General features: G+C 35.0%; 2 protein-coding genes across 4 annotated transcripts in view; both read right to left on the reverse strand.

Moving 5' to 3' along the window:
- Positions 1–20,251: 20,251 nt before the first annotated feature.
- Positions 20,252–28,297, reverse strand: LOC149788833 (uncharacterized). Of its 3 annotated transcripts, none has more exons than XM_089975791.1 (4): positions 28,201–28,297; positions 23,206–23,332; positions 22,129–22,170; positions 20,252–20,815 (listed from the first exon to the last, which is right to left on the reverse strand). In XM_089975791.1, exons 1-4 carry the CDS (start codon positions 28,268–28,270, stop codon positions 20,686–20,688), a joined length of 369 nt encoding a protein of 122 aa, XP_089831917.1. In that variant the 5' UTR covers positions 28,271–28,297; the 3' UTR covers positions 20,252–20,685. The 3 variants fall into 3 exon arrangements, with proteins under 3 accessions (XP_089831917.1, XP_089831918.1, XP_089831919.1); XM_089975792.1 differs by lacking the exon at positions 28,201–28,297 and adding an exon at positions 27,006–27,081; XM_089975793.1 differs by lacking the exon at positions 28,201–28,297 and adding an exon at positions 24,730–24,880.
- Positions 28,298–68,954: 40,657 nt separating this feature from the next.
- LOC149788834 (uncharacterized) overlaps positions 68,955–72,089 on the reverse strand; it is a 6,546-nt gene continuing 3,411 nt past the window's right edge. The window contains exons 2-4 of the mRNA XM_089974959.1: positions 71,909–71,999; positions 69,551–69,633; positions 68,955–69,234 (exon numbers count right to left, since the gene is read on the reverse strand). Of these exons, the coding sequence (XP_089831085.1) occupies positions 69,134–69,234; positions 69,551–69,633; positions 71,909–71,999 (275 nt within the window). The 3' untranslated portion in view covers positions 68,955–69,133. The remainder of the gene's footprint in view (positions 69,235–69,550; positions 69,634–71,908; positions 72,000–72,089) is intronic.

The following is a 72,089-nucleotide window of genomic DNA, read 5'->3' on the forward strand; positions in this document are numbered from 1 at the left end:
GATAACGCTTAGGGAATCGCTTATAATGACTGCTTTAGGTATTTGTTTGTCTTTGATCCATTGTAGTGATTCAAGTATAGCCCAGAATTCAGTGGTGTAAATGGCGCAATATTCAGGTAATCTGGATCCCGTTTGTATATTGAATTCCGGGATGACATTTGCTGCTACTGTTCTGGGTGGGCTGTTTATTTTTGATCCAACTGTATATATTTTAAGATAGTCGGGGTATTTTTGGTTGATTTCGTTTGCCAGTACAGTTTTTAGCAAGTTTTCTTGTCCTTTTTTATTGCCTAATTTGGTAGCTTCAATGTTAATCCTTGGTGGTTTTTGTAATCATGGTGATTTGTTCTGGTCTCTATTTTTTGTTACCTGATTTTTTAGTAGGTATAAGTATCTTTTCTCTTAGTTCTAGGATTACTTCGCCACTTGGTGTGATGGGTATGATTTTGGGTTTGAAGACAACTTTACACTTATTTATAGCTATTTTGGTGGCATGGTTGTCTGGGTGGGTATCTAATCGAATGGAGTATCGGAGGAGCAGTTCTTGCCTATGTAAGTTTAAAGTGTTTGTAGTTCTTCTAATGATGTTGAGGGGAGTGTTCCTATGCATACTAGTAAGGCTTTTCTCTGGATAGTGTCAAGTTTTTGTAGTACAGGCTGCTTAGCCGAGTTATATGCTTGGCAACCGTAATCCAGTTTTCATCCAATTACATTACAATTCAATCATAATGAGATTCGCTTAAATCCCGTGCGTGTTACATTACAATTTAATCATAATGAGATTCGCTAAAACCCCGTGCGTGTTGCATTACAATTAAATCATAATAATATTCGCTTAAATACCGAGCGTGTTACATTACAATTTAACACCAATGAAATTCCCTTAAATCCCGTGCGTGTTACGTCATTAAAATTCAATGATAATGAGATTCGCTGAAGTCCCGATCGTGTTACCTTAAAATTCAATCATAATTAGATTCTCTTAAATCCCGTGCATGTTACATTATAATTCAATCATAATGAGATTCGCTTAAATCCCGTTCGTGTTACATTACAAATTAATTATAATGAGATTCTCTTAAATCCCTTGCGTGTTATATTAAATTTCAATCATAATGAGATTCGCTTAAATCCCTCGCGTGTTGCATTACAATACAATTATAATGAGATTCGCTTAAATAACGTGCGTGTTACATTAAAATTCAATCATAATTAGATTCGATTCAATACTGTGCATGTCACATTACAATTCAATCATAATAAGATTCATTTAAATCCCGTGCGTGTTACATTACAATTCAATCATGAGATTCGGTTAAATCCCGTGCGTGTTACATTAAATTTCAATCATAATGAGATTCGCTTAAATCATGTGCGTGTTACATAACCATTCAATTATAGAGATTCCCTTAAATCCCGTGCATCATACATTACAATTCAATCATAATGAGATTAGCTTAAATCCCATGTGAGTTACATTAAAATTCAATTAATAATGAGCTTCGCTTAAATCCCACGCTTTTTACATTACAATTCATAATAAGATTCGCCTAAATCCAGTGCTTGTTACATTACAATTCAATCATAATGAATTCCCTTAAATCCCGTGCGTGTTACATAGCAATTTAATCATAATGAGATTCCCTGAAACCCCGTGCGTGTTTACATTACAATTCAATCATAATGAGATTCCCTGAAATCCCGTCCTTTTTACATTACAATTCAATCATACTGACATGCGCTTAAATCACGTGCCTGTTACATTACAATTCAAGCCTAATGAGATTCGCCTAAATGCCGTTCGAGTTACATTAAAATGCAATGATACGGAGATTCGCTGAAGTCCCGTGCGTGTTACATTACAATTCAATCATAATGAGATTCTCTAAAATCGCGTGCGTGTTACATTATAATTAAATCATAATGAGATTCGCTTAAATCCCGAGCGTGTTACATTACAAATTAATTATAATGACAATCGCTTAAATCCTATTCGTGTTACATTAAAATGCAATGATAAGGAGATTCGCTGAAATCCCGTGCGTGTTACATTACAATTCAATCATAATGAGATTCGCTTAAATCCCGTGCGTGTCACATTACAAAATTAATTATAATGAGATTCGCTTAAATCCTGTGCGTGTTAAATTACAATTCAATCGTAATGAGATTCGCTTAAATCCAGTGCGTGTTGCATTACATTTGAATCATAATTAGATTCGCTTACATCCCGAGCCTTTACTTTAAAATTTAATCACAATGAGATTCGCTTAAATCATGTGCGTGTTACAAGACAATTCAATCATAATGAGATTCGCTTATATCCCGTGCGTGTTACATTAAATTTCAATCATAATGAGATTAGCTTAAATCATGTGAGTGTTACATAACAATTCAATTATAATGAGATTCCCTTAAATCCCGTGCATCCTACATTACAATTCAAGTATAATGAGATTCGCTTAAAGCCCGTGTGAGTTACATTAAAATGCAATCAATAATGAGATTCGCTTAAATCCCATGCGTTTTACATTACAATTCATAATAAGATTCGCTTAAATCCAGTGCTTGTTACATTACAATTCAATCATAATGACATTCGTTTAAATCCCTGGCATGTTACATTACAATTAAATCATAATGAATGAAATTCCCTGAAACCCCGTGCTTTTTACATTATAATTCAATCATAATGACATTCGCTTAAATCCCGTTCGTATTACATTAAAATGCAATGATAAGGATATTCGCTGAAGTCCCGTGCGTGTTACATTATAATTCAATCATAATGAGATTCGCTTAAATCCCGTGCGTGTTACATTTCATATTAATTATAATGAGATTCGCTTAAATTCTGTGCGTGTTACATGTTGTTGTTCAGTTTAATTATAGTGGCGTGCGCACAATTGTGCATGTGCCACCTTTTTCTGACTGCACCGCAGCCTCCTAGTTGTTCCTGGGGAAGGGGATGGTGCCACCTCCCCCAGGCTTTTATGGATTCAAGGAACCATGATAGTTTGGCCTCAATCTGTGGGTCCATAAAGGTCCCTACAGTTGAATGGTTGGCTGTCATTAGTGGGAAGGAGAGCTCGGGAACGGTCCTGCTTGCTTTTCATCGCTGGTTTCTTGTTGCATTTGCCTGGTGTTTCTTGCGTTTTTGTTTTTTTGGGGTTTTTTTTATATTTTTTAAATATATTTTTCTTCTTCAAAATGTTCTAAAAGGAGGGGGGATGTTCTATGCTGTTTATAGAGGTTCTTAGTAGATATCATGTATGAAGAGAGATTTTCAAGGTTATTATGGTATTACTAGTGGAGGTGTTTAGGGTGTGTTTCCTATGTTATGTTATTTATAAGTTTTTAGATATTACCTCTTTAAGTTATTTATTAATTGATGTTTTTAGAGATTGAATGTTATTTATACTTTATTTAGCAAGAGAACGGAGTCCTAGCCGATGACACGGTTCGTTAAGGACATCTAGGACCGGAATTCTATCTGACTACTCGGTTCGTTAAGGATATCTAGGACATCCGATTTTGCGGTTTCCTTAGTTTTTTATAGGTACTTCGTAAGTGAATTATTTATTAATACTTTTATAAAATTGAATGTTAATGGTTTTCTGTTCTAAATAGGTACCCTTAGGTAGCTGTATGTTCCTATCTACGTTTTTTGGGGTTTCATGGTGCTTTTTACCTTTTGTGGAGGAGTTCCAAAAATCTTGCCATGTTTGGTCTATATATGTTTGTGCGAAGCTTATTGCTTCTGTAGAGCTATAGTTAAGCTTGATAGGGTTTTGATCTCCTAGTTTGGTTTTTGCTACTTTGTCTGCTGTTTCGTTGCCAGAGATTCCAATGTGCGACGGTATCCACATGAGCTCAACTAATTGAAGTGCTGTAGTCATATCGTCGATTAATTGGCATGCTCTGTCGAGGAATTGTTCCCTAGAGTGTGTATTGCGATTTTGGATCGATTTGATAACGCTTAGGGAATCTGTTCTGGTCTGTATTGTTTGTTACCTGTTTTTTTAGTAGAGGTATCTTTTCTCTTAGTTCAAGGATTAATTCGCCACTTGGTGTGATAGGTATTATTTTGGGTTTGAAGACAACTTAACACTTATTTATAGCTATTTTGGTGGGATGGTTGTTCGGATGGGTATCTAATCGAATGGAGCATCGGAGGAGCAGTTCTTGCCAACGTAATTTTAAGGGTAGTTCTCCTATTAGTGTTTGTAGTTCTTCTAATGATGTTGAGGGGAGTGTTCCCGTGCATAATTGTAAGGCTTTTCTCTGGATAGTGTCAAGTTTTTGTACTACAGGCTGCTTAGCCGAGTTATGTGCTTGGCAACCGTAATCCAGTTTTGATCTAATTAGGCTTTTATATATCGTGAGGTGGGTTTCCTGGTTGGATCCAGAGTCAGTCCCTGTGATGTTCCTGAGTAAATTGAGATGTTTGTTACAATTCTGGGTGAGTTGTTCAATATGCTGTTTCCATGTGAGGTGGTTGTCAAAGAACATTCCTAGGAATTTTACTACTGTTACGTATTTGATTCATTGATTTTGTATATAGAAATTTGGATAGACTAGGTTGTTATTTCGTTTGGGGGTGAATATGACTGCCACAGTTTTTTTCATGAGATATTTAGAAACCCCATTTGTCCGCCCATCTCCCTATGTTGTCTAGACTCTGCTGGATTTCTTTAACTACTTGTGTTATTGGTAGGATTTCCATTCCTCCATATACCACTATCATCTGCAAATTGTGACAAGTTTATTTTTGTGGAGGCTACATTGAGGTCAAGGTTGTTTACCATTAGGTTAAATAGTAACGGACGTATTACACTGCCTTGCGGTGTTCCAATTTCAAGAGAAAATTCTTCCGAATGGGTGTTGCCTATTCTTGTGGTAATTTTCCGGCCTGTGAGCAAATCGCCAATCCAGTTGAACAAGCGTCCAGTTATTCCAAATTGGTTTAATTTGGCCATTGGTCCATTGGTCCATACTAGGTCGAACGCTTTTTCTAGGTCTAAAAAATCCGTTATGAGGTTGCGATCGGTTTTCCTATGTGCGTTAAAAGCGAGTTTTATGTCTGTTTCCAATGTGAGAAGTTGGTCAGTGGTGGACCGTTTGTTCCGAAAGTCACATTGATTTATGGAGAGTAGGTTATTGGTTTCTAGGTGGTGTTTTAACCTATTTTCGAGTATTGTCTCCATTATTTTGCAAATATTGTTTGTAAGGGAGATGGGTCGGTACGAATTTATGTTGTTGGGATCTTTACCTAGCTTGGGGATTGGTATTACTAAGGCCTGTTTCCATTTGGTGGGTAGTTGGCCTTTATCCCATATCCTATTAAAGAGTTTGATTTTGGCTATTGTTATATTCATAGGTAGTTTTTTGTAGATAATGTAACCTAACTGATCCTTACCAGGGGATGTTTCGTTTTTGGATCGTAGGGTTATCTTCCATTCATGTGCTGTGATGTCGCTATTTAGGTGAGATTCTTTTGATCCTTGGTCTTGAGACATTTGAGGTTGAGTTCCCTCCATTAGTTTTTTTGTGTTCTTGAAAGTTTCTGGTGTAATTATTTTTGCTACTCATGTTCGAGAAATGCTTCTCTAGGAGGTCTGCCTTATTTTTATTTGTTATGGCATTTTTAATTTTTGGGGCGGAGGTAGTTGCTTTCCCTTTTATGGCTTTTATCTTGTCCCATATTTGTTCTGAGTTTGATTTTAGACTCAGTTTAGAGCAAAAGGTTTGCCATATATTAATTTTAGCAGTTTTTATAGTTTGTTTTGGTGCTTTTTCTTCATCTTTATATTGCTGGAAGTAAATAGAATTTTTGGTGCGTTTATATTTATTTAAGGTCCTTTTTTTGTCTTTATGTGCTATAGTGCACTGTTTAGTCCACCATGGTACAGGTTTTTTATTTTGGATATTAGTTGTCTTTGGTATGCATCGGTTAGCTGCTGCTATAATTGTGTCTGTTATGTTATCATAATACATGTCAATACTTGGGCTTTCTACGTTATCTGGATTTACTCTAGCTAGTAATAATTGGAATTGGTTCCAGTCTGCCTGTTGTACCTCCATTTAGGTGGGGTTTCGTTAGGAATGTGTTGAGTTTTTGTTTGAATATTGATTGTGATGGGAAAATGGTCACTTCCTAACGTATCTTCCTGATCCACCCACCAATTTGTGATTTAAGCCAATTTTGGGGTAGTGATGGTTAGGTCTATGGCTGAGAGAGTGCCATCCTCAGGGTTTAATCTAGTGTTCGACCCGTCATTTAAGATGACCAGATTGTTCTCAGTTATTCATTTTTCAGCCATTTTTCCTCTTTGATCTTTCTTTTTACCTCCCCATAATTCACTGTGTGCGTTGAAGTCGCCACAGATCATTAGATTGTTGTTGTTGTTATTAGTGACTGCCTTTAGTGAGATTAGGTTGGTAGGGCTGAAGGTACCACCTGGGTCGTATGCATTTATTATTTGAATGTTTGTGGTTGCTATATTTATCATTACTGACATTATTTCGATTCTATTATTGATGTTTAGGTTACGGGGTACTTCTATTACTTCATAGTAGATTAGTGTATCTATTAAAAAATTGCTAGTCCACCCCCTTTCTGCCCCATGGGTCTGTTTTTAAAGATTCCCTGGGTATAGCCTTGTAGTTTGGGCAGGCGTTTGTGTTCTTGTGTTATGAGGATTTCCTGTAGGCAGATTACGTCTGGTTTTATGACCGTATTATTCAGTTTGCTCTGCAGTTCTGATAGGTTTTTAAAGATTCCTCTGCAGTTCCATTGCCAGATGGTGATTTTATTATTTTTTGTACTATTCATTTTTTACGTTGTCTTTATCTGTTAGTCTTGTGGTCCAATCAGCTAGTATGGTGAAAATGGTTTTGAGGGTTCTGATTATGCTACTGAGATCTTGCATTAGGTATTCCTGTTGTTAGGTTCATTACTTCCTGTGTTAATTCTGTGTTGGGGTGTGTGTGTTAAGTTTGGGGATGTTTGGGGTGACAGTTTTGTTTGTATCTGGAGTGTTATCAGGGTGATCATGGTTTGTTACAGTGTGGGTTGTAGTTTTTGGTTCTTTTGTTTCCTAATTCGAGGGTATGTTTTGTGGTGCAATGTTTTCTCTTCTGATTTTGCGTGGAGAGTTTTGGTGCTCATTGATTGCTTCAGAGGTAGATTTTGGTGTGTTGGGGTTGTTTTTACAAATAATGTTTTTGGCAGAATGGTAGGTGAGGTGTTTTTCGTTCATTAAGTCCACTATTTGTTTCTCTTTTATTGCAAATCTGCATTCTGCCGATCTAGGAAAATGGTTTTTTTACAGTTAGCACATTTTTGTTTAATTGTGTGGCATTCTCCTTTGTGTTGACCTCCGCAGTACTTACATCTTGGCTTGAATCTACATCTGAGGGCATACTGTCCCCAGTGCAGGCATTTGGTGCAAAATTTTGGCCTATTTATGTAGTTGTCCAGCTTATGGCACACTCCTGACTGTCCTAGTTTTATTATTGAGGGTATTGGCTCGGTAGCCTCTATAACTGCTTTGTTTGTTCCTTGTCCCTTGTGATTTTTAAGACGATATACTTTGGCGGTCTGTGTTCCATTTGCTGTGAGTTTATGAAGTAGGAGTTCATTGCTTATGTCCTTGTTTTATCCGTTTTGTGCTATTACTTTTTTAAAGATAGTGGTTTTAGTGGGTTCAGATTAGTTGTGGTTTCACTGTGTTTGGAGTTCGAAGTGACTGGTGGTTTCCTCTGAGTGCTATGGTATCTCTCTACTTTGATCTTTATTGGGCCTATAGTTTCAATTTGCATGAATTTTTCCACCTGTTGAATTGTGCTGCATTGGACAATCAGGTAGTTTCGCCTTGGTCTTATCAGTTTGAATTGTCCAGTGTGAATTTTGGCCAGTGCTGTCATAATACTATTGGTACTTAGACTAGTAATTATGTTGCACCTGCTGCTTATGTATATGGTGTGTTCGATGGAATGATAATTGTACATTTTGTTTTGGGGGTTATGTTGTTGTTTTATTTCCTGTTTTGTGTTAACCTTACTTGTGGATTTCTTTGGGTTGTTTTGGGGTTTTAGCGGGCCCTTGCCATTACTTAGGTATGTGTTTTGGGTTGTTTCGGGTCTTTGGGTTGCCATATTAGTGATGCTGCTGGGTCGTTTTGTAGTGTATAATTCATTGGATTTGTTCCCATAGGTTGGTGGTTCCCTTGCTGTTATTATCCCAGATGGTCCAGGAGTTTGGCTTGAGTGTCTAGTTTCTTTCCTAATGTTTTGATTTATTGTTGTTTGCTTGATTTCCTGTTGTTGGTTTGTTTGCATGTTTCTAGAATTGGTTATTTCATTTTTGGTGAATTTTGGAGTGCTGGTTATGGTTATGTGGTCTAATTGTGGGGAGTTTAAGGTATGTAGGTTACTGTCAAATTCATTTGCTAGGTTTGGAATAGTGGTGTCTATATCATCGTTTGTGTTTGGTTTTTCCGCTTCCTTGGAGAGGACTGGCGATAGTATTGGCATTGTATTTATATTGTTCCTTGGAGTGTAGTTTTGTATTTCTAGTAGTTTCTGTTGGTGGGGTGGTGGTGTGTTAATTATGTCTGCTGGTTTGTGGTTTGTTTGGTCTGTGTTTGAGACCAGAATTTGGGGTCCCAGTGTGATGTTGGTTGAATTCGAATTTGCTGTGGTTGGTACTACTTGCGTTAATCTTGCTTGTTTTACATGCTTTAATGGTGCTGTTTGGAGTTGTGATACATCCAATATTTTTACTGATTTATTGATAGGGTTGTTTGGTAGTTTGTGTGTTTGCGTGTTTGGATTGAATAGAGCCATTTGTTTGGACCTAGTTTGCATTCTTCTACTTAAATTGCGTATAGCATTGAATGATGACTTATCTTTTGTTTTTGTCCTAACCCAGTCTGCTCCTCCTCTAGAAGTCTCTCCTTTGTTTTCTGTTATGTGTTCCTATCGTTCCTTTGTTTAATAGTTCCTTTGTTCTGTTCAATTCCTTTGTTCACGGCTTGACGGTTTGCTAATCGTTTCCTCTTCTTGGTATTATTTCTTTGATCTTGTTTTCCTGTTCCTTTATTCTATTTTAATTGGTGATGGTGGTGGCCGCACTCAGTAGAACTTTTAAAATTATACACCAAGCCGGTTTTACACAGTAAACAAATCAATCAAATTGAGAGATAGTTTTCAAGCTTGACGTTATGGGAATGACGTCACTAAAATAAACAACGTTAGTTTACATATGACAGTTTGTCATTCTATGTAATTCTGAATATATTTAAAGGATATTGAAACAGTCGTCACAAAAACCTTACACAATTCTCTCTCGGGAACATGGTGTAACATTCGATAACAACACTGTATCCATTTCCGAAGGTACGTCAATAAACTTTGCAATAATATCAGAGCTAAAAAAATACGTTTATTCGCTGTGACGTCAGGAACGAGACTGATGTTACATTATAATTCAATCATAATGAGATTCGCTTAAATCCCGTTCGTGTTACATTACAAATTAATTATAATGAGATTCTCTTAAATCCCGTGCGTGTTACGTTAAAATTCAATCATAATGAGATTCGCTTAAATCCCTGGCGTGTTGGATTACAATTAAATCATAATAAGATTCGCTTAAATCACGTGCGTGTTACATTACAATTGAATTAGCTTAAGTCCCGTGCTTGTTACATTACAATTCAATGAAAATGAGATTCTCTTAAATTCCGTACGTGTTACATTACAATTCAACAATAATGAGATTTGCATAAAAACCAGTGCGTGTTACAATACACTTCAATCATAATTGGATTCGCTTAAATCCCGTTCATGTTACATTACAATTTAATCATAATGAGATTCCCTTGAATCCCGTACGTTTGACATTAATTTTCATTCATAATGAGATTCGATTTAATCCCGTGCGTGTTACATCACAATTTAATCATAATGAAATTCGCATAAATCCCGAACGTGTTACATTACCATTCAATCACAAAAAGATTCGATTAAATCCAGTGCGTGTTACTTTACAATTCAATAGTAATGAGATTCGTTAAATCCCGTGCGTGTTACATTACAATTTAATCTTAAGAAATTCGCTTAAATCACGTGCGTGTTGCATTACAATTAAATCATAATAATATTCGCTTAAATGCCAAACGTGTTACATTACAATTTAATCACAATGAGATTCGCTTAAATCCCGCGCGTGTTACATTAAAATGCAATGATAATGAGATCCACTAGGATCCCGTGCGTGTTACCTTATAATTCAATCATAATGAGATTATCTTAAATCCCGTTCGTTTTACATTACAATTTAATCATAATGAGATTCCCTTGAATCCCGTACGTTTGACATTAATTTTCATTCATAAGGAGATTCGATTTAATCCCGTGCGTGTTACATTACAATTCAATCATAATGAAATTCGCATAAATCCCGAACGTGTTACATTACCATTCAATCATAAAAAGATTCGATTAAATCCAGTGCGTGTTACTTTACAATTCAATAGTAATGAGATTCGTTAAATCCCGTGCGTGTTACATTACAATTTAATCTTAAGAAATTCGCTTAAATCACGTGCCTGTTGCATTACAATTAAATCATAATAATATTCGCTTAAATGCCAAACGTGTTACATTACAATATAATCATAATGAGATTTGCATAAATCCCGTGCGTGTTACATTACCATTCAAGCATAAAAAGATTCGATTAAATCCAGCGCGTGTTACTTTACAATTCAATAATAATGAGATTCGTTAAATCCCGTGCGTGTTACATTACAAATTAATTATACTGAGATTCACTTAAATTACGTGCGTGTTACATTACAATCCAATCATAATGAGATTCGCCTAAATCCCGTGCGTGTTACATTACAATCAAATCATAATAATATTCGCTTAAATCCCAAACGTGTTACATTACAATTTAATCACAATGAGATTCGCTTAAATCCCGTTCGTGTTACATTAAAATGCAATGATAATGAGATCCGCTTAAATCCCTCGCGTGTTGCAATACAATTAAATCATAATAAGATTCGCTTAAATCCCGTGCGTGTTGCATTACAGTTCAATCATAATTAGATTCGCTTAAATCCCGTGCGTGTTACATTACAATTTAATCACCATGAAATTCGCTTAAATCCCGTGTTTGTTGCATTACAATTCAAAGAAAATGAGATTCTCTTAAATTCCGTACGTGTTACATTACAATTCAACAATAATGAGATTTGCTTAAAATTCGTGCGTGTTACAATACACTTCAATAATAATTGGATTCGCTTAAATCCCGTGCGTGTTACATTACAATTTACTCATAATGAGATTCCATTAAATGAGATTCTCTTAAATCCCCTGCGGCGAGTTACATTAAAATTCAGTCATAATGAGATTCGCTTAAATCCCTCGAGTGTTGCATTACAATTAAATCATAATGAGATTCGCTTAAATCCCGTGCGTGTTGCATTACAATTCAATCATAATTAGATTCGCTTAAATCCCGTGCGTGTTACATTACAATTCAATGAAAATGAGATTCTCTTAAATTCCGTACGTGTTACATTACAATTTACCAATAATGAGATTTGCTTAAAAACCGTGCGTGTTACAATACACTTTAATCATAATTGGATTTGCTAAAATCTCGTGCGTGTTATATTACAATTTCATCATAATGAGATTCCGTTAAATCCCGTGCGTTTGACATTAATTTTCATTCATAATGAGATTCGATTTAATCCCGTGCGTGTCACATTACAATTCAATCATAATGAGATTCGCTTAAATACCGTGCGTGTTACATTACCATTCAATCAAAAACGATTCGATTAAATCCAGTGCGTGTTACTTTACAACTCAATACTAATGAGATACGTTCAATCCCGTGCGTGTTACTTTACAAATTAATTATAATGAGATCCGCTTAAATTCCGTGTGTGTTACATTACAATTCAATCATAATGAGATTCGCTTAAATCCCGTGCGTGTTACATTACAATTAAATCATAATAAGATTTGCTTAAATCCCGTGCGAGTTACGTTACAATTTAATCACAATGAAATTCGCTTAAATCCCGTGCTTGTTACATTACAATTCAATAAAAATGAGATTCTCTTAAATTCGATACGTCTTACATTACAATTCAACAATAATGAGATTTGCTTAAAACTCGTGCGTGTTACAATACACTTCAATCATAATTGGATTCGCTTTAATCCCGTGCGTGTTACATTACAATTTAATCATAATGAGATTCGCTTAAATCCCGTGCGTTTGACATTAATTTTCATTCATGATGAGATTCGATTTAATCCCGTGCGTGTTACATTACAATTCAATCATAAAGAGATTCGCTTTAATCTCGTGCGTGTTGCATTACAATTAAATCATAATAATATTCGCTTAAATCCCAAACGTGTTTCATTACAATTTAATCACAATGAGATTCGCTTTATTCCCGTGCGTGTTACATTAAAATGCAATGATAATGAGATTCGCTGAAGTCCCGTGCGTGTTACCTTATAATTCAATCATAATGAGATTCTCTTAAATCCCGTGCATGTTACATTATAATTCAATCATAATGAGATTCGCTTAAATCCCGTTCGTGTTACATTACAAATAAATTATAATGAGATTCTCTTAATTCCTGTGTATGTTACATTACAATTTAATCATGATGAGATTCGCTTAAACCCCGTGTGAGTTACATTTCAGTTCAATCATAAAGCTACATCTCTTGGGAACTCGTATGAAATTTTTACGCTTTTCAATGAAGTACTCGTCTTAAAGAAAATATATGCAGTATATGTTAATCTGAAGAAAATTTAATAATCTCCATGACAATTAAATGTGTCAAGGTTCATTGACTCAAATATAAAACAAATACGCTATATCAAAGTATACACAGAAGAATGTTATTAAAATTAAAAAGTAAAAAGTGAAATCAACGACGAGTTTAGAACGAAGTAAAATCGGAATCAGAAGTGACGAAGTACCTAACTACAGCACATTTTTTAAAATATATTGTACAAGTTCACAAACATGTGATGATTGATTGACGATAGTTAACACTGTTTCAATATGTATTATTGTACCAAACACCAAACACTTCACTTACCTATGTTAACCGAAGCTGATGATTAACCTATGTGGTAAATGTTCATATATATTGTACTATTTAATTAATAAAGCAACAGATACAAATAATACAGAAGAAAAAAGAAGAAAAAAGAGCAGGAGAAGGAGGAAGAAAACATTAACCGGCCACTGTGATCTTTTCTGAATGAAGATCCGGTGATATATGGTATCTGGAGCCCATGTGGGATATTGCACTGATAACAGTTCAAGTGATAAATGCTTGTTTTACTGGTTTGTGTTTACTGGTTTAAATAACCACCGGTTTCTATTTGCACATAGTTGACTACCTAAAATTATTTCAAAGATATGAAATTTGCACCAATGTCAAATCTTCTATTGCTAACATGTTCTAAATGCAAATTTTTCTCTATTTATTTGAATTTGGGACCGACTGCATTCATTTACTTTAAGTGTCAGACCAAGTAAGTGTATTGCCCAATGGAAGCAAAATAAATTGATAGTACACATATAATGTCTCGAACATAACTATAACAATAGGATTTAAATTTACATAACATGATATTTCTATGATTCCGTTAATGCAAATTAATATGTGTAAGGACCGATACGTATAAAAAGACGTACATAATGTTTGTTGGTCTAAATATCACGTTTATGGGAGATGAATATTGTTGTCATTTGAATGATGTTTCAAATTTGATTAATCCATAATCCCACCCATGGTGTGTGAATGTAATTTTGGAAACCACAACATATATATTTAATGTAAAGGACCTGTCTAAGGCCATGGGATGTGTAGAATTCTCTAGTCTACAAGCGACATTTTATCTGTTGTGGTTGGTTTGGGTATAACGCCATCTATCAGCGCCCGACAGGTTATACGTGGCTGCTATTATAACTAGTGGAGGAAGAACCCGGGAAAACCCCTGTAAGAACCACCGATCCAGGGCAAGCTACTGACAGCTTTTCACATATCCACAATGGCCGAGCCCGAAATTCTATCCCATGTTAATACAGGTGAGATGGCAGCGATCGATAAAGACGTGCAATTTAGACCAATCTGACCCCATTCCATTTTCTGTACTGTTCCCTTGGCTACAATATAACTATCAAACACCATGATATATGTAATGTTACCTATGGTACAAATGTAAACTACCTATCAAATACCGTGGTACAAGGATTATCACATAGTCTAGGGATGCTCGCGATCTATTAAAGACCGTATCATTTGTAATGTTATCAAGGCAACAAGAAATAAATTATAGCTCAATGGAGGAAAGGAAAACTTTTAAACTGTTTCAAGGAGATACATGTTTGGTCAATATTAATGAATAGCATATTAAAGGCAATAGCTATTCAATCAATACTTTAGATAAATGAACAAAATATTGAACTACCCGTTCTTTTGATATGGACGTGCAGACTATTTTATATTATCAACGAATTTGTATATCTTTTGCATAACCTAAATTCGAAGCATATAATAACTTTCACAATCTATGGTAAAGAGATAATTCATCAATTTTGTAAATTACACAATGGACACAACTTTGTGGTTAGTTGGAGCTGGATGTGGCCTGTCTCCATCTGTCATTATCTGTAGGCAATTTATATGGTGATATTACATATTTTGTAATACAGTTTGAAATGTGTTATATTGTAACTTAACTTAAATCTTCTTTACCTCCAAACTCCAGAGATATATTTATATATAGCCTTGTTCATGAGAAATGTTTTAACATTTGACAGTAGTTTTATACTGTGAATATTATACGCGAGGTATCGTTTGACCATCCTATACATGCTTGCTGGATGCACTATAATACATTCCTATCAAGTACACTGGCCACTAATTACACTGCAAGAAAAAATAAACACATCATTCTGGTCTACTTTTAATTACGTTGTCTTCTTCCTCCCACCCTCCGCTTTTGTATCATATAACATCAAAACAAATTAACAATAATTTGAGAATACTGTGGTTGTTCTACTAGTTATCTGAAACAAACATTTTCTACCCCAATGTGCAATGGCACTTTGGCGATTTGCATTTGTTTCTTCTTAAAATGTGTTCGCATCTTAGTTCTTGCTTTAAATGGGTAACTACGATAGATCATTTCATTTTGGTGTTTGTTATCGATAGAATTAGACCGGAACTCACATCTCTGTCTGTCCTGACATAGAGCCCTCTACTTACAACGCAGCTGGGATTCTATATAGGGAAGATAATGTCTGATACTTACGTTTATAGTCGTCCTGCAGCGGCATACACCGTTGAAAAGAAACCGTCTTTTGACTACGTGTATGAGGACAATATATCAGTGCTTAATCTTCACATCTTTTTCGTCATTTCCAAACACTAATGACATACTTTTGTACACACATTTTAATTGTAGGGACGCTTCCTATACTTGTATGTCTCTACAGAAGGTATATGTTTATGGTTTTTAAAAAAATTTGTATCGATCTCAATCTCGGATTGAATTCTGTATACAGCAACGTTTGAAATAAATGATATTCGTGTGATCGTTATTTTTTACAAACAAATGCCACGCTTGTTCTATATAAATGCTATTTCTTTTCAAATCAACTGGGCATGTTGTGGCGCAATATAGCGTTACAGTGCCGAAGCGCCGCATGTTTTTGAATGTGATTTTGATTTTTTATGTTTTTTTTTAAATCATTAAATCAGTCACATCGATACCATGCATGTATTGTGGCAGTTTATAATGATGTCTAGCACTGAGACGGCAGACATATAGCATCATGTGCAACCCAGTCACATTATTCTGACACCTGGCCGTCCGAACACTTTCCTCTTAACAATGAGCCTTTGCGATAGAGCTGTTATTACCACTTTTAAAAGTTTTTGGTTTTGACTCGGCCGGGATTGTAATCACTTATTCCATCAGAATGGTCCAGAATGTAAACATTAATGTGAATTATTATTATTATTAGTAGTAGTAGTAGTAGTAGTAGTAGTATTTGTATTAGTATTAGTAGTTGTATTAGTAGTAGTATAATTATTAGTAATAGTTGTAGTAGTTGAAGTAACAGTAATAATAGTTGTAGTAGCAGTAGTGCTAGATGTACTAGTATAATGTTTAATCACTTAGTCGCTTAAAACACTTGTTAATATATGTTATTCTTGCAGAGCAATTATCGAAAAATCACAGTTATACTTCCTTTCATATTTGATTATATACTTCAGAATACTAAACTCTCCTGACTGCATCAAGTCGAATACACCAATCTGTGGTGAGAAATGTGCTAAGAGACAGAAACCCAGTCAAGAAGAGAAACAGGAAGAGACAAAGAGCACGTGACATAAATGGAAAGATCGAGAAAGAACGAGATGTCAAAAATAGATGAAACAATGTATTAAATTGGAATTCAAGTGTTTAAGCGTGGCATAATGCTGGGTACATTTTCTCCCACTCATTAATATGAATACCGAGAAAAGGATGACCCAAAACATTCTTTTCATTCAGTTGTCACGACGGAAACATAGTTTCACTAATATTTCTTTCCTGGTCACACTTTATTTATCTTTGTTCAGGCCGTCTCCAAATGATCTTGAAGGCTTATTGAGACCCGAATAACAAGAGACTTTGAAAAACCAATAAATGTATATTCTCAAACATGTTTTTAACCAATAAACAAGGCTAAGTATTATACAAATTGTATTTTTGAAATTATCCATCGGAGGAGAATAAAGGAGCAAAATCATTTAATCCAATTTGTTCAATTTTAAATACGGCAACAAATATATATATATATATATATATATATATATATATATATATATATTTGTTAACGTTTAGGTGACAGTAAGCGTGACTTATGTTATATTTGGTTTGATTTCCTTATAGATCAATACAATAGTTCCTGTTTTTTATAGCTGTATATACTGATACACATGTAGCTATGTTGCTTGCCATCTTAGCTGGGAAGTTACATAATGATAATAGCATTTCACGTAAATTTGTTCACGTACTAGTAAATCTTCCAGGATTTAAGCAACTATTTTTTCGTGCAATCATTTTCAAAGTTAATGGGTTGTAAGTACATGTGCGATATATATATAGTGAAAATTAGGTATGACCTTAAAATCAGATGCTGTCACAATGTGTTCACGTTATCAAGTGACTCAAGCAGGAATATGTTGTTCATCTAGGAGATACCGAAATTAACGTCAGATATATTTTCAAGTTGTTATTTTCAAACGTTTAATCCAATTTAAGACGTGAAATATCATATTTACAATTATCTCTGGCAAAAGCCTTCATGTCCACATAGCTACCGTTCTAAGCTGGTGTGAACGTTTTATCATAGTTTAGTTTCTCTAAAGTGCTACTACTTTAGGTCTTTAAATATGTAACAGTAAGCACGTCAAACCAACAATTTAAGTAAAATTCAGCAAAGCTTATAGTTGTAGAATACAAATTTATATTTCAAAATACACTTCCATTATCGCGAATTAAATTCCAGCAAATCCTCAATGTCCTGTTGCAAGTTGTATTGAATGTTCTGAATGAATTCGAATAGTTTTGAATGTCAAAATATACCAATGCTTTTAAATATCATAATATACCAATGATGTCATCACAAACGTCTTTGATTGAAGTCACAATAATTCCAAAATATTGTGTTACACCAGTCAATGAATACTTAGCAGATCCAATTGACGATCTAAATAAACAAATTCTTCAAGACTTATATCTAATCACAATTATAGACTCTGATAAAATTGATTTCACAGACTGATTGTAAGAGAGTAAATAATTTTTTGTTTACCAAACCCCTATATATACAAATCCCAACTCGACGTACTATGTAATATAATTTTCTGAAAACAAACTCGTAAACAATGTAAGGAATTAACTAAAATTGTATCCAACAGCTTGTTTACTATTTACAATCATGATAAAATTAATTTATGCATAGACTTCATCCACAGCCATTAATCATTGACAAGAGTTAAACACATACTATAAATACACAAACAATGGTATTCTGACAACCTTCCGTGTTGGAGTCAACACCTTGGATTTAACCCATATTACAGTCATTCTTTGTTAACTGATGTGTATCGCTGGTCTTGGAGGTCACATTTTTTTATATTAGGCATCGATTTACATAAAACATTTGGCTTTTTCGCACAACGAATAGAAATGCAAGTAGAGTATGAATATGTAATAGGCCTGTGGGTGTCTTTATACTGAAAAGGTAGCTGTTATTGTCTTAATAAGAAATTATTTTGCCTAATAATATGGTCCATGTTAATGTTTAGGAGATCTTAATAATATGATATTTAATCCATTTGCCTTTCTCTATGATTTTTGCTATTGATTATGTGATTGGTACATTACGAAACCAAATCAGAAGTAGTACATATAACTCATGTGCGATAAAAGCTAGCGGTTCGCCTGCATTTCTCATTGCAGAGGTTTGAAATACATGGCTCCATTTGGAAAATCAAGAAGTCATACCCATAGTTTGCTCTGCCATCTATTTACATTGTTTACTGCATATTTATAACGAGAATCAGATGTAATCTTTTATCGCTTCTGCTTCACTGCCTGATGCAGTTGGTCGTTAACTTTCAAATGACCTTGGTATTGCTTAAAGGTCAATGACAGATAGTGGTGCATCACAATGAAATGTAATTGATTACTAACTACGCTGTCTTTGCATGATAATTATCCTTCACATTCTTGAGTCTTCAAAAATCTTTATGCACAAACAAATATCCCCAGATTTAATAATGACTTTTACTTTGAGAGGAAGGGTAGAGGTGAGCCTAAAATCAAAATTTCGAACAACTTTTGTTTCAAATAACCTTGACGTTTGGAAGCAGAACATTGTGTATGAATGTAAAAGGACATTGCAGATTAAAACAAGTTTAAACTTGCATGCAAAAAGTTCATTAAATTAACTTGACCTTTCGTGAGGTCAGAGCTTAATGATTTTACAATTAGGTTGCCATAGCTTGATATCAGTCCATCTCCTTACTCTTCCATATTCAAAGCCTGGCGCTAATATAAATATTTAAATGTATGATCTTTAAGGGAGTACTTTATTGTACGTGATACATCTATTCTGGCAGTTATGCGCCCCATGCAAGAATTAATCAGATCACTCAAACAGAGGCGCATCCTGATTAAGTGGGTGGGGGCTAAGCCGAGCCGAGCCAGAGCGATCGCGAAACAATCGGAACATTTCATAGAGTAAGTTTACTTTGCATTTATATAGTTAAAATTATGATGCTTAAAACGCTTAAAATGTTGAAGCCTCCAGACTCTATCACACTCTCGTTCTACTATAGTAACATAAGATAATGTGATATATGCGACCCAAGAATAAAACAGTCAAAATATACTAAAAGTGATGTCAATAGTTATCGTTTAATAAAATTCTACAAATTATTTAGTTATTACTAGCACGACGGAATGGATGAATTAGACGATGTTACTGTAAAACAAAAAGATTGCAACAACTTACTCGTGAAAGCGAAAACGTATGTATCGAGCTATTAGAGAATATAACACATTTTGCATTGATCAAGGTTGCATAATAGTGCGATATTTGAAACGCATATGTTTCGTTCCTATTCAATATGGTATCATTTTGTATTTCTAACAAAGGATTTGAATCACAAACAACGAAATGAACCACTATCGGCACATTGTCAGTACTCTAATAAATTATACATTATTTGTTCCTTCATACAGTATTTTAGATTTCGTTCGCATAATCCAATATATATATATATATATAGAGAGAGAGAGAGAGAGAGAGAGACTACTTGCGAATCCTAAAAAAACTGATTTCATTTACAAAGAACGTGTATCTTCAAAGCATTTTGAGGTGATGGCTGTGGTGAATATAGCTGATCTAGGAATAACTATCTCTCTCTTTCTCACGTATATATATATATATATATATATATATATATATATATATATATATATATATATATATATATATACATAGATAGATAGATAGATAGATATATCCTAGTTATCAAGGGGAACCAGAAGAATAATGGGGGTAGCACTGTGTTTTTGCTGTTGTTTTTCCTTGAACTGATACAAAAATAGATGACGTTTCAGATTTGAATGTTACTCTCCCTCCCCCCCCCCTTTCTCGCTATTTGCCTGAAAATTAGAACTTTTGACATAACAGACTTACTTAATTCTGCGAATTCACAAAACATCCATCTACGTCATAGACTCATTGAATCATTTAAGTTATTAGTAGTGGTAGGAGTAGTAGTAGTAGTAGTAATAATAGTAGTAGTTGGAATGGTAAAATAATATGCACACTAAGAGGCAAAGCTTAATAGTCAATATAAATACCCATGTTAGAAATGAATGACAAATTTATATCAGAATTACTCCATCTGTATTAATTTTTTTATCTTCTGCAATATAGTCACGAATTTTTTGTTTTAGCAATAAGAAACACGTGTGGCCGCTATGTGCTTTTTACAAGACCCACATATACATTAACGTACACACTTTCCCACAACTTTTTGTTCAGACATTTATGGGATAGACAGCATCATTACTTCCACACCTCACGCAGCAGATAATCAGCCGAAGCACTACTAAGATTCCGAAGACTGTGCATCCAATCGCGTATCCAACGATTGCGCCTGCGCTGCTGCTGCAAATGGAAATTCGACAATAAAGATAGCTGCTTTTACGAACCGCTGAAATTTGAGTTAAACGAACAAAATCGTGTCGATCAATATCCATTGTCATTTGTCATTCAGGACCTTATCCCACGCGGACGTTACGACGATATTCAACTTATGCGTCTTTAATGTTTTATCAGACGTTCTTAATTATGACGGACGTCATATCATACCCATTTTCAATGTGATTATCAAAATTATCGTCATGGTTTATGTTGCTGACTGAGCAATAAGTTATGTCAATAGTAAATATTAATTGTTAAAAGTTAGCGTCTTTTTTCAGATTTGTAATTTACTTGTAAGAGGAAATTTGTTACATCGACATACTTTAAATAAAGTAAACGTAACATTTGTAAATGAATATCAGCGAATATCCGTTTCTTATAGCGAAGACCACTTTCTACGAGAAATCTTTTTTCGGAACAGGCTCCTGGCCTCGAGTGCGAAACTATTACCTGCGACTGGAATCCCCATTGTAAGACTCATCATTTCATTGAAAAAAAACTGCTTCACCTTGGCATTTTCTTTGGGTTATTATAACTTTAAATTTTCTTACATTAAAATTATGTGCAACATTCTAAATAATATATAGGTGGCATTTTGTTTAAGCCATCTCCATTCAATATAATTTACAAATTCATGTTCCCTTTTATGATATAATCTGGCATCGAGTTTTTGTCTATGGTGCATGGTAGCATCGGTTTTAAATATAAACAGAACAAACAAAAGTCCAATGTTCAATAACATTGCAGTTGTGTGTAACTCACAAGAATCGTTTCCCCTTCTAAATATGCCCGAAAACACATGCAAGTAAGGTTCATAAACACATTGTTATTGAGAAGAGTAATTGAATTACATAATAAGAAACGTTGGCTCATTCTTGCCATTTTACACAGTCATACCGTGATATAACATTTTACTTCATGTATTTGTTTCTTGTTAAGAACTTGATATTTCATGATAAGATTGCATACCCCGCAAAAAATTATAATTCAGATTTATAATAATCAATACAAGAAAATCATTTTACTACTCGTACATGCGGTGATCAAATGCACAAGAGCAATGGCTATCCAATACACACAAAAGAAACAACACGTATAATTAATTATTACATATGTAAAACAGAGTAGTCAATTTATACGACTATACTATATTATCCACGTGCATACAGTGCTAAAATATATTTTTTTAAGATAACTGCTGGGCTATACGCCCATCTGATAACATTGACATGCAATTCGATCTGTATGTTACGTATCTATATGATTGTACCACATACCTCAATGTTCTTTCTTGTGGGAACTCTACATTTCTTGTGTACCTGAAAGAGTAAGGCAATGTTTTCAAATTAACAGAACATTTACGTATGTTGGAAAGCTCTTGCTTAACATTTTGAATATTTCAAGTGCAATTGCTTTCATCCTCCAATATGAAGAAATGATACATTTGCCAAGAATTTAAAGTAAGATTTCTTACAATCATGCAATACAAATCTCAGAGCTTTTCCATACAGTTTTTCAAGTGTGTTTGATATCTCTGAGACTGCAGAATTGCATGGCATGGAGAGATATATATAAATACAGAGAGAGAGAGAGAGAGAGCACAAGTGTCAATAATTTTGTTAAAAGTTGATGCAATGCATCAGTAGTAAGAATATTGTGACATGTCACATGAATCCGTCAACTTTCTTTAATACTTTTTACATCCATCATTGTACATCATTGAATGGCATGACAGAATGAATATATATAAGGAGAGAGAAACTGTTAATACGGTTACATGTCAGAGAACATAAAATATAAGTCATTTGGTGTGTAGTGTGTAATAAAACAGGTCAACTTTGACTTTAAACATTGGGTGCAACACTATATATTATCATCATACAGTACTTAAGGCAAGAAGCAGCAAACGAAAGGAAGGATAAATCGCTTTTAAACAGAGATGTAATAATCCATTTTTTAGTTTGAAGCTTTTGTGTCAGTGACATGTAATAAAATAAATTAACGCGTTTAAGTGCGTAAACGTTGTGGCATTATCTCTATCTGAAATAGGCTCCACACAATCATAATATTGCGTTTTATGGTAACTGTGGCATCATTGATTTGTTGGCGAGAGAAAAAATAAGAGAAACCCATTAATGTAACAGAGTGAATAAACATGTTTATATTAGCACTTTTGTCATTTTCCACAATCGTAATATTTCGGATAATGCTACTCCATATTGACAACATAGTAAAGAAAACTGCCAAACCATAATCATGTGAGTGTAGTAGTTATAATTTGATGAATTATTGCATTAGATGAAATGGAAGCGATTACGTTATCCTCTTCATGTGGATTGGTGACGCTTACTTACGAGCAACGGACACAAGAATAACTGTCATCACTGTGAACGTAATAGCCGCGGTCATTCCATCTTCTTGAACTGTTGCTGCAGCAAGAGTGTACGTCTATGCAGTTTTTTCCAGCTTCAGTAGAATACACTAAAAATGAACAAAAGAGCAATGCAAATTAGTGTCTCCTGATTCAACAGAAGAGACAGGGAATGAAACATAAACAAGGTGTGATGTAGTCCGCAGCGTCAACAAAGGAGGCTGAAAATGAAAAATAAACAAGATTTAATGTATTTTCAACCTTCAGTGAAGATGGTTGAGGATGACAAATATTGAATGAATAATGCAGTCCCCAGTTTCAACCAAGAAGGCGGAGAATGATAGATATTCAATGAATAATGTAGTCCCCAGTGTGTACCAAGGAGGTAGAAATGATAAATATTCAAAGTTTTATCTAGCTTCCACAGCGGAATCTGAGAATGAAAAATATGCAACGATTAATGTAGTCTCCAGCTTCATCCGGGGAGGCGGAAAATGAAAAATAAGAAATTGTAATGTGATCTCCAGTTTCAACATAAGAGATTGAGAATGAAAATGAGCAGTGTGTAATGTAGTGCTCCAATTAAGAGGCCCATGATGATAAGTAAGAAAAGTGTAACGCATCCATACACACATCCATAAGTAATATAAATGCAAAATATTACACAGGTCATCGTCATTGTAATCACATTAAGGGATAGCAGTAGTAGTAGTAGTAGTAGTAGTAGTAGTAGTAGTAGCAACAGTAGTATCATCAGCAATAATAGTATCAGTGGTAGTGGGATGATATCGTTCTAGAAAAGGTTGCATTGTCGGAAAAGTATTTACAACTATAAGCACTGACATCGGAGAATCTGCATGGAATACATTGGAATGAAACCTTGACGGACAGTGTATTTCATTTATATATCATCGATAAAGCGTACCCACTGGTATGGTATCAGTTCATTCGATGCTAAAAGTTGACACTCCAGTTTGTCCATATGCTTATATTTGTATATGAAAACTGGAGGGCCAGCTTTTAGCATCGGTTGGTCTTACACCATGCCAGTGAGTACGCTTTATCGATGATATATAAATGATGTCGTAACATGGTAGAGGAAGTCTGGATGATTTCATATCAAAGGCAAACAACGTTCATCCTTCAATAAAATTCACGACCGAACTCATACCACATATTCCGGTTCACAACATCCAGACTGGTAGAAACAAACTCCATACAAGCGTCTACTCGAAACCAACGGACAAGCACCAGTAATAACCTTCTAGCGTGCTACAAACCTAAACGCTGCATTAGGAACATCCCATAGAGCCAGGCGCTGAGGATACACAGAACATGCTCCGATGATGAAACAATCCTAAAATGGTCTGAAGAGCTATCTAAATAACCGAGGCTACGACAAAAACATGATTGCGAAAGCAATCCAAAGCGCTAAACAAACAAACCGCGATGACCTATTACAATATGGAAAGAATGAAAAGGCTGATATAATTCCATTTATCCTCACCTACCATCCAGATAACACAAAGTAAGTAAATCATGGGGAAACACTGGCCCATCGTGGAGTCGTCTGACCATCTAAAATTAATCCTCCCAAACAAACCTGTAGTATCCTACCGGAGATCAAAGCACTTCAAGAACATCATAGTCAGGGCGAAGCTAACGCCAATCAATAATCAAGACCACCCTAGTCGATATGGCCCCTGTGGCGATTAAAGGTGCAAAACCTTTCAAATATGATAGAGACCAGGACGTTTTCTAGCACAGTGACTAGAGAACATCTTGACATACATTGTCCAAACAAAACGTGTAAAACAAAGAATGTAATGTATCTCATCACATATATGATATGTAGCCTTTAGTACTGACAAGCTACTAAAGGAATCAAAATTCATAGATCTGATTGGATGACAAAGACGCACAACAAACCCCGGTCGATGAACACTTTTACCCTTGACATACTTTCAGTGATATAACACTTATTGCAATTGCTCACAACCCCAAATGGAGTTCCCAAACCAGGAACGAAAAGGAAACGTACTGGATACGCCGCCTTAGAACATTTAAACCTAACGGTTTAAATCATGAAGACAAGAAGAAGACAGCCATGCACAAATAAAATTATCTTTTACAGCCGACACGTTCTCTTTTAAATAATTATCTAAATTTTCCGAGTAGCCTATTACTATCACTATAACAATGATATAACCTGGATATAATTTGCGCTACATACATTTACATACAATAACAGATGTCGTTATGGCTCATCGATTTCTAGGTCAATACAAATATTTTTTTTTCAGAATCTTCAACAAGTTGAAATAAACTAGTTGAAACATAATATATTTAAACGTTTAATTCCTGTAGAAACAGCCATGCAATGTTTTGCAAACACAACGGTTTGTCTGTTTTATTTGTTTGTCCTGTCTATGTTTTGTATCTGCCTTTTGAAAAATACTGATTAAGAGTCGAACGCGCACAGGCTAGTTAGATAATGTTTTGCACTATTCGTTGTCAGTTTATTTCATTTATCTTAATCAATCCGTGACACACGTGATTCCTTGCTGGATCCATACATTTACTTACACTTGAATGGACTGTTTTTTACCATATGATTTGTATTAATTAAAATCGGAATATTGACACTCTCTAAACATATATTTTGAAAAACGGTAGAATCATCAAATAGATAGAGAGATATGACCCTACAATGAATATCGTAGCTATGTGTTATGCCACCTCTGCACAAAATTCACTACTCAGTGCCAAGTAAAGTTGAGACAAATAAATTATGAAATCCCCTAATTATTAACTGCGGATTATCTAGCTGCTAGTTATATCTTCTATTTCTTTTAACTAAGATGAGACTCTAGAAGAATATTATCTTTAATCATCAGGACAAAAGTTATCTCTTCGAGCCTCAGTCATCAGCTAGTTAATTAGTTTACCTTAAAATGAAGACAATAAACTAGAATATATTTAAAATCTCTACTAAATCTAGAACACAATTTCTGTTTATCGACTTACATAGAGCAGACAGACAAAAAGACTTTTTAAAAAGTGTGGGATTTATACCAACACATGCAGCCACAAATACTACACACTGAACCAAGACTCCTAAAAATCCTTTCACACACGAAATGATAGACAGTCATTTTTAATGATGTGTTAGATGTGTTTGGAAGCTGAAGATTCCAGCTAAACAACCTCATCGTGATATGGAAAAAATGCTGACATATACAAAATAAGCACTTAACACTAAATACATGCACAGTTCTAGACTCCTGCATGTTAGAAATAATAGTGGCAATTTAAGACAAGTGATATAAGAATAAAAAGTAGTGCATACATACATACATACATACGTACGTACGTACGTGCGTGCGTGCGTGCGTGCTTGCTTGCACACGCAAACACGCACACACGCACATACATGCATGCATACATACATACATACATACATACATACATACATACATACATACATATAAAACGCACCTTCGTATCACAAAAATGAAATGAGGTAATGTGAAGAAAACTACAACGAATAGCTGATTATGTAAGTTTGTTAAACTTATCTTAATTTCAATTGAACAATTTAAAACTTTAAGTTTGAATCTTTAAATGGAAAAGTTTTATCGACAAAGCAATGGGCAATCCAAAATTTTACAAATGACAGGAAGCTTTGTTTATTTTATATTATTGAGATTGGTCATTTTTATAATTTGTAAGAAAATGTTTCTGAAAAGAAACTATAAATTCTGTCATTTCCATTTTACTTACCTGGAATTAACCCAAATAAGAACATAAAAGTAGATATCACCATTCTCTGCGTCATAGCTTTCAAGTATTTAGTCCCGATAACGTTTGCAAAATCCATAAAAGGTATCGGCGAGTTCATAGTTCATCGAATCGCAGACGTAGCAATAACGTTCACGTGACCGAGTAGCTCTATCTTATGCATTAACTGTGTATATGTATATGTACTCAAAATAAATCGGTGACTCATTCGAACTCGAACCAGGAAGATACGTGATTTTGTTTGTCTGATATAGCGGATTTGTATTATATAAAAAAATCACTCTATTTAAAACAATCAAATATAGCATGATTAGATTTGGTATATGTTATTTTATTTGAACGAATTACTATATATTAATAACAAGAAATCCAAATAAGTATTTGTCTCACCTACATCTTTGTCTAATACGTATATGCTTTTACTTGCAACTTACATGGTAATTACTTGTATGTAAGATAAAACAGTGGTGCAGTCATAAGAGGGCAGGAATTGTTCATTCTGCTCTCATATACACATTCTAATGTATAATCTAAATTAATAATTCGTCTACGATTATATTTAACCACAATTATAAGTTTTGATAACAAATGGATTCCACAGAATAAATTTAAGATTGGAAGTGTTCTTTTGCTCTATATAAATAAATCCCAGATTGACCTACCAATGTAAAATACTACTAAATCATGAACAAGGTCATTAACTAAAATTGTATTACATATATTCTTTACTACTAATATTCATGACAAACGTATGGTATGCAAAATGTCAATCCACAACCCTTAATCACAGACATCAATTAAACACAAAATAAATATACTTAATAAAGCATTCTAGATACATTCCGCTTTGTTCAACAGTTTGGATTTAGCCATAGTATATCCGTGCTTTTACCCGTTGTGTGTCAAGGGTCGTGCGGGCATTTCATTTCATATTATGCATTGGTTTATATAGTGCATATGCGTAACATGTATATATATTTACTGAAACTACTTCTATATTGATAAGAATTTAATTTGCGTAATGTAACGTTCTGTGCTAAAATGTAGGAGATCGTAGTAATATAATCTTATCTCTACAGTTCACTCTTGAATATTTGGCTAGTACTTTAATAAAGCGGGTGGTAAAAACTAGAGGTTCAAACAGCGTTTCTGATGGCAAAGGTTTTTCTATGCTTACCTTCAATAATAAAGAAGAAAATAATATATCCAGGCTTCTGTCTGGTATTCGTCTTTTTTAACAAGAACATTCACGTAGTTATTTGTTTTATCTACTTCACTGTCTGATAAAGACTCGTTTTCACATTGAAATGACATTGACATTTCTTACAGGCATAGGAAATCTAGTGTTGAATTAATATGTACGGTCAGTGATTACATAATCCACTTTTCAGGTTTTATGTCTATACTTCCTGTGGTTTTAAGACTTCATGAAAACTGTTTCAAGATTTTCCAAAGACCATGAACTTGGGGTTGAGATGAAAATTTAAGGTGCATGGAGATTGTCATTCTGGACTACTCAATTCTTGTTTTATATTTACCGATTTCATAATGGTGGTGATTCTTGATAAACATTATATTTTATGTTCTTACCGAAAGAGATGGTAGGTTAATTAGAGGGGGATAATTAGGGATCTTCATAATTGTCCAGTTTAAGAATGATATATATCCATCGCACTCTTTGAGACATAAAAATCTTAAACAAAATATCAAACCACGTTTCTTTTTTCTCAAAATATTCTTGATGTTTTACAAGTTTCGCGATAAGGAAGTTGTGCCTGACTTTTTATATAAAAAAAGTTCGGATTAATTCTACGTCTAGACAAAAACATATACCCGTTGTTCGATAAAGTCACGTGTATCAAACGTTTAACCGGACACTTTATCAATTAACTGGATATTTCGAAAGGCTTTAAGCATTCTGATTGTACAATGAAATCCTGATGTCTATCCCTGCCATAGGTTAAAAAACTTAACACCATAAATATGTGTATGCGTGTCGCGATTTCGTCTACGTAGTAGCAACAAGCGTTACGGTTGTACACAGCAAATACAAACCCATTTTCCATTCATTTTTCTACAGCTCTATACATCATTTAATATCATGACCATTTATTTGCAAACATAACCGAACTAGCTCCAATGTAAATTATTAACTCTACTTTTTATAAAGCATTAATATATTGCACACGATACATATATTCCGGCAGTACTTGTACCCTAGGCACCTCACTCAGATTAGTAGATTGGATGTGTTTCTTGATGATGGTAGGGTGGGGTGGGGTGCAGCTTGTTCTCAGCGACATTGAGCTATAAACAATAGGATTATTTCCTAGTAGATGCTTTCTTTAAATTAGTATATTTAAAAGCATCCCTCTGAAGAGCTTAAAATACAAAAGCCACAACGAGCGGTCACTGTGGTTCTGTCACACAGATCCTTCGCATTCTCTCCTGAACAATGTTCATCGATATTTATGTATTTAACAGAAACAATAAAACACCACGTTTAGGTAATTTTCCTTTCTCGAGCATTAATCATAATTTTAAACGAGACGCTTCGTACAGTTTATTGATTCAAAGACCAAAGAAAGTTGAAAAGTAAATAGCTTCATTTAAAATAATTATTATAAAGTGCGTTATGTCTTTCTGTTTATATCGGTAAACCCTTGAATAAAATACGTATTTAAACTCAGACCGGTTAAGAACTAAATATAATCTGCCACATGTTTTAAGTGCTGGCTTTACTGTTATAAATATTAAATTTATCTAAAATAGCACAGATGACATTTACTAAGGTCCGCTCTGATGCTGCACATCACTCTCCACATTGTTCAAATGTATGATCCAAAAATCCTACAGATAAAATATGCTAAAAGTGACCTAATTTGTTATTTGTTAATGAGTTTAGTTACCGTATATAATGATTAACAACACTACATTTTTAATTGTATACGAAATTAAGCTAGTAATGCAAAACTGTTATAATTTACTGTAACTGCAAATAGTTTATGAAAAGAAAAAAAAAAGATAACTTTATAAAACTCAAGATGCGTGTGGTTTAGAGCTAGTCGGAATGAACGTTTGTCAATATAGATTTATTTCTGAAGGAATTTGCGTCACAAACAATGTCTATAATTAAAATCACAATAAAAACTCTGGCAGATCGCAAATAATCTGTATATCATTATTCCTTTATATGGTATAATAAATAGACGTTCATACAGTGCAAAATATTTTCCATCTCTCTTTATTACATCTGTATCCTCAAAATGTGTAGTTTCTTTTTCCAAGCACGAGAGTTTGCAAACAATTTTGAGATGATAATTGTGATGGATGGGGCTAAGATTAGCGCTGGATTGGCCTGCCACTCTATATCCCGACGGGCCAGGGTGACCAGGGTAGGCACTGTATGGTAATTATGTTTAGGACTGTGTTGCTGTTGTTTCCTGAACTAATACAGAAAGGGATTAAGTTGCAGAGATAAGCACTAGTCTCTGTCTGTCTATCTGTCAGTCTATTCAACAAAAGTACAAATTTAGGATTTTTGACATATATTATGGTCGTAAAAAGGCAATGGTTCCTTATATAAATAAACAAGCTCACATTTAGATTTCTAATCAGTCCTCTATTTTACAATCTCCTTCAATGACTTAAATTATTCTTCTTCTCCTTCTTCTTCTTCTTCTTCTTCATCTTCTTCTTCTCCTTATTATTATTATTATTATTATTATTAAACCAATGCCCACTGCAAGATTATAAAGGCATAACATATATTAATACAATAAAAGGTCATAAAACAATGTTCCATCGCGATTAATTATATCAGCATCAATTTGTTTGCTTCTGCAGTATGCTTACAAAATATAAGGTTTTATTTAAGAAATACAATAAAAACATATGAGCACTTACCCACAACAGATTGTGAGACATTTATTGGACGGAAGACGCTTCCGTTTTTTGTGACTGCACATAACAGATGTTCAACCCAATCACTATAGTTAGGAAGATCACACTTCCAATCGCAGATCGGACGATGATGCAGTTTCGCTACAGTAAACGAAAATGTGACCAAATAGACCGTTGCTTTCACGAACCTTTGAAATTCTAGGTCGCAAAAGAACAAGTGCGATGATCAAATATATAATGGCATTTGTCCTTTGGGGTTATGTTCCATGTGTCAATAAGATAACATTTACGGTTTTGTGTAAATATTGTTTGATCTGACATTTAAGATTCATATGGGACCTGGTCCCAATTTTTCGTCATTGTGTTCGTCGTTATGATCGTCATGCCCACTCAAACCATGTCTTTGCAACTTAAGCTATCACTGACGGCAATCAATTGCTACAAGCATACATATCATATTAGGAAGAAGAACCATTAAACATTTAACTGATTATGGTAGCAGCAGCAACGTATTACATAAGGATTGTTTACACAATCACCTCTAACGCAAGTTGTTAAGGTGATTTAAAACTGATTGTTCCAAATTATTCAGCAGAGAATTGATAGCCTAACTGATTGATGCCTAAATGATTGTAGTATATACCTGGATATTTGTTCTGATTGGAGCTCCACATTCTCTGCATACCTAAAAGAGAACGAGTATTTTTGTTTTTTTTTTTTGTAAACAAACAGATCATTGAAGTATATTGGACAAATCTTGATTTCAACTTTGAATAATTCTAATGTTGCGATCTTCGAGATAGACAGCTGGTACATCTACCAGAGCCAAGAGTTAAAAATAAGCTTTCTTGACATCATTCAATATAGGTCTCCAAACTCATTCATGTAGCGTTTTAAGTATACAATGTTAGAGAGATTGCTGAAATTCAACCAAAGAGGACAGTAGTTTAAGTGCGCTGTGATGCAAGAGTGATACGCAGCCTGACCTTCTTCATTCAAAAGACATATTCAAAGCGTTTGAGTATACTTAATTATTTATATGCCATTTGATTCATTTCAGTTATTTTATTTATTAAAGTTTAGCATAATGTGTAAATAGACCCCTTGCAATTTTAGCGGGACTTTGCAAAATATATTGACCTCGATGTCGAAGAAAGCTTCAATCTTTGTGTTGGTTTTCTTTCCAAGTGCATTATCTTGCCAAATATAAGGGTTTACTTTCATTTGTTTGTTGGTAAACCGCCTAATCTAAGGATTAAACTCTATTTTCAAATTAGATTTCATTTATTAAAGCCGTGGTGAGCTTAGGCAGGTGTTTGTTATTGGCATAATTGAATAGATCAGAGTCATTTAGGAAACAGAAAATGACAATAGGAAAAACATGAAAAGGTACTGTTTGGAGATTTGATTCTCTTGCTATCCCATTTTAGATATTTTCCAATGAACTGCTTGAGTTTTCTATTTTGACACTCAATGCTATTTTTGAGAGATAATTCGCCAAAGTTATTCCTGTTGAATATGCTGGCTTTTCTGTAGGAGGAGTTTCTGTAAGTAGTCAGATGATTTTAATACATCAAAATAGTTGTAACACATTTGTTGTGGTCTAGTTCTAAGGGCTAGAGTTTTCGTTATCCAATTAGTACTGTTTAACAGCTGAAATACTTCCTTAAAGTCTAAAGGTATAGGTGTACTATATTGCTAAAGTAATAATTCATCTGCTCGCAGATAGTTAGATACAAGTGTTTGCCTAAGTAATGTATTACCTGGTCGCAGATAGCTAGTTAAAAGGGTTTCGAGACAATTTGGAGAATACTTACAGGACAATATTTGTGTTTATCAAGTGGATAGAGTGTCGTATATATCGGAAACTGCTACGTTGTGAGTTTGGCTATAGAACCAATCAGTATTTGAATTCCAAGTTGTAATAGCTTGGGCTGTGAAGCTTTCAGTGACATGAGAGAAATTATCTTTCATCGACAAACTAAATTTCTTTTTGTTAGCATGTACGCTTGTGTGTCAACACTCTTAAGTTATTTAGATAGACTGCATACGTGTGTGTTTTTCTTAGGTTGGTTGGTTATTGGATGTGTCTAAGGCACCATTAATGAAGAATGAAGGAAGACCTATACGATAAAACACCTTTGTTTGCCATAAATACTGTTGTAACTGACAATCTTCTCGCGTGTTACGTAATTATGTTTTCGCACTGCTGTTGGGTACACTGATTGTACGTGACCTTGGATGACAAAGCAGATATTCAATATGCTGGTTCATTACTTGACAAACTGATTCGTAGATATAGTAATGTCGAAATATTTCGTCAGATTTATATCTAAAAGCTATGCATGCTTAAAAATAAATTTAATTTTGGGGTGGAACTCATTTTGTGATTGAATACTTCCTTTTCTAAATAGTTTAAAAAAACCGATATGTCATTCAATAATTTTGACCAAACAGTGGAATTATAATGCTCGTTTCTAAGTAATAAGTCCTCTCATGTACGCATGAAATAGAAGCGTTTTTAGGATCAACATGATGACCTACTATCTGGATGTATTTTGTACTACTACTTTCAAAACCAATTGTGAAAAGTTGTATTATTTTACAAATACATGTATCTCCAAACATCTTCACTCGATATATTATTATTTTCGGAACTATTCCATAAAATGAGATTATATCATGAAGGTCCGAGAAGGAAGATATAGATAGTTGCGGTATAGACTTAAACCTTTTAACAGAATCAGTAGTACCTTTAATGTACGAAGGACGTGATTTCGTTAACGTTTGCAAAGCACGATATATAAATGTAAAAAAGTTATCTCGTTATGATCTTCAACCTGACATGCTAATAAGATATATATAACGAGAGAAGGAGAGAAATCGGCAATATTATTACGATGTCACGTCAAATACATGACAGAACTGATCCGTATATTAGTGCGCACCTTGCGTTGCTATCGATTCCGATCAGCTTTGGCCTTTTTCTTCAGGTGCGGCATTAGATGTGAAAATCATACGTGGTTTTATCAAGGAAGTAAAGCGCAAAAGAACTAAAAACCGTTTATGGACAAATATTGAGTCACTGACGTACAACTGCGAGCAAAGAAAACCTCTTCAATGTAAAGTGGCTGAAAAATATGTTCCCCTTTTAACTTTCGTCGTAATTTGTGTTTTTCACGTCAATTACTACAATCATAACATCTTTGCTATTTCTCGCAAGCCGATACAGACAATATTGTATATCGTATCTATTGAGAACGCACCTACGTAGTAGTCTTGTTAGCTCAGTAGTTCCAGTTTGGCTGATTAGCGTAACCATGATCTTCTAAATAAAAAGTTGTTGATTGAGATTTCTCTCTTCACGTGGATTTAAAGAGCTTACTAATGAACTTCAGAAGTTTAAATAACTATCATCGCTCCCACCGCAATCTTCGTAATTACACCATCTTGTTGAAGTGTCCCTGTACCAAGAATACGGTCACGTGCAGTAGGCTCCACCTTGCAGAGAAGGAGCTCCGAATGACGAATAAGCAATACGTACTCTATTATCTAACTTGAACTGAAGAGGCTAAGAATGGAAAATAAGCAATGCGTAATGATATCCCCAGCTTGAACAGAAGAGGTTGAGACTATACTAAGAGCAAAGTTTCATGTAGCCTCTAGCTTTAACAGAAGAGGATGAGGATGACAAATAAGCCATGACTGATGTATACATACTCCATACAATCATTTAGACGTAATATTAGTGTATAATGAGAAATAGACCATCGTCATCTGCGTAATGAAATTCTAGCAGATCATAAACATCGTAAACAAATTCATGAAAGAAGAAGTAGCAGCAACAGAAGCAATAGTGTTAATAGTGGTAGTGCTAGTACATGCATAATCCAACAAAATGTTAAATTTGTAAAACTTCCATAACTCAAATATCATAATCAGTTAAGTCTTTCGCGTCGCTCGAACAGTACGGGCTCATGCATGCGATATCGAACAAAGCATTTTAAGTGTTATATAAATATAATGAGAAGGAACATTTTTTTTCTCTCTCTCATATTATGTATGTATCGTCTTTTGATATATTATCTTTAAAATGATTAGCAAGCGCACTAACATTTAAAGGCACGCACATATATCTAATTGTAAAAATGTGTCAATATCTCATTGGGCTAATTAAACAACAAAGAGTGTTTTCACTGCATTCGTAGCATTACATCCACCAAAATCATTGGTCAGAGAGAGAGAGTCATCTTTGCCCGCTAGTTGCACCAAACAATAATTTATTAAATACTAAAATCAAAACATAGATACTGGCTGAATATCAAATTCTTGAAATGCAGTGGAATTGCCATATATTAAAATTTAGAAAAACATGGTCCTCTGAACGGAATTAAGGGTACAATATTAGGTATGCATATCCAGGAACTTGACTGATCAGACCGCTTCTAATTGTGGTGGAGTTGATTTGACATTTTATTCCCCTGCGGTATCAGTTTGAAGGACGAAGAAAATTTTATCATTTTTTCAATTTGATTGTATATAGTATGTACTGTATATAATACGTCAACTCAGCAAATAAATAAATATTTGATGACAAAATTGATAAATTGTATTTCACAAACGTTTGCTGAAAATTAAAAGACTTTAGTACTGGGGCCTCAGTATAGATGATAAGGAGAAACCAAATGACATTCTAAATGTTGCCATGTTCGATTTAACGTAAATAAATATTTAATGAACTTGGTAGAAACATTCACTTTAAAGTAATGAAACAATTGCTGATATGAGCAGTACTATTACATATTACTGATCTGTTTACAACATATACACTTAAAACAAGCTGTCAAGGCTACGGTTGCATTGTAAACCTAAGTTGTGTTGATAGTGTGATGAAGAAACAGAGATATGCAGCAATGTCTCATTATGGTATCAATTAGTTGTGGAAATGTGTGTATGTGCTGCACGTAAATCGCAGATTGGAACGCTAAGTACCAATATACAAAGCTTATTTTGATAACAGGATTTCAAAGATAAAACTTTATTTTCTTACGTGTCTTTAATTTTTATTCTTTGTTTGCCTTTCTTAATGATTAAATGGTATTCAGATCTATATAGTATACTTTGGACTTGTGATATATATGCTATGATGATTTGGGATTGAAATCACAATAATGTAGGTTCTTTAAAATTTTCACTTTGTTTCTAGGGAATTAAATATTTGTCAAATTTTACACGATTTGTTTTTTTCTCTGTTTTCTGATGCTTAATTTAGGGCCAGAGAGTTTAACAATTTTAAAATAGCAAAGACGTAATGGTTAGAATTGGCATCCGTGTTTTACGTTTTTAAGCAGTGTTACGTTTTCATAACAAAAATGCATGTACTTATTTCTCTCATCTGCTTGTCTGTCAAATAGAACGTAGTGGTGCGTTAATAAGAAAGGGTTTCGAGTATTTACTCTGTCCAATAACAATAGATGTCCCTCCCAGGATTTGATACTTCAAACTATCATTGCACGCAAACTTGATACAAGATTTAGACCTCGCTGAGGATGAGATAACGGGTAGATTGCATTGTTACAGTTTTTGACACATTTTCGAATGCGAGGTTTTGAATCGTGCTTAGTGACTCAAATGTACATAAGAGTTCAAAGATTAAATAACTCCAATTAAAAATATTCATAGTAGGTTTAGAGAGGATATCACAATTGACTTTTACACAAATCCTGTATGAAAGTACACTTAAGGAATCTCAAAAAGAAAAAATTACAGTTAAATGATCCAAAAATTAGTTCATGCGCTGACGTTAAATGCTTTTATTTCACAGGCTCAGTGATCAATACCACTAAAATGTGACGTCTTATAGGAAATTGATGTTTGTAAAATAAAGCTTGTTTAATGTGAAGAAATACATTTAACGAATTTACTGACTTTGGAAAAAACAAAGTTATCTCTCTCACTAGACATGTCCTAAGATGTGCTGCTCATAAACAATTAACATTTTTCCAAGTCTTTCTCCGAAAATATTTATAAATGAACGTGAAGTTTCTGGAGCCGTTAATCCAGAAAACAATGAAGGGACATCAAGATTCTAGGTCAGTTATTCATAAAAGAGTTTTGGCAAATAAACAAGCGTGGCTAAACAGTGCAAAGCTTATAGAATTGATTTTGCATTTTTGTTCCAGTAAATACAATAAATTCTACCTTACAAAATACGTCATAAAAATGGCACCTGCCTTACCAGATCTTATATTTCAAAACAACCGACATAAAGGATACCTGCCTTACCAAATACAACGTACAAAGTTCAAATTATATGATCGCACAGTCCTTTCAACATTCCAATACTGACAACTGTAACTAACAAAGAGTATATTAGCCTTCACGAGCCATGATTCACTCCACATAACCCAACATTTACTTCATTTATTTAAGGTCATAGACATGTGACGCAAACGAAGGAAGTCGCTGTACGAAAGGACTCGATCTTTGTTTGGAAAGACATAAATGCGCTTAATGCAATAAAAAGGATACTAACAGGAGTCTGACGAACAGTTAGCGTTTAAAAAATGTAATAACCTGGTATACGAATTTATCAAGTAACACAGTTGATCAGATCACTTCTCTGACAATCTTCCCGACCAGTCTATTTGCCGTACACCTCATTTGGGAAGACTATTCACAGACACAATCTTCTTTTCTGTTGTAGACAAACGGCAAATGTACTAATAGTCTTGCCTAATGTTGGTACACTGCCGCCCTGCAAATAGACACTTCCATGTATAGTGTGTGCGTATATATATATATATATATATATATATATATATATATATATATATATATATATATATATATATATGTATGTGTGTGTGTGTGTGTGTGTGTGTGTGAATCGACTTCCGCTATCAGGAGGGCCTAGGTACAACACACAAGGGAATGTATAGCTTTTTTTACAATGTAACCGCTTCAAAACTATAATAATAATAATAATAATAAATGGTATAGATAAATTGTAAGTAACTATAGGACACCCTGAATGTGGACATTGAGCCAGTGCTATAAGGAAACTAACTCCATTGAACATACTTTTCATTCCAGCATCCACTATTGGTACCTGTATGAAATAGTTCCAAATTTCAGATGGCATGTAATGAAGTCCTGGTAAATGTATACCTTAAATGGATGTTTCTTAAGTGAAAGATTGAAACATGAATTGCGACGCAAGCTGCTATAGAAACTGGTTAGACTCATTGTGGAAGTCTTAGTCACTGCGTTAAATTTAAAACACAAAACACACTACTCGGAATAGATCACTGACAACTCTCCGATTGTAAAGACACACTACTCTGTTTGAAAAATATCACTGAAAATGAACCGATTCTAAAGACACAAATGTCCTACTGTAATACTGCAATATTTTGTAGATGATTTGTAGCACATTATCCGAAGTCAGCGAGACTAGTAACACATTAAAATCGTCTAATTTGTTTAAGCAACATTTTAAGACAATGACCACTGCTACATTACTATGCTTAATGCTCCCGCTTATGGCGTAATTGATTCATAATTGGGATTAATTATGGCGTGTTTGACTCTTAATTGGGATTGCTTATGGCGTGCTTACTTTTTAATTGGATATACATATGGCGTGATCAATTCTTAATTGGGATTACTTATAGCGTCACTGATTCTTAATTGAGAATTACTTATGGCTTGATTGACTCCTAATTTGCATTACGCATGCCGTAATTGATTCTTCATCGGGATTACTTCTGGCGTGATTGATTCTTAATTGGGACTACTTATGGCATGCTTGACTCTTAATCGAGATCATTTACGGCGTGATTGATTCTTAATTGGGATTACTTATGGCGTGATTGACTCTTAATTGGGATTACTTATTTCGTGATTGATTCCTAATTGTGACTACTTATGGCATGATTTATTCTTACTTGAGATTACTTATGGCGTGAATGATTCTTAATCGGGATTACTTCAGGCATGATTGATTCTTAATTGAATTACTTATGGCGTGATTTATTCTTAAATGGGAGTACTTGTGGTGTGATGATTGATTCTTAATTTGGATTTATAATGGCGTAATTGACTCTTGATTAGGTTTACATATGGCGTGATGGGTTCTTAGATGGGTTTATTTATGAGTTTATTTATTCTTAATTTGTGATTACCTATGGCGTCATTGATTTTTAATTGTGATTCCTTGTGGCGTCATTGATTCTTAACTTTGATTATATATGGCGAGATTGATTCTCATCTGGCATTCCTTATATTGTTGCTGATTCTTAATCGGGATTACTTGTTGCGTGATTGACTCTTAATCGGGATTATTTATGTTGTGACTGATTCTTAATTGGGATTACCTATGGCGTGACTGATTCTTAATCGGGATTACTTAAGGCGTGATTGAATGTTAAATGAAATTACGTATGGCGTGATTCACTATTAATTGGGATTACTTATGGAGTGATTGATTCTTAATCGGGATTATTTATTGGGTGATTGATTCTTAACTGGCATTATTTATGGCGTGATTGACTCTTAATTGGGATTACTTATGGCGTGATTGATTCCTAATTGAGATTGATTATGGCGTGAATGATTCTTTATTGGGATTACTTATGGCGTGATTGTCTCTTAATCGTAACTAAATTGGGGTTACGTATGGCGTGATTACTTTTTAATTGGGAATAGTTATGGCTTGATTAACTCTTAATTGGGATTACTTATTGCGTGACTGACTCTTTATTGGGGTTACTTTTGTCGTGATTGCTTCTTATTTTGGATTAATTATTGCGTGATTGGTTCCTCATTGGGATTACTTATGGCGTTATTTACGCTTAATTGAGATTACTTTTGGCGTGATTGACTCTTAACTGGGATTTCTTATAGTGTGATTGACTCTTAAGTGAGATTACTTATTTCGTGATTGATTTTTAATTGGGAATAGTTATGGCGTATTGATTTATTCTTAATTGGGATTACTTATGTCGTGATTGACTCTTATTTGGGGGATTTTTTTATGACGTGATTGATTCTTAATCAGAAATACTTATCACGTGATTGATTCTTAATTGGGGTCATGAATGGCGTTACTGCTGTTTAATGTGTCATAGTTTTGGCTTGTTGATATATTCTTAATTGGGATTACTTATGGCGTGATTGACTCTTTTTGGGGGGATTACTTATGACATAATTGAGTCTTAATCAGGAATAATTATGGCGTTATTTCCTCTTAATTGCGATTACTTTAAACTTTGATTACTTATCATGTGATTGACTCTTATTTGAGATTATTTATGACGTGATTGATTCTTAATCGAGATTACTTGTGGCGTGATTGACTCTTAATTGATATTGCTTATGGCGTTATTGACCCTTAATAGAGATTACTTATGATGTGATTGACTCCTAATTGGGATCACTTATGCCGTGATTGACTCTTAATTGAGATTACTTATGGTGTGATTCTTAATCGGGATTTGTTATGGCATAACTGTTTCATAATTGGGATTACGTATGGATTGATTGATTTTTATTTGGGATTACTTAAAACGTGATTGATTCTTAATTGGGATTACTTATGGCGTGATTTTGTTTTTATCGGGATTACGTATGGCATGATTGAATCTTAATTAGGATTACTTATGGCGTGCTTAATTCTTAATTGGGATTAATTATAGCCTGATTGATTCTTAATTGGGATTAAGTAATGCGTGATTGGTTCTTAATTGGGATTACTTATGGCTTGATTGATTCTCAATTGGGATTACTTATGGCGTGCTTGATTCTTAATTGGTATTACTTATGTCATGATTGATTCTTAATTGGGATTATGTAATGAGTGATTGATTCTTAATTGGGATTACTTATGGCGTGATTGATTCTCAATTGGAATTACTTATGGCGTGATTGATTCTTAATTGAGATTACTTATTACATGATTGTTTCTTAATTGGTAGTACTTATGGAGATTGATTCTGGATTACTGTTAGACCCAATGACGAAACCAGGTGAATTAGGGTTTATGCTAGGGATGGTAACAGAATTGTGACAAGATCGTGTCATTTGAAATAAATTTCATAAAATGAAATTTTCAGGAATCATTTATTAAGAAATATGAATTAGTATTTAAACCTGGGCAGGTGTATTTTAATTTTCGTCAGTTAGATAAATTTAATCCTTAGCTTAATAAGAGGATTATTTTTCGCAGACGAAATTTGATGATTTAATTATTATCTGCGAGAAATTAGTCGGTCAACGTTTCTGATAAAGGCAAGAAGTTAGATTAGGGGGATGAGAAATTATCCTACCACTACAAGTTGTCCACGTGACGGATATCTGGAAATTGAAGGACACGGAACCTTAAAGCACACAAAGAGTATGCTACATTGATGCGAGCGGGTCTATATAAAAAATAAAAAAACAAGAGAAATAGTTCCTTGTATGCACAATACAGTGGGAAAAGAGAGCAGACAGCCAAACTACGTTTGATGACACTAAATGTTCTGAAGAGAGAGAGAGAGAGAGAGAGAGAGAGAGAGAGAGAGAGAGAAGGAAGAGGAATACGGTTAATGACGTGTCAACAACGTTGAATTTGGAACGATTGGCACGCAACTATTTTATTCAGGCAATCGGGGCAATTGAATTCGATCATTCATTTGATTTCATGATATATATAAAAAAAATCTGTATAAACAGACTGCTAATCGCATTTTGTATGCACTTGCTAATTATTTCTAAGAATGTCGATCGTTCAAACGTTATGCTCAGTTTTATCCTGTTTATGATCCGATCTATATTTATCCCCTCCATTAAGGTCATATTTTCCTTTATCAATTACTCGATCTGGTCAATAACACCGTGTTGGATCATCCACTATATAACGATACCCAAACCACCACGTGACTCCCATCAATATGTGCTATTTACCCCGCTATACCAGTTAGGAAAGGAACAAGACATGGGCTTTACTGATTGTTCTACACTTTGTTTTAAAATGAGGCGAAATATCTGATATGAGACGATTACATTCACGAAATAATTTACAAACCAAACGGTGCATCTTGGGGTTAATATCTGTTGAATCAGCTAATATGGGTTGGTCAACTAGGAAGATCCCAATGCGTACAAAAGTTGCTGAACATTGTGTAATGGTTATCGGAAGGCTAAACAAGAGAATTCATAGTTTGATATTATAAACAAAGGTGTCTAATATTAGTCTATAAATAGACATCGAAGTCGTGTCATTCCAGATATATATCATTATTTCATTAAACTGTCGTCTGCAGTATTAAGGTTTGACCATGCACTTGTATAGTTGGTGAGACGTACTGTTTATGAAGCAATCTACTTCAGGCGTTGGTGTGAGAGCTACAATCGACCTGTCATTGGAACTTATACTAGGGTTGAATTAAGCTTTTTTATGTTGATTGTTCAATTACGAGACGTGAGATAGAAGATCGTAGACTTCTTATATTTATGACGTCTGTATTTAGAGATTAGACGCTCACATGCGAATACTTAGATACATAAGTTTCATGGGTGAGTCAAAATCAATTTGCGGGTCAAAATTAATTTCCTGTAAGATATTTTTGAATTCATATGCCTATATGCAAAACTGACCCTGACCTATTTTATTCAATGAACACACACATCACGCATACACGTGTATATATTTAGGATAAAATTTTGTATTTCGCGCTTCAAGCAATTATTATTATTATTATTATCTAATGAATGTTATATTTAGACAAAAACTAAATAATCAATATTAAGTCTAAAAGAACTCGCTACAGTTAAACTATATATAGGTAAGATATAAAAGCTATTATTTTAAAAGTATGTAGGTGATACAATTAAAATATGTATCACGTTGTGATACAAACTCTATGTGTCGCGGTTGAGAATTGAACGCAGTTCACCTGTTTCACAATCGGGCGTACATATCACTATACTAACAGGACTAAACCAGCATGGCTGGTTAGTATGTGTGCTTATATAACAAGACAGATAAACTCCTCCACCTCCTTATCTTAAAATTAGTCATCTCCATCTCCGTGCTCGAATATCATCCCCATTATCCTACTTTACCTCTTAGGATCAATCGAACCCCAATCTGGCTACCTGCCATCGAGACTCGGAAAGGGTCCAAATGTAACAGGATGTGGGATTTAAGTATCAATATGCAGTCGGGCATATATAGCACTAGCATTAAAGGTCACGAACCTTTCCTCTCCTGGTAGGTGCCAGCGATTACAAAACAGACGAACCGGGTTCAATGCACGCCTGCGACACATAATTTTTTCCCTTCTCTTACACTATACTTTTCATTGAGTATTCTTAAAAAAAACAACACTTATATTTTAATAAAGTGGTCTCTTTGAATGTTAAATTCAGGATCAGACATCCAAATATCCCATTCAGTGTCAAACACCCGAATTATTCACTATTGTATGAGCTTAAAAGAACGAAGATGCAGCTATCTTCATGTGATATTCTTCCCTGACAGGAAACTGGAGATGAAAAAGCCACCACATCATTGCTACCTTAAAAAACAACCCACTAGGCATCTATTAGTTTGCAGCAAAAGCATCCCAATATACATCTATCACAACACGTATATATCTATTTACCACAGTTTGTGGGTCATAAAATGCAAAATTGTTATATTTAGAATATGATGTGAGTTGGTACAATACTTGATAGCTGTATTTACAATCCCAAGTTTCATCAGCTGTGCCGGTATTTATAAGACTAAAATGTCTGTCACCATGCATACGTTGTCTGCTCTCTGCATTCGACTTTATTCTCCTTATTACAACACTAAATCATTAAAACATATCTGCATAGTAAGATAAAAGACGGAAACAATAGATTTAATCTTAAAAGGAATTATATAGAGAAAGATAAATACATTTCGTTCGATTCCATATTTATCATTAATGTGGTTAAGGAAATAATATATATATATCTATATATATATATATATATATATATATATATATATATATATATATATATATATATATATATCCTCTGTGCCAGTATAAGAAACCTCGGTTGTCTGTCACCGTGACCAAGTGGTCTGCTCTATGTACTCAACTGCCTTCTCCTCAAAAAAACGTTTATTACAACACCAATGCATTATAACGCCTCTGCCTGCAAAGATAAACGGTGGTAATACGGGATCTAATCATGCAAGAAATGATATAGAGAAAGGTACGGACATTTCCTCCAATCCCATAGTCAGTATTAATGTGGCTAAGAAAGTAATCCATATTATAATCATTATATCGCTTTGTTGAAGATATTTTCTCTTCCTTGTTTATGACTGATGTTAAAGTTTAACCTTACACTTGAAGTCTGAAATACATATGTTGTGTTAGCTTCCGTTCTAATTATGACAATAAATTGCTGTTTATACTTTCACATGGAGTCTCAAAGAACGATGTTTCAATAGGTTCCTTGATAATTATAACTAGCCAATCAAATTTATGCTTACGCTTGAAGTCTGAAATATGGATGTTATATTGTACTCATTTGTCATGCTTTCCTATCAAACAAGGCTAATTTGTAAGCCATATTTACAAGGCACTATTTAGTCCGGTAACGGTGCCATTGTTTTCTGGCAGATTACTAGCCTTGAACAACATTTCTGGAACCCCTTTGCACCTTAGCATTGAACACTCTAAGTAAACAAATTATTGATGTTAGCACGCAATAATAGTAAGGTGTACACATCATAAGTCATTCAGGTTTACCCTTTTGTTTATATTAATTCGTATTGCACAGATATACATATTCGATATAAATTACGCTGACATATTCAACGAAAAGATGTCTTGTTGATGACCAGAATAATTAGTCTATCATTCACGCTATTTGCAAATAAATAATATCGCTAGGTATTATTGTTATAACCCATAACCTCACGGTAATTATCTGCCATTAAACTCAGGCAAACTACATAGCAGTATTTAGTTGCACTTCTGTTTGAGTGGTTTAACAAGATTAATGATTCTCAACATAATCCAAGGTAAAGCCCGTTTTGTAACTACAAATATTTATGTATTATGTTTTCATTGACGCACATTTGAAAGAAAATGAAAAGATTAGCCCATTACAGGAACATCTACACTAATAAAGTTATTAGTTGTTGGTTAGGATTGCATGACACTGTTTACGTTATTGATTATGCCTTCCGCGTAAATAGTGCTAATTTCGCTTCGAAAGGAAACACCTAGGCAACCGACCCGGTCTAACCTGGTACTGTATCATACTAGCAAACATTAGATTACGTGTCAGAATTAATGATGTATCAGTAGATAACTCCATCAAGACCGGGATGGTACAACACGTGTCATCATTTGGCACATATAATTGTTACTAATCTATGCTCTTGAAATATTTAACAGAAAAAAGTTGAGACATCAAGCTTTGTAAAATTAAACAAATATTTTATTTCCTTAAGACACTAAGTGATAAAAAGGAACTTACGATATTGCGAATTAAGTCTAAAATTAATACAAGGATTAAAAAGCACGTCAAAACAATGAAATGTTTTAAATGAATGAGAGTTCAAATCCCAATGGAATCCAAGATATATGACTTCTGTAATAGTCAGTGTTGTACTGATGTGTCAAGAGCCTCTTGTTTAATCGCAAAAAATATTTTCCAGTTTTTGAATTCTGTATAATTTCCAGATAATATCTTTGTCCAATAATTATCAGAGCACTTATGCATTTCCAAGGAAAAGAATCACTTGAATTTCAATACTTTGAAGAAAATACAAAATCAGCCCAAAGTGGACACAACATAAAACAACTTGACATCTCAAGTGTTAAGGTACAACCGCGAGAATTATTACCATAACATCATAAAACAAACTAACTAAATTGCAAAACAGATTCCCGGAGGGGGGGTCAAGAGTTCAACATTCTGGAAAGAATAGAAGCTCCGAACCAGATATGACCTTCACTCAACTTAATTTTTCTTACGCTGTGAAAGAATTTGTTTTATTAAGAAAAGGTTGTTTACCAAAACTGTCACTATCCTTTTCAGCTTAAACCTATAAGTCACAGGTTCTGCACATGGATGGTTGTCATATACATTAATTTTTACGTAATAATTTTAACGTGTTTAGATTTGCTTGACAAGGAAAATGGGAAAATCATTTCGTTACAATGGGCGATACTACTGCAAGATTTAGACTGCAACCGAAATGGTATTGTGACCGCTCCGTTAGCCAAATGGTTAGAGCGTCCGCCTCGGATGCGGAAGGTCGCGGGTTCGGTCCCCGGCCTAGTCATACCAAAGACTTACAAAAATGGTACTAAAAGCTGCCTCGCTCGGCGCTTAGCATTAAGACGTTAGTGTTAGGTCTGGTCGGCCTGGTGTCAGGATAATGTGACTGGGTGGGACATCATGCTACATGACTGCAGACAGCGATATGACTGAACAATAGTTGAAGCTACGTCAACAATCCTAATCACACACACACACACACACACACACACACTAAACGCTATTGTTATTATAGCCAATATATATAACAACAGTACAAACTACAAAAAAACTCACGTGTTTTGTCCAAAGTCTGCCTTGTGCTTGATGTAAATTGGTACATGTAATTGCAAATAAACTGAACAATATTGTGTGCTGTTACTTTTCAGTGCTAGGAGTCCCAATTGAAAGCGCGAACAAATAATTGCTGACTTCCTAACGAGTGTGATTGTGATCAGTTATTTTAGTATCTCTTCGATTGCTAGTACTAAACTAATTGCAGTGTAAATGATGTATTATAAAGAAAATAGTTAAATTATTGTTAAATCCGTTTTTGACTGATACTAGCTGTGTAAATTATACTGTGTGTTAATATACGTGACATTAATCAGGGCATTTTAGATGTTACTTGTTACGAAATATATAGTTTTCTCTCTGACAGTCAGACACACACGCACATCATTATCATCATCCTTTAATATTTTCCTTCCAGTATTAGGTTCATTTAATCAGTGTCTGCATACATGTTTAGGGTTTGTTGTGACTAATAAAAGAAAATTTAAAGAAACTGAGTATTTTTCTCTATTTTGCTGTGACTGACTAAAAGTCTACACTGAATTAAAACTCCATACACTTTTATGTTGATATCAGCCTTTTATTCCTCCAAATTTATCTAAGCAATCAAAGAGTCAATTGATATATATATATTTCAATAGCATCATGGTCATCAGACATATATGCATTTTCGCTAGCCATGGTTCATATATGTAAACCTATCTCGACCTTGATGGATCGATAAGATAGTTCATTTAGATCGCGCCCAATCAAAATCAAGTTGTTCAATTTCGAACACTGTTTACGTCATGATTGAGACATGCAGAGCTCACAAATGGAATGGATTTGTACATAAGGCATTTTCCAGTTTTCAGATTTTAGATGTTAAACTTGCAAATAAATCCTTTTGATGTCAGTTGTCTGCAACCTTTTACGACCGATGTACAATGCACTGCCGTTACATGCTATTTGTCAGTTGGCATTGAATATAAACAGTGGCAACTTGTAAAATCATATTGTTGTCACTAGTACAAAACGCTATAATATCCTGTCGATCCGCCAAGGTTAAAATAGTGGTAGCTGATGAGAGATATGGTACATAATATGCACGGCAACCATTGGCAACATTTTATAATGTCTCTATGGATTTGGTACATACACTTGTGTTGCAGAGAAAATCACATTCATGTGAACTCTCGCCAATTCTAACAGAGGTGATGTTTGAGTGCTGAGATTCCATATTGCCTTCACTGACACATGTTGACAATAATTATATCACATCAGATAAATTGCCATCATTTTTCAAAAACTGTCAGTGTAACGCCTCTAACATGTAGTTGACTCGTAACCCAAACGAATCACGGAACTACCGGCCTGTTTCTAACCTCTCATTGACTTCAACCAACGCAGCAAACGGTGTTTCTATCCGGACATGTTTCTCATCCGAATTGAACGTAATTTTATCAATGTACAGTCTGAATTCTGCACTAGAAATAGGACTTAAAATGCCCTCCTAGGAATAGTTAAAGGCATTCCCCTTCTTTGGATTGTGTAAACTTCACAGTCCTCGCTCTCCTTGATTTGTATGCGACATTTGACACAATATACCATGATATACTTTCACAAACTCCAATATATATTTGTCGTTCGCGGTAGAACCTTACTACGGTTTAAGTCCTACCTTGTCGACTAGAGCAGCAGGGAGGGCGAATCCTACAACTTTTCAGGCAAAGGGAGGGCGAAATATGCCCTTTATAAAACCGCGATACGCTTTATGTAAACGCTATTGTCGCTGTCGTTGCTGCCTTTTGTTGTCGTTGCCCTTCCTGCTGCTTCCTGCGTCCCTTTCCGAAAACTAAGATCTTTATCGACGTACGAACAAAAAACATTCGCGCGTCTGTTGTCATAAATTAAAAAATTAAGTTAACAATAATGGCCAACATTGGAGAAGCACATTCCGCTTGATTAGCTCGAAAGTGACTAGAAGCAATAAAAAAAATTCTTCCTTTGAGAGATTCTGTAAGACAAAAATTACAAGCGCGGCAACAAGCACAAGTTGAATATGCAACAGGTGCAGAACAATTATTTAAACCCGTTACAACAGCTACTTAAAGCGCTGCGGCGGTCACTGAAAGATCTTTATTGGGATATCCTAAGGACGAAACAAAGAAAAGCATTCTTCCAATATTAAAACAGACCGCTGATCAGACTGAAAAAATAGCAGCGAGAACTAAAAAAAACCAAAAAACTTTTACGAGACCTTCCAACTGACATAGATGCAGCTCAACCTCCACCCGTCGGTGAAACAGTACTTGAAGGTATTGATCAAATTCGTACTGAACTCGCGTCTAAACCAATAAAGGAAAATATTGAACTCATTGCAAAATTTATGGAGGATTTTGTCGAAGATATTAGAAATACTAAAATAGAAAAATTGCCTGAAAAAATATGAATTAGTATATTTAATAAATCTAATATTTTAAAACCCGGTTCTGAAATAGTAAATGATGATAATCTTATTAATTTGATATATCGCATATATAAAAACAAAAAACAGGCTGAGATGATGATTTAGAATACAGAAGTCTTGATGAAGAAGTAAAAAAAACTTTATAGAGAAACACTGAAACAAGTAGAACAACAACAATTCTTCCAGGAGGAACCTCCCCCACCTCTGCAACAGATAGAACAACAACAGTCTTCTTCACCGCTGTCGGAACTTAAAAGGTCTGAAAAAGCAAAACGAGAAAGAAGACCCTTAAGACTATTTAAGAAAACAACAGAAGAAGGAGCAACTGGCAGTGGTTTGGGAAGTGGTCTTACTTGTCCTAACAATATCATCAATGATGTATCGCGGTTAGAAGTTCTCATAGGAGGAAAGCGAGCTGGAGATAATTCACCAGAAATAATTAATGAAGCAGCTGATATCTGTCAGCGATTATTTCAAGGTGGTATCATGGATGCTAGTATATACCAAGAACTTATTGATGAACTCGCGGACGGTGTCAGTGGCTACTACAGCGATTAGTTACATAAATAACTAATTAATTAAAATGATCGTACACAATTCTCATCGTAGACCAGTCATGGTCAGAGTTGTAAACTCACGAGTACCCGTATACAGGATGACTTACGGAAATGGATTCGGTGATGTTGTTCGGGGTTTGTTCGCGAGGATGGCTCCTAAAGCAATACGATCGCAAACAATTATCAATGAAAGCTATCGATGTTATCAAACATAAAGCTACTGGTGCTGTTGGTAGCGCTGCCGGTAAAGCATTTTTGGCAATTAAGGATAGACTAGCGCGATTAACACGCAGGACTCCACCACCGGTGAAATTGCCAGTCAGAGCAGACATGCCTGCAAATGTTAATAAAGTAATAAATGAAGTCGCAAATCAAAAACTAGCAGCGCTGATAAATCAAGGGGCTCAACAAATAAACATACGTCTGGTGGCGGGGAGTGGTCTTCGTTTTAGACGATAACTTTTATAATAAAATGTTTAAACGGGAATCCGACCCAGCATTATACATAGACGAACCGGTTCTTAAAATTGAATTATTGCGTAATTTTCAATATTATTCTTACGACGCACGAAACCCAAATCAACGAGGACGAATTGAATTACAGGTTCAGGATACAAGTATATATTTTTACCCGCTGAAGCATTTATTGAAGTAGAAGGTGAAATTAAAAAAACAGATGATACAGTATACGGGAATGATGTTAAAATTGGTTTTGTCAATAACGGAATTATGGCCTTGTTTAGTAGCGCCATATATATGATTGATGGAAAAAATATCGAATCGATTCAGAATGATGTCGATGTTGCTACAACAATAATTGGTCTAGCAAGATATTCTGATGATTATGCAAGATCAGCTGGTCCATCAATGATGTTTGCCAAGGACACTTTTGATCGTCCTAACAGTGATCAGCTTATTATTAGACGACCAAAAAACACCGCTGCTCCTAATCCTGCTGATAACGACGTGGAAGACATGATTATTAGCGCTAATACAGAATTTAATTTAGGTTTTCATACACGTAGACAAATGTTGAGCGGGGATCGTAGAAATTTTTCATGTGCCATTCCGCTGTCGCATATCTTTGGATTTTGTAAAGATGTCAGAAAGGAAATTTTTGGAACAAAACATACGGTTGTGCTTGTTAGAAAAAATGACGATAATGATGCTTTATGGCGACCTATGGGTGACGCTGGTAAAGTAGAAATTAAAAAAACTATCACTGTGGATGCCGGTAATGACTCCGGCAATTCCTGAAGAACAGCGACTGCTTTCTTGTATGGATCAAGGTGGTAAATTGTTGTTTTCGTGGCTTACAACAACCACAGATCGTATTCAGAGTAATAATAATGGTTTATTTACATGACATATAGCATCACAGCAGGGAGTTTCTAAACCGCGACATAGTTTCATTGCTCTTCAAGATGTTACACGAACAAACTCACAAACACGGATATTTGATCAACTTAGTATCACTGACGTTTTCTGAGAATAAACGGACATCAATAACCGTCTGAGAACATACTGTTAAATTTTGATAATAATCATGTTGCACGTGCATATCAACGCTTGACGAAATATCTAGAGCGTGATCGAAATATTAATATTGGTTTGCAAATATCACAATTGGATTTTATATCTCATTATCCAATCTATTACTTCTCACTAGAGCATCTTGATTTAACTAGACAGTCTGTCGTTGATGTGCACTTTCGGGCTAAAGTGAATAGAGGAGCTATAGCTAATTACAGAGCAATCGCAGTCATACTCAGCGATAAAGCAATGTTACTTGAAGGTGCTGGCGGCTAATGTGACAAGAGGTGCTATAGCTACTTACAAAGTAATCGCTGTTATACATTCTGATAAAGCAATGTTACTTGAAGGTGCTGGAGGCCGAATGAGATTCGTTGATGCACCAGTGGAAAACATGTAGACAATTAGATCAATCTCGTATTAAACAAATTTCATACAGTCACATTAATGTTACTCTGACGTCTGGTCAGGCGAAAAAATTACAATCGAAACACGCGGGCACGTGTGGGGCAACGATAACACTAAAAAATGATCAAATTACTGGCGGTCCAAACAAATTATCGCTGACTAAAACACAACTTAATCATTTCAATAAAGCAAAACAAGCAAAAACTGGGGTTCAACTTAGTTTTGCTCCAAAAGCCGTCAAAGACATGATTAAAACCGATGGTATATTTCCTCTTCTCGCCGCGATACCAGCACTGATAGCTGCTGCTGCCCCAGCTGTCGCAAAGACCGCCGCGTTAGCAACTGTTGGAACCGCTGTTGGAATGGCATTAAAGAAAGCAACTGGAAAAGGATACAAAAAAGGAAGCGGGTTAAGACTTCCAGGAACTCCGCCCTCATGGTACCCAAAACGGTTCTAGACATCACACAAGGTGTTTTGAAAACCAAGGTTTTACCCCGATGTCAAATTTTGATTTGCTCGATGCTGTTAAACAATTAGATATAAAAAAATTTCAAGAGTGTCTTTATGAGAGATCAGCTACCAGCACATCCAAACAATCCAGAAACTGGAATCATTAATCTCGATAACAGATATGGTCCAGGAACTCACTGGGTTGCTTACGCGATCGATCCACTGGAATTATCTATATTGATTCGTATGGTTAAGCACCGCCAGTTGAATTTCAAAAATATACAAAAGACATCCCATCGAAAGTTTGGTACTCAACGCTACCAACACAAACACTGACCGATCCTCCGATATGTGGTCTTGAAGTATTAAATGTCCTCGATGCGATATCAGCGTTAACCAAACCACCTCACAAAGTCGTGCACGAGTATACATTTAAACAACCGTTAAAGAATAATGGTTGATATTTCGGAAGATTTCTTCTCAACAGAAAAGTGAAGCGCAACGATATAGATTTATCAAAATAAACCAATAGACCAACATTGACACGATTAAACAAACACAGCAGGATATCGTAAGTGGGATTCTTGAGATCGTTAAGAAAGTCAGTTTGATTAAAATCCCACCTGGAGCTACCCCGGGCATATTACCAACATAGTATACACGGTATCATCTGGATTTGCAGCATGGTCTAAAAAAAAAATAATACTATCAAATATACCGCAACGGTCACTGGCGTGTACAGGCTGTCTGCGTTCAAGGCCGCTAAATTTGAAATTTTCACAACATATACCTGGCGACATTCCACCGACAAGTTTTCCGGGGTTGTGACTATCATATTATACAAGGGAACCGAAGAAACATTTATACTGGAAGCAGCTGATAAGAAATTAACCGCAACATCTTACTGGTGATGTTTGAAATCTGTAGCTGAAACACCTCAATTGGTTACTGCGTAAAATAATAAAATGGCGTTAAAAAATAAGTCAGCATCAACGACAGCATTAGATGCGCAGCAATAGAGATACGATCAAGTACTCGAATGGCAGTCAGAGTTAAAAAATACCATTGACAAATGCACAATAAAAGTAAAAAATATCAGCGACGTGTAATTATCCTAGACACAATAGTATACTCAGTATCCGCATTAGTTGCATCCACTGGAGTAGTATTATCAGCGCTAACACCAGTGACAACTGCAATCGCGGTAACAATTACAGTTTCAACATCGACGACAATTGCAGGAGTTGCTAATGTTATCGCGAAAAAAATATCTTCATGCGCACTAAAAAAATTTCACGAATATGAAAAGTTAAACAATGCGGCCACGAGCGCCTACTCGAAATTATCGTCGCTGATATCATCAAGTCTCGACGATACAGCAATATCAGATTCCGAATTTACGCTAATGGCAAAGATATGCGAAGACTACACCGGTCATTTGAAAAGACAAAAGATAAATAACAATGTCGGAATTACTTCAACAGATAGTCGAAAATACAAGCCCAAAACGAACTTCTTCGATAACAGTAATCTCGACTAAACCAGAATTCAGTATTAATTTTCCAACTGCGATTCTAGGAAAAGAGATCGCGTTAGCACAATTACGAGTATATCACAGTTGGCCCAATATCTGATCAAAATAGTTTGGTGGATTGCCAGCAAATAATTCGTTTGTGTTTGCAAATAAAAATAAACCCGATGGCACTCCCGACTGGAATGTCATTGGGTTTACCAACCGGGTCTTATCAAATCGAAGAAATCAATAAGGAATTACAACGTCGAATAAAAAATATCACAGGAAAAGAATCTAAGATAACAATAACTGTTCATGAGCCAACACTGTCTTCTGCCATCGAAATAAACTCTCCTGACTACGCCGTGGATATATATAATAGTTCGATCAGAACAGTGTTAGGATGGCCTGAAATTCCCACTCCGGCGCCACCGATACCACCAGAACCTAAAAAGTCTGACAATGTCACTGACAAACAATCATATCATGAAATTACACCATCATACAAACAACGTCTGGATAATGTAAAAAGAGCAATGTTGGGTAGTAATTTTGGCTTCTACAGTAGGGACCATATTCGGTGGTTTTTTATTTCTGAACGACTTCCGGGAGGAGGAATTAGTTCTTTTATTTTTGACCTAAGAGAAATTATTGATTATTTTAAAGAAATTAATCAGACGCGAGCATATTATTTCAATTGTATGTGACCGAGATCAAATTCTCAATTATGCGCACTCTTGCATTAAATCCGATCGACTAAGGGAAATATTATCTAACTAGGACTGATACAAGTCACCTTGACTTGTCAGGGGGGTAAAAAAAAAATATATCACTTTTATTTACTTCCTTGATTTTATCAAGGCGATTTAATTTCCAAGTACTTGACTTCATTTCTAGGTATTTACTTCCTCGTCGAGGGACATACAATTTTTTAACTGTCTTACACGAGTATTTATCACCTTCCTTGTTTCATATTCTTGAGCTAAATCCAACCTAATTTTTCAATTGCACGAGACAACGGAACAAATTCAATTAGTTTTGCTTCTTCTACTGTAACCAGCGATTTATATAATTGCGTCTGGAACATCTTTATGAATCTGTACTGAGCAGCACAATATAACGCCCTGCGCATTTAGCTTCATGTAGTGTTTCAAAATCAGACATGATTTTTTCAGGATTTACTTCATTGGATATATTAAATCTGCCCTCTTCTAATTTTTTAATAGCAACAATCACATCATTAATATTTTTGTAATTCATATATATATAAATATTATATATTTAAAAGAAGAAAATAAATTTGCACACCACATCTCCTTGAGTCTCTAGGGTGTCTTATGACATCCTACCAAACTCAGGAGCGGAAACACAACCCCCATTTGAACCCCTAATCTGTCAAATAACAGTCTAGAAGGCCCAGAGGGTGTGTTTGCGAAAGACGAAACATTCCCCATGTTGAACCCCTAGCTTACCAAACGATATGCTAGCGGGTTCAGAGGAATACATATATATACATGACACAATTTACCGTGCCCCCTTTAGATTGTTTTTAACATTCTAGTAGGTTTAACGTATAGTGTAAGGACAGCACAGACAGATATATAAATACCACTATTTACCGTGCTCCCTCTAGATTGTTTTATAACATTCTAGTAGGTTTGACGTATAGTGTAAGGACAGCACAGACATATATACATAACACTATTTACATCTGTAAACTCCTAAAGTGCCACCGCATCTTAGCAAGTTTACAAGCGAGTAAGTGACATGTATTTTTTTAACTATAACGTATACTAAGGACAGTACAACATGTATGTTTTAACTATAACTTATAGTAAGGACAGTACAACATGTATTTTTTAACTATAACTTATACAAAGGACAGTACAACATGTATTTTTTAACTAAGGATATCACAGACAAATACGGGGTTATATTCTACGCTGAACAAAGTTGCACACCCTCCCCAAAATCAATCCCGCGAGGTGTAAAATGTCACCGCGTCAGGGTGATAACGCGGAAGTTGTGCAACTTTGTTGGGTTTCGAAACCCCGTACATAATTCGGACGCTATAGTATCTAAACTGACTGATACTTGGAAATTCAAAATAGCTTACTCCGTTTTTCGTACTTTTTCTTAAATATAATCGCAGAAAAAATACAGATGAAACAGAAAACCAAACGAATTTAATAAAACAAGGATTTTATCTGTGAAAAAAAATATTAGTTATTGTACGCCCGCCCGAGTGATAGTCTTTGATAAAATCCTTGATAAAGTCCTTGACAAGTCAAGGGGGGTAATTGGTGATGTTTTACTTCCGTGTTGTGATCGTATAGGTAACACGGAGAATCGTTTACCCGCTTGTAGTGTATATCGTTACAGCTAACTGTTGACTTCAGTTGCTGCAAAATAATACTTGAATTTAGTCCTACTACTTTCAGGATAATATATTACCCGCGGAGGGTAATGACATCTTCTGAAACTCACCTTGACAAAGTCACCTTGACGAAGTAACCTTGATAAAGTCAAAGGGAGGGAACTAATTGCATGAGATATGCTTAACGGAGTCATCTCCCTTAAATAATGCTATTTACATTAAAAAATTCAGGATTTTAGTGAAGTACCTAACAATAATGAAAAAATCTTTTGCTTATTATTTTTTTGAGAGGGCAGATTTGTATATATTTTCTGCGACTCTTCGTACTGAAGGCGCACAAATACCAAAATACTTGCCAGCTGAGTTCATCGATTGAAATATTATTTCTTCATTCGTATCTAAATTTATGGATACAACTCTCTTGGCGCTTTTATTGTTACATCCAGTGTTTCCAAATTTACAATTTTGACTTTGTGTTACAATTCTCAGATTAGATAAAGAATTGTCGAGTTGGTTGTTGTTGATATGATCGATCACAAGACTGTCTTGGATCACTTCGTTAAATACCTCGAACACGAAGCGATGACAGAGATAATGTTTCTAAGCAAAAGTAAATCTAAGATAACCAGCATTAGTAACAACACCAACTGGTTTTTTAAGACTACAGTGCCTAACTATTCCCTCAAGATTCGCTTCGTAATTCTTAATCATAAGGTGTGGGACAAATTCTTGATTCATTTTATATAATAATGTATATGTCTAATTTTTAATTTGTCTGAAAACTCAGTTATATAATTTTAAGTTCAGGGTATCTTTCTCCCGCGCAACTTGCACATAACTGTGTTTTACTCCTGACCCCAACACCACATCGCAGGCAGGTATTGGCCCTAAACTCCCTCTTCGGATGATTTGGGAATGTTCTCAGCAGAATTCTTTCCAGCAGGATTTGTTACAGATGGTTACATCTCCCATTTTAGACCACTTGCACTGATTGGTTTGAGACATTATATATATATATATATATATATATATATATATATATATATATATAATATTTCTTATTTAAATGTTTGTCTTAATATAATATGGAGAAGCTTGAAAGATTATCTGCACTCAAACCCTGGAAAGCTTCTAGATTCGATCTTGACAGACTAACCCATGACTCGCGGAGACGAGCCCTGACTGATCTGTTTGATATTATCAGGAATGCCAAAAAAGCATTTCGTAATGATGGAGCATCTCACGTATTGTCTACATTCAAAATTGTACGCCTAAACAGAGTCAAGGACGAAGTCAATGTCGACGAAGACATTGATGCTACAATGAATGATGCACGAGCGAAAACAATTATCGATTATCTCTTTGATGATCAGAAATATTTTTTCAGAATAAAATTTATTGTGCAAGCAGATTCCGATACGTGGACTAACCGGGATAAAAATGACCCTGTCCTTGCTAATGGAAAAACCATTCTGTTAAGTAAAGATTCCAAACCAGGAATGTTGACTGGGATTGATAAACCGTTTTACGCTCGGTGATATCCTGTAACAGCGGTCATTTATGGATTCTCTCCGATAAAAACAACAAAAATCAATCAACTTGCCCCAATGAGATTCTCAAAGCTGAATTGCGTAGCCGAGCGAGTAATGGAACACTTCAAAAATGCGATGCGCGGAAACGGTCTAACTGATCTAAGACGTTGCAAGATAGCAGAGTGGGCTGAAAAGTCAAGGATACAGGAGCATCAGTAAACGATGTTGCCGAGCTAGAAAAAGCACTAAGATTCAACATAACCGTAATAACGATAACAGAGGAAGCATTATACAAATCGAAATATAATCGGAACGGAGCTCCAATAAATATCATAGATCATAACGCTCACTCTTGGACTAATGCAGTTACGATATTTCCGCGGGATCGTGTTGTGAAATATTACCCGCCAGAGAACTCTGGTAAAAATATGTTTGATTTTATTAAACAGATAATCAAAAACGACCCTGTGTCGGTGTGGTTGTTTAAAAGTTCCGACGATGGCGAGTATGATCAATTTGTAAGATCTAACGGTGAATTATACCGGACGGAATTTCTGCAACAGGAAATGAAAAAACTCGCACAGAGATAGAAAACACTGAGCAGTTATTAACTAATTGTTTTACAGTTCTGAGTGTTGCCGCTTACGCCGCCAGAGAAAGAAATTCATGCAAGCCAACCCGAAGTGAGTTTCTCGAGGATATACAATTGAGCTGTGTCGAGTACGGACATGGTGGTTTGTGGAATACCAAGTATGACCACAAGGATATCATGTCCGTAGACATGATTGCCTGTTATCGGGGAAGCTTTCTTGGGACGGGCGAGTGTAGTGGATATTTTAAAAGATTTGGACATCATACGAACTCGATGACACGAGTTCTTATAAATGGTCCTTTACCCGATTTTGACTTGACAGGATTTGCTCGTGTAACGTCGTTTGCGCTAGTTGAAAAACTTCATCCAATTTGTTATGTTTGGTTCGGCAGACATTTCTCAGAGAAACATTGGGCACCAATAGTGTTGTTACGATATATTCTTGACAGCCGAATGCTGGTATCGTTGACGGTCAGTGAAGCAATCATATCATATCGACCGTAGACTTCGGTTTGGTTACCAACACCGGAGCGTATCAGTCTCGATGTAGTCATTGAAGAATATGCACGAGAGCGTCCCAATCAGACCATGGATGTCATTAACAATAACGCTTCTAATATTCTTAAGATTAAACTCAACAATAGTGAAAAAACAGCAAAAGACCTCGATAGAAGAATAATCGGTAAATTTACTCAAGGTTGCGCATATGATCATAAACGACATCACTCACGATTGATTATGGATGATGCTGAATTAAATTTTATAATTGCTGATGCCGCTGCGAGAAATATATTTTGTAATCGGGAGGACGCTTTCTTGTCCGACGGAACACGGCTGGGTACAATTGTAAGTTACATTAATGGAGAATCACCTCAATACACACATTTAAGATCTTCGATGCTGGCTTATGTTTCTATAAATTTGCTATCAATGATAAATAGATTTCCCGACACTGCAGTTACAGTTGCAACGGATTCATTTTATATAGATAAAAGATATTCAGAATCACTGGCTCGTTTTACAAGCAATGATGAAACATGAAGTTCATGGAGAATAAAAAAGGAAATGTTACATTGATATTGTGAATCCGCTGATGTTACGATCAAAGACAGTTATTGCAAATCAGAATTATCAGAAATGTCGAAGGCACCATATGTGTATGATCCAATCACCAGACAAAAAACCGTTTATTTGAACGGACCAGGCTGTTCTGTAAGACAAATCGAGCGATTGAATAATTTCGAAATTCAGATATGATTGTATTAACACCAACACACAGACTCGCCAGGGAGATGAAACAACGAGGAGTCAATTCTTGTGGACTCCAGATCGAATGGGAGAGAAATACATTCCGCGGATTATTATTTGGGATGAAATAGGCACTGTGTTGTTAGAAATATTAAAAATATTTCTTGATTGGCTGCTAACAAAAAATATTGCAGTCGTTATGTGCGGCGATCACGGTCAGCCACCACCTTTTGTTGGTCCATCTCCTCATTTGTGGTTTAAAGATTTCATAGATTATTATGAAGAAGTGTCTGATGATTATAGATCTCTTGATGCAAGTTGAAGAAATTTAAAACATTAATCAGATTACAACTGAATAAAATTCAATGTGAAATGTATGCGTAAAATAATTTTAAAGACTTCAATGAGCGACTTTAAGAAAACGTGGAAACCAAACGATTTGATAGTGGCAAGTAGAAAGATGGTCAGAGACACACTTCAGATGAACTTGCTTTCACTGCAAAGAGAAAAGTTTCCAATGTTGCCAGTGTCATTGTTGTTATAGACCAGCTGATACGCGGTTACAGAATATTGACGTTAATATACCAGGACAGTCAGGGAAACAGAATTTAGTATTAAATGATATTGTCACAGTTGATGTCAATGTTGTTGAAGATACACAAAAAATGAACAAATCCCCGTGGACGCTAGGATACACAATGACAATTCATTCATCTCAAGGATTGACTATTTCTGATACAGTTGTTTGGATCGTTGATGATCGCATCGAATGGTCAAACTTAGTTTACTTAGCTTAGTCCAGAGTCAGAAGAATATTTCAGTTGCAAAGAATTGTCTTGGAAGAGTCAATGGCTGATAAAATTACTAATGAAAACAACAGTGATATAATAAGAAAAAAATTAGACGGTTATAAAAAAGTGACAAAAAAAATAATCGCGATTTTGACCTCGATGTTGAATTTATCATGACACTGAAGCAACAGCAGAATAATCACTGTGTGAGCTGCAATTGTATAATTTTGAGGCAGTATTCGAGTAATAATCCAAGACATTTCACCGTAGATAGAAAAGATAATAGTCGCGGTCATGCACGACAAAATATGATGCTGACCTGTCTTGAGTGTAATCGACGTAGGGGTGCTAGTTAAGTGATCTGGGCGGTAATTGTGTGTCCTCGGGAATTACTTGCAATTGTTCACGTGTGAATGCACGTTGAGGAGCAGTTGAATCCAGTCTGTAGATTGCTGGTCTACCAGTGGATCTAGTTATGTTAGATATATTGTGTGTTGTGATGCTCCACATAGGATAAGTCGCTCTTTTTTCACCACCTTCAAGTTCATCAGGTTCATATAAATATCTCACAGTGACATCACCCAGTATAGGTTGTGCTGAAAAATTTCGTCGTTGTATGGGTATATTTTTTTTTGTAATTGCATTAATAGGTTTCATGCTGGTTGTTCGAGTAATTTCATTATTTGATGCAGTTATCACGCTTGGTAATCTTGCAACCCATTCGCGTGATCTCTTGTCCTGAATGAATTCATTCGCGTATTGATATTCAAATAACCGCTCAGCAAGTGTTCGATTAAATCGCTCAACCATTGCCTGATCACGATGAATCTCAGTATGTCCTCGTCTGATGATGACATTATGTTGCTTCATCAGCGATGATACTGCACCCTGAAATTCTCTGCCAGGATCAACCTGTAATAGATATGGCCATCGCAGAGGTCCTCGTTGATAAATTCGTTCAAAAGCAGAAGCAACCTCAGATGCTGTTTTAGTCCTTAACGGTTCTGCATCTTTGTATCTACTTGCAACATCAACTACAGTTAACGCGTATTTATATGTTCGACGACGAACGGCATCATGTGGCAGAAATAATATATCAGCCTGATGAACTTCATTAGAAACACTAACATTAAAATGTGCAAAATTAATTTTTCTAGGACGCGGTAGATAAATTTGCCATATTGCCTGTTTGGATAACCAATCTGCTGCAGTATCACGTGTGACTTTTGCTGCACTGGCTAGTTTACTAATTGCTGGGCTACCCCTCCCGTATCCTCTTGGGGAATAATAAATCGACTCCATTATAATTAATTACCAGCGCCTAATACAAGCTTAGGTTTCATCGCAGATTTTATTAAGCAACTAGCTAACCTCTCCTTGAAAGATTTATCAGTAAAGGAATTTAGCGCGTGAATTAATTATACATCCGCGAGATGCCTATCTTGTAGATTTTTACTTTTATAACCTGCATCATGGACATGGCATGCTTTATCGATAGCATTTATTGGTTCTTCTCCGGGTTTTGGTCGATCTTGGTCATCAAGTCTGACATCAAGTCTGGTTCCAGGACCACAATAATTATATCCTGGGAGATGTTTTTCTCCTGAATATTTAGCCCACGGAGCTCCTGGTAATTTTCCTAACTTGGCGGCAATATCACCTCCTCGTTTGTTTTTTTTTAACTTGGCGCTGACTTTAGTTTTGGCACTGACTTACCACATGACGGAGTCAGGGAGATAAATTTGAACTATTTTATACCACTTACCCGAAACAGCAGATCTTTTTTTTTTTTTTTTTTTTTTTTTTTTGTTCTTGTAACAGTTGTTAGATCACTTGCTGGGGTACGTGCTCTACATTTCACACAATATAAATCCATATTTATATTATATTATTCTAATGGAGATCACTGACTTTTCTGCTACAAGGAAACAAGAACCAGTTAAGCATCACGCAGCGCTACCACATTCTGTTCGTATGATTATAATTGGACCATCTGGGAGTGGTAAGAAACAGTTGTTACTTAATTAATAATGAAGTGGATGAGGTGGGACAAGTTGTATTTGGTAGCACCAAGTGTAGACGATCAACGATGCTACGAAGTGTTAAAAGATTTTAATGAAAGTGCAAAATCATCAAACGACGGTGATGATGTTGTTGAATTTATAACTGACATCAATGAAGCGCCAAGTATTGATGATATTGATGGATTTATTAATAATTTAGTCGTGTATGATGATGTCATGTTGGATAAACAATAAAATCCTGCCAGGATATTTTCCAGAGGCAGGCACAAAAACACAGATGTGAGTTATGTAACCCAGCGATATACACAAATCCCTAAAGTGATCAGGGATAACCGTAATATTCTTGCAGTGCTTAACGGAGTTGATACACACACGTTACGAAATATTCATCATACTTGGTGCAGTGGCGATATGGATATAAATAAGTTTAGAAATTTATTTAGTCAGGCTCAGTCAACACCACACGGATTTATAACAATAAATTTACATGATCCTCGAACACGGTATCGAGTCGGGTTTGATACGATTTTTGGATAATTTTTCGTACCTCGATAAAGACCTTAGTTTTCGAAAAGGGACGCAGGAAGCAACAGGGAGGGCAACGACAACAAAGGGCAGCAACGAAGGCGATATTTGCGTTTACATAAAGCGTCATCGCGGTTTTATAAAGGGCTTATTTCGTCCTCCCTTTGCCTGAAAAGTGGTAGGATTCGCCCTCCCTGCTGCTACTAGACACACATTTTGTCCTTAAATGGTCAATATTCCAGCCAGATGATCTATTTTTGTGTTCCACGGGGCCATGGTATCGGCTCTCTTATTTTGATTTTATTCAGAAAGCCGCTATCAAGTGCCATAGACCATCTTCAGGTGTCTCACCATCACCAATTATAAGGTAATGACAGTCGCATCTGCAAATCTAGTTGTGTAACTGATCAGACTACAATCGAATGGAGTAGTGAGAAGCATGTTAAGTCATGAATGACATGAAATAAGTTGCATGTGAATGAAAATAAAACAAAAATCATCATGTTTACAATGCAAAGGCTTTCTCATTCACATCCTATACCTCGAACAGTATGTATAAATAAATATTATCAGTACATCATCACTGTCGGTGCGACCTAGGTGTCATTCCCGACAACACTCTCTCATTACACTAACATATAATGGACGTTTGCAAGGCCACATATATTTAACACAAACGCATCAGCCCCATTCTAAGTTTATTTCAGTTCATGCCAGTAAAACTCTTATGACCCCAAGTACTTTTGAAACCGGACTGCTATACTTCAGTTATATCTGTTTTATCTCAATATAAGCTACAGACATTTCAAAATGTCCAAACCACTGTTGCTTTGATCATCCTCAAGTTATATTAACTACACACACACACACACACACACGCAGATATATATATATATATATATATATATATATATATATATATATATATATATATATATATATATATATAATGTCAGTATAATAAATCGTCAATATACACGTAATAGGATTATCATGACAGATTACACAGACTCCGCAAAACAGAATATCAAACTTCAAAATGCTGACATTATATTCGTCGCTAAATTGCGAATGATTCGTAGACGTTTCATCTTACAACATTTATATGTATAGACCCAAGGTGAAACTGGATATAAAGTATGTGCATATCGCACGGCTAACTTTGATTTTTCCTTGTCAATTAGCAAATAGCCGGATCAATTTGTCAGTTAGCACGTAGATGGACTAATTTGTCAGTTAGCACATAGCTGGACTAATTTACGCTCAAATATGAATGCAATAACCCATATTTAAATAAGCATTTTCCATGCAAAATGCGCATCTCATAAATTATGAAAAACACACTACGTAGATATATCAACCTAAGTGTTGACTTTTAATTCATTGTGGACTTTTAGCAAGTAACAGCAAGAAAAACAAATACTCACCTTATTTTATTTCAGTTGTATTAGCAACAAGAAACCTTAAACAATTTAGTCAGTGAGTAACTGAAGTTCATTCTGGTGTTAAGAGACTACTTTGTGATGATCATTGACATCAGATTAAAATAAACATGTAAAAAGTCCCTTAATATGTATGTAAAAAGCAGGTTAGCTAGATTTGACGTCTCAGCGTCAATGTGCTTTCCATGATCCTACTGTTTCGTGAAGGAACCTATCGATCTGATTCGGCCCCGACGTCCAATTCCTCATATATTAAGCATCATTGCGCTAAAAACATTTCTTTCAAATAATATCAAGATCAATGAAAACCAGTTTAATTTTGATAAACAGATGTAACAATATGCATATTTATAGATGGCTTGCTTAGATTTCAGGTCATACACCGTAGCTTCATATTATAAATGTACAAATGTGATACCTGTTTTGACTTGGATGGTTTGATGCAATCTTTATTGCAAGAGGATATTTTGCCAATATGCATTTGTAGATGCCCTAATACGATTAAAAGTATTTCTCTTTCAAAAAGCACATGCTTGGAACTGTATTTTTGCACTAATATGAATCATGTAAAAATGATTTTATAAAAGCAAAACTTGTTTAAGGGGTGAAAATATTATTAGTATTCATATTTATGTTGCGGTACAAGCTTACAAAATTTAATGCATCTGTATTCATGTACAAGCATACCAAGGTTAATGCATCTATGTTCAGCGACACTCATCAACGTCTGTTACATGCAAACGGGGATGGAACTACGAATGTATGCATAGATCGAGAAACGGGACGAATACGATCAAAGCGAGATATATGCAGTGAGATACAATAAAATAGAATTGTATTACATTGAAGTACATATATTACTATGGCATTAAAACATTATAAAAGATGTACTGAAAGTATGCACATTATCAGCGAATATGCTACGCATTACTAAGAGTATGAGCAAGAGAGTTAGAGAGATAGGATCAGACAGAGAGGGAGGGAAGGATGGAGAGAGTAGTCGTGATAAACTTAGCGGACCCTGTAACACTTAGGAAAAATATATAGAGTTAATAAATGTTGGGTTATCTATCATCATAATATCAAATTTCTCAAACACTTTCAAGAAATAATGAAAATACATGGCATATGCTCTACCTGGTCAAGGGTTGGTGCATGACTATTTGACTTAATAACGCACACCACGGAGAAATATCATCGCAAGTGTCTGAAGTTCTTTTTTCACTCGCACACCAATGCCATGTATGAAGCTGCGTTATAAATTATTTTGAAATATATTAAAAACTAATGACGGGGTTCACTCAGTCGGTACAAGTGAAATTAGATTACGCCCTTTCCCCGATGAGAAATATTCCTTGTAATCAACTCATCCTCTTGAAACATGTAACCCAATGCGATAATCGTCTCACTTTATACGTATGAACTCCGCTTACAAGAACAAACGACTGATGGACCGATTTAAATGGTTAATTGCAACCTAGTCGGACAAAATGCGGATGAAAAGAAATAAAAGACAGCATATTTTACTTGCCTTTAATTTGTGACAGAAAACGTTTCTAGAAATATTGCCAAGTATAATCCATAGAAAAATTAAGGAAAATAAGTAATACATTGCTTTCCGCATATGTGTTTGATATTTCAAACAAGGGAGAGCAGGAATCGATATTCTGCACTTTACCACATTAAAGTGACCAAATGTGAAACCATGCAAGCCTAGATGGTGCTAGTAACCAAATGTTAACCATATGTAAAATATGTGAATTCAAGGAGAAAGTCCTCCGTATTCTACAACCTTCAAAAGCGGAATAACAAGAGCCAGTACTCGACTATGCAAATTAGAGCGTGATGGGGTTACTTCCCTTTCAAAGGCGATTCCGCAATATATTTGTTAGGATTACGTTTGTTAATGTTGATATAATCAGTGCAAAATCAAACGTAACTATAATATTAAGGTTCGAACTTGGGCTTATCGAAAACCAAACTGTAGGTAGCAAGCATGTGACATCTAAAACCACGATAACATATAGACTTAATCATTATGTCCCATAGTAAAACTGTTGATGCCGGGGACTTTTAGCTGTTATAACCTTATATAAAAAGCCAATAAAATTATCGATTAATTATGTAGTCTGGAGAACATCGACTTGTGTGTATTATGACATAACTATAAAAGTGTGCATTCATATTTACCAAACATCAATATAAATAATCAATCATGCATGCGCCACCAAGTTCGTACGTTCCTGAACAAAATCTAGATAATTATATTACAAGTTACTATATTTTGTCTGTATGTTTTTGTTTACTGTTGAAACTAAATCTGTGTTGTCCAATGGATTGCATTTAGTACCTATATCTTTACAATATACAGCTATATTTCCGGTACCAGCATTATTTTATCCCCACGCTTTGTAAAAAGCTCCAAGTACATTGTTGTCATATCCCTCCGCCACTTCTGCTATCTCAGTCGCAATGTAACTTATGGCGAATATTGATAAAACCCGATGGTTATGACCCATTGATGTCTTGTGCCACGAGACATACCTGCATTCTCTCCCTTCGATGAGCTTTGTAGTAAGGGTGTATTGATCCCCAAGGTTTAGTAACATCCAACTTATATGATGCAGCCATTTAAAAATTTGTATGTTTCAACTTTAATATGTATGACGTCTATAATACTGGTTTTGGACTAGTGCCAAGACTTCGTATCCTAGGTGTGAGTACCTTGTCCATGGTTACGACATGGAAAATATTTGGATATCCACCCTATAATCATCCATATACAACGACTAACGTTGCAACTTATGTAACAATTTGTGCAACGGGCCATGATAAGGTTGTAAGCTCCTTTGATGAGCCTGTGGACAATCCCGGAACAACGTCACCGATGCCAGTTCTATAATATGCCTCATTAATTGAGCTTCTTATGTTTACAACATCAACTTGTAGAACACGTCCACTCACTACTGTCATAATATTAAATATCAAGCCAATCAATGTAGCATCTATACCGAATATCAACAATTATCCTATCCATGTGTAAAACCTTTAATGTATTTACAATTGATTCATTAATACGTTTTAATTAACGTTCCTACCGACCATTCGATTTTAGTATTCTCCAACTCTCTTTTTTCCCCTTCCGTAAATCGATTTGTCTGTACATCTTGATACCATCCATAAGTCCAGAGATATTGTCGCGAGAAACGAACCAAAGTCCACTCTGTTCATTTGCTCATACATTTTTCGCTTGTAGCAACTATGATAAAGAGAAATAGGCATACAGCGATGGAGCCTGAGGGAGCGACAGAGACAGCGACAGACAGACATTCTGATCTTGCAATAAGTCAGTTTTCATTGTCCATACATATGTTTCTCAGCTATTTGCAGACTGACCAGCCAACACAGTAGGTGACATAATAACAACAAAAAGACAAATCATGCATTGCGCTATCAACATTACCTTGTCCAATATTAATCAACTTTTATAACAGAGATATTTAAATGATCATATGATAATTGTTACCCCACAGCTAGTTGTGACTTTTTACCGAATCAAAAACGGACTGCGAATATTTAGGTTTCATAGCCATTCTGACATTGAAACACAGGTGTCGTGTCCAGCCCTCTATGAATTATTTGCATTACACATTCGTAATACACCGCTGAGTCGTTAATCGCCAAGATAATTCGCAAATCCATTTACGGATCAGATCCACAATTGACAAGGTAAGATTATTTTTTAATAGTTCAATCACACTGAACCTCACGCACTTTACGTGTTAAAATACCCATTTATATAATGTCATGCAAGCAAATATAAATAGGCATGCAAATATGGATGTTTCTACTGACACACGTAAGTTAGGTTTATTGTGTGGGGGGCCCTAAGGATGGATTAATTTGTACGATGACAAGGGTAACTGAACAATGTGTTCATAGAAAAAAGATTCGCGACCATAATACCTGGAATAAGAGAAATAATAACTTAGGGTGTGACGGGCGGACATAAGGATTGATATATGGACGGACATACAGTCAGGCAGATTACAGGAACAATATTGTAATTACGTATAGTTTCCAATCTTTTCTGGTTTTACCATAGTGTTCGAATTGAATCTTAACACAATTTATAAATCTTTTGGAGTGCAGTTTATTCAAATCGGATCAAACACTAAGCAGTACAGAGAGTATCGGTAACTCCCTAAATCTAGTTGATACATATTATATATGTAAATACATTTGATATATGCATTCATTTATAGATTTAATAAATATACCTGGGTAGATACGTTTGAAAGATGGGTATCTAAGTAAATACTTTCGACAGACGGGTTTCTCTATAAATACATTTGACAGGTGGTACTTTGTCGAATCCACAAATAACTTAATATCTGAACAAGAAAAGATACTTATTCACCCCACACTGTTTAAACATAGAAGCGAGAGATAACAAGTCATTCGGACAACCTCGATCCAATAGTTGCTATCGCAGGTACCAGGCACCCACCGCATTGCCTGCAAACACCAGTCCATATTCCGTAACGATATAGCACACATCCCCAAAAAATGATGAGCCATGCAAGAGGGTCTGCTACACACGATTGCATATAACACCATCTCAATCGAATCACTTGTTTTGGGGACGTTTGCTTAGTCGTCACGGAAAATAGACTGGTCTGTACAGACAAGTCCATGGGTGCCGTTAATCGGCGGAAAAGGGTTCGAATATGCCTAGAGTACGAATTAAAAATGATCTAACATGTATTATATATACATTTGTATTTAATATTAATTATGTCTACTATTTACAACCATTCTCAAACAGAATCCGGAATTAGGACTTTCTGTTCTATCTGATATATATATATATATATATATATATATATATATATATATATATATATATATATATATATCTTCATGATTTTAGGCAGAATAAAATGTTTGTCAGAGTGTTGTTAATTAGAAAAAAACAAAGAAAGAAAAAGAATCAATTAAAAGTTTATTTGCAAAACATCATTTTTTTATTTGCGTGTCCAACAAAACAGTTCTGAGTAGAGTTGCAAGTAACATACTCTACATTTTGAAATCAATTTCATTTGCTTGATAGCAGTGACACTTTTATATCTCCATTGTCATATCTTGAAGTACTGACTCTATCCGATACGTCATCTACACTGACGTTTGTCAGAGCTTAATGTATAACCCCTCTTACAGGCATCACATGTGTACCGATCGCTGCAGCGACTACAGTTACGCACGCCACATGCTGTAATAATAATAATAATAGTAACAAGACGAAAACGATGAAGATGATAATGATATTGATGACGATGGCTATTTTTTAGTGTGATGGCGATTAATAAATAAGCAGTTTCACATCGTATACACAACAATGACATGAAAATAAGATTTAATAATATAAATAAAAACGAAATCGAGACAACGGATGGTAATAATAATAATAATAAAGATAACAACGAAACAGCAACAGTAATAATAATAATAATAATTACAACAAATACGTAACTGACGAAGAAGATTATGTTAATGGAGACATGCAAACAAATATACGGTGTACATACCTGTACAAATATTGGCAATTCCTTGGTAACAGTACTCCCCCGCCGGACAGCTGGGAAGACAAAACATTCCCACGTTCCTTCCACTAGAAATATACACATGAAAATGACACAACAAAGTATTACTCGGTTGTATAACAAATGCCAGGTTAAAAGTGATTATGTGATGTACTTATCACCGGGTCTGTGCAATGTATATATATATATATATATATATATATATATATATATATATATATATATATATATATATATATATATATATATATATATATATAGAAAGCTAGGCATACCAATCCATACCAATTCTTTTGCAGTAAAATTGCTCACACGATCTAATACAAATATCCGAAATATCTCCATTGATTTATCACAAATACACTACAGCATATATGAAATTCCATCATCCAGTGATCACAAATACACTACATTAGATATGAAATTTCATCTTCGACTGATCACTAATACACTACAGTAAAATTGAAATTTCATCATCCAGTGATCACAAATACACTACAGTATATATGAAATTCCATCATCCAGTGATCACAAATACACTACAGTATATATGAAATTCCATCATCCAGTGATCACAAATACACTGCAGTAAATATGAAATTTCATCTTCCAGTGATCACAAATACACTACAGTATATATAAATATCTTCATCCATTAATCATTGTTTCAAATCAATATCCAACAACCTTTAGTAGTGAAACTGACACGACTATAGATATCAACATTGTTATATGGATCGTCGAACCTAAATGAATCAAACTATGTGACATCCCATGGAACTTCCATACAAATTCTTTACTGAAAAAGCATGTTACCTGAGACAGTTATTCTCTTTATTCGGACGGAGACATGCTCTTTCATTTAAAATTTGCAAAAGAAAATTCGTTTTAAATGGTATTGGTTATAAAACTAGTTCTCATGCTGAAAAATTAAATGTTTATCGTGTGAGTCAAAATAAAGGAGAGTATATGTTCTTTTCTCACTTTATTTCCCTTAAAGTAAAAGAGGTGATATACACAATCACAGATGGGCAATGGTTTAATATTAAATGTACGAAACTCGTTGAATAATTTCAATTTAATTAATTATTCTTTTGAGACTCACTGTCAAAAATATATTGGGACAGATGTTGTTATAGTAAAATAAATAAGATGGAAATGTTCTTTAATTTGTATTAAAATTATGTATATAAATTATATTAAAAGTACTTTCCTGTTAAAATATATTAAGATTAGATTCATTTATTTTGGTATTACAATTATATACTTTTATTAAAGATAGTGCCCTTAAGGGCAAAAAGGCAAAACTCGATTGCCCTATACATTTGCCTTGTATCATCATTCAGTAAAATAAACTACACTTTGTGTACGTAGATGAACTAACAAATTCCAAAGATCCCCTCTAAGTGGGTAAATGGGCTGATGTAGCGAAATTGTCTGTCTAATGACGTAAATATACACTACAGTAAATATAATAGTCTGTAAGAAACGATGAAGCCTCACTTTTGAGATGATGGCGTGGATCAAGAACGAGACATATGATCATATTTGGCTGCGTCCTAAAAACTGTATAAAAGGTGAGGAGCTCTGTAGACGAATTAGACCGTTCGTCGGAATTTCAAAAGGGCCTGTATCGTTACAGATAAGATATCGTCTGTGCACAATGTTTTATATAGTATTATATTTTTAGTGTTAAGATGTTAATCTAACATCGGTACGGTGCAACATTCGATTATTTTAATATTTCTTCACTATTCTTTAATATAATGTGTTGGAAAGTTTAATTGTTTGGAGATCTTATATTTACTTGTAATTGTCTTACTGATTATAGTAAAATACGACTTTCGCTACCAGCTCCATACCCAGTAATATTTAATTCAGAAATAAAATACTCTCTAAATAATAGAGTTTAATATGGTGAAATTTTACATTAAATTCAGTAAGATTTATTTCTTTTAAATCATTGCGGTATTAGTCTGAAATATTGAATCTTTAGCAATTGTGCATTTATTCGATATTTAATTATCTGTATTATATTCTAAAAGGCATAAATTAAACAATGTATTATGTTGGTAAGTGAAGGAATATTGTAGTTTTATATGTATCTCTTATATCCGTAAATTAAGTGTATGTAGGTTGATATTGGAATGTTATTCTATATGTTGAGTATGTCAGTCAAGTTAGTCAGTTACTCGGAATCTCAAAGAGCTTGTATTGTTATAGATACCCATACCTATTGGCGTGTAGGAATGGTGCCAGTAATCGCGGTGGTGTTTTTGTATCGATGTAGTAGTCAGTTAAGTTATTGATGGTATAGGTGATGATAGCTCTATGCTTACTCACCCATACTTTGAGCACCATCCCGGCATGCACCTGCCCAAGGGACATCCCATACTCGAAGTACACCGTGTATCCATACATCCCATAGGGCAAGCTGTCCAGAAGAGAAATAAACAGCTACAAAAAGTGCCAAGAGCTAGTGAAAGCAACAAACATACAGAAGGACGGATTGGGAGAGAGCGAG

Source organism: Sinohyriopsis cumingii, chromosome 11 (genome assembly GCF_028554795.1).
Source record: "Sinohyriopsis cumingii isolate HCF-2022 chromosome 11, ASM2855479v2, whole genome shotgun sequence".
NCBI lineage: Eukaryota > Metazoa > Mollusca > Bivalvia > Unionida > Unionidae > Sinohyriopsis > Sinohyriopsis cumingii.

Excerpts from the sequence above, each read along its gene's own strand:
- LOC149788833 (XM_089975791.1), bottom strand. The coding sequence starts at position 28,270 with ATGTTCTTGTTAAAAAAGACGAATACCAGACAGAAGCCTGGATATATT. Across the intron at positions 23,333-28,200 it reads TTTCTTCTTTATTATTGAAG|TGTATTCTACTGAAGCTGGA; the intron begins GTAAGCATAGAA and ends GTTCATTTTTAG. Across the intron at positions 22,171-23,205 it reads TATTCTTGTGTCCGTTGCTC|GTACACAAGAAATGTAGAGT; the intron begins GTAAGTAAGCGT and ends TTACTCTTTCAG.